Below are 72,089 nucleotides of genomic sequence, written 5' to 3'. Positions count from 1 at the left end.
GGACTCCCAAACATAGAGTGATTTGACACTGTTGATATCTGAGTCAGCCACATCCTGACAACTGGGTAACAGTTGCACCACTGAAGTTCTGGAAATACAGGGCTTTGTTATGACAGTTATGATATGTTATACTGTAGATAACTCCATATCTAGCCTTGGTTTAATAAGCTATTGGTTAAATGGAGGATGCCAAGTTGAGTATTTATTGCACTGCAGAATTCATTCCAGTATAAATGCATTTTTCCAAAACAAGTTCTTGATATTACAGCCATTTTGTTAAGCCAGGGATGGAAATGAAACCTGCTGGGGATTAGATCTGAAGCTGCAGGTCTGTGCACCCCTAGGTTTTACCTGGTAAATATTCCAATAATTGCTCAAAAAAAACTAATGGCCCTATGTGTATAAAAATTTTATTTCTTCTCTCAAACTATTAATTTGTACTTCTGGAAAAATAAAGTACTCTGTAACCTCAGGGTGCGGCACGGTGGCAGGTAGTGTCGCAGTCACACAGCCTGGGGCCTGGAGGTTGTGGGTTCGATTCCTGCTCCGGGTGACTGAGAGGCTGGGAGTCGGCTCCAGGTCTGTGAGGAGTTGGTGTGTTCTCCCCGTGCCTGTGTGGGTTTCCTCCACGTTGGTGGATTGGCGACTCAAAAAGTGTCCATATGTGTGAGTGTGTGTGTTGCCCTGTGAAGGACTGGCGCCCCCTCCAGGGTGTATTCCCGCCTTGCTCCCAATGATTCCAGGTAGGCTCTGGACCCACCGTGACCCTGAACTGGATAAGCGGTTACAGAAAATGAATGTAACCTCAGTAGACAGTACACCATAGTAAATATCCACTAAAAAGTCTGTCAGTATTCCTACGTTTGGACAAGACACAAACAATTATGTTTGATTAAAGCAAAATTACAGTTGGTGCAGTCTGAAAAAAGCTCAGAACGAGTTGCTTCAAATTAAACTCCTAGTGAAAATAAGCTTTCAGAGCTGCAACTGAATGCAAATTAAGTGGGATCAGTTGCATTAAAGGTTGGTCTCTATAACTCTATTCTATTATATCCATCAGTTTCATATTAGCATGATTAGCTACTTTGACAGGCTGTCAGGTTTTCAGTGCTTCAGGCTCTCACTGCTCATGATTACAACAGCAAACACTCAGCTGTTGCAGGTAGTGCACACAATGTGGAACTTAGCTTTTAAACATTATGCCTAATTAACCCTGATCTTTTATAGAAAAGATATGAGTAATGGAAATATTACAAGCCATTGCATGACTTCTGTAAAATCGCCAAATCCATATAAATATCCATAGAGAGAGAGAGAGAGAGAGAAATATACCTTGTTAGCCTTGAGAACAGTCATGAGAATTTTTCTCCTCTAGTCCTTCAGAGCTAAATTATTGAACCCAGCCCTGCCTCAAACACATCTGTTCTCTTGTTCTCCCACATAGTTTCATGTTTTCATTTGCCATTGCCATGAGAGCAATTGAAGAAACTGAAAATGTGGAGCAAGAAACCTTTGAGTCATTGATCAGTGCTGGTGCATAAGCATTTTAAAGGTGTACTGTACAGAAAAATTGACTCGTTCCTGTCAGAGGAATATAGGTCTCTCTCTCTCTCACACGCAATCGCACACACACACAACACACACGCACATTTACCTGCAATAAAACTCAACATGGCTCTTGAGATGGACGTATGTCTTTGGCAGGCACAGTATGTTGCCGTTTCTTTTGCCTGCGGTGATGGACTCACCGCTGCATTCTGTCCAAGAGAGCTGGAGAACATTACATTGCACATTAGCTCAGTACAATAGGTCATACCCTGAGAACTCTTTTCCCCCCATACACCCACACACACACAAACGACAGTATGCTAACTTCTAGGACATTAGACTTGAAGATTACACCTCCATTTCCTTTCAGTGTTTTCCTTTAGGCTTTTGTTTTTCAACAACTCACCTTTCCACAGAGAGCTGGAGCTTACAGTATGATGCATTGCTAAGTAAGTCACAGGTCAGCAGCTACGCTACACTAACTACTCTAAAGAATGGATACTTTGTTAGAAATGGTAATATTATAGATTTGTTTTTCAGATTACACTGTTAATATGAAGGAAAACAATACACACAACGATATTCATTCATTTTCTGTAACTGCTTCATCTTGTTGAGGGTCCAGAGCCTACCTTGTCCATCACAGGGCATCACACACAAACACTCTCTGTTTCTCACACACACACACACAATTGTACAAAATCAACCTACCACCATATGTTTTTGGACGGTGGGAGTAAACCAGGTCACCCGTAGGAAACCCCCACAGACACTGGGAGAACACACCAAACTCCTTGGGACAGTGACCCAAGGCGGAGTATGAAACCACAACCCCAGGACCATGGAGTGTGACAATGACATGACATGCTGAACTATCGTGCTAGTGATATTCTACAGTTTAATTAACATTTCAATTATGTATCAAGCTCACTATTAGAAGACATAAAAAAAAATATATATATATATATATATATATACAGTGCCTTGCGAAAGTATTTGGCCCCCTTGAACTTTTCAACCTTTTGCCACATTTCAGGCTTCAAACATAAAGATAAAATTTAATTTTTTCGTGAAGAATCAACAAGTGGGACACAATCGTGAAGTGGAATGAAATTTATTGGATGTGTCAAACTTTAACAAATAAAAAACTGAAAAGTGGGGTGTGCAATATTATTCGGTCCCCTTGCGTTAATACTTTGTAGCGCCACCTTTTGCTGCAATTAAAGCTGCAAGTCGCTTGGGTTATATCTCTCAGTTTTGCACATCGAGAGACTGAAATTCTTGCCCATTCTTCCTTGCAAAACAGCCCAAGCTCAGTGAGGTTGGATGGAGAGCGTTTGTGAACAGCAGTCGTCAGCTCTTTCCACAGATTCTCGATTGGATTCAGGTCTGGACTTTGACTTGGCCATTCCAACACCTGGATACGTATTTGTGAACCATTCCATTGTAGATTTGGCTTCATGTTTTGGATCATTGTCTTGTTGGAAGATAAATCTCAGTCCCAGTCTCAGGTTTCTTGCAGACTCCAACAGGTTTTCTTCCAGAATGTTCCTATATTTGGCCCCATCCATCTTCCCATCAATTTTGACCGTCTTCCCTGTCCCTGCTGATGAAAATCAGGCCCAAACCATGATGCTGCCACCACCATGTTTGACAGTGGGGATGGTGTGTTCAGGGTGATGAGCTGTGTTGCTTTTACACCAAACATATCGCTTTGCATTGTGGCCAAACAGTTCGATTTTGGTTTCATCTGAACAGAGCACCTTCTTCCACATGTTTGGTGTGTCCCACAGGTGGCTTGTGGCAAACTTTAAACAAGACTTTTTATAGATATCTTTGATAAATGGCTTTCTTCTTGCCACTCTTCCATAAAAGCCAGATTTGTGCAGTATACGACTGATTGTTGTCCTATGAACAGACTCTCTCACCTCAGCTGTAGATCTCTGCAGTTCATCCAGAGTGATCATGGGCCTCTTGGCTGCATCTCTGATCAGTCTTCTCTGGACGGCCGGGTCTTGGTAGATTTGCAGTGGTCTGAGACTCCTTCCTTTTCAAGATGATTGCTTGCACAGTACTCCTTGAGATGTTTAAAGCTTGGAAAATCTTTTTGTATCAAAATCCAGCTTTAAACTTCTCCACAACAGTATCTCAGACCTGCCTGGTGTGTTCCTTGGTCTTCATGATGCTCTCTGCTCTTTGAACAGATCCCTGAGACTATCACACAGCAGGTGCATTTATACAGAGGCTTGATTACACACAGGTTGATTCTATTTATCATCATCAGTCATTTGGGACAACATTGGATCATTCAGAGATCCTCACTGAACTTCTGGAGTGAGTTTACTGCACTGAAAGTAAAGGGGCCAAATAATATTGCACGCCCCACTTTTCAGTTTTTTATTTGTTAAAAAAGTTTGACACGTTATTGTTGATTCTTCACAAAAAATACAATTTTATATCTTTATGTTTGAAGCCTGAAATGTGGCAAAAGGCTGAAAAGTTCAAGGGGGCCGAATACTTTCGCAAGGCACTGTGTATATATATATAATTAGAGCAAGTCATTTATATAGAAATTTGGGCAGCACAGTGAATAATACTAACTCTGCATACAGGGAGAGTAGTTTATAATCAAAGCATAAGGTGCATATATTTACATATAAATTATGTGCCTGGTACTAGTGTAGTACATGGTACTTCTTGCGTATGTGTATAAATTAAGTGTCCTCACTCCTCAGTGCTAATCCTTATGGAAAGGAGAGCTTTCACAAAAACTTCAAACATAAAAAAAAATTGTCCCTGATGGATATTAATGTGGACATGTTTAGATCAAGTCCTTTTTGCAGTAGCACTGGGGGAGGTGCCTTGCCAAATGCTTTCTGTGCTGTTTTGAACCAGGTCAAATGAGCAAGGACGTGCAAAATGTATTTCTTCTAGTCATTGCTGTGCGTATTTAACCTTTGGATCTTTTATTTTTGGGCTGCAAACAAAAAGGACTGGTTTGTTTCTGTGAGTCATAAGAAGATGGATTTGTGTTGCCCTGTTTTACTGTGTGTAAATTTTCCAGTCGGGGGACGCTTTACTGGTGCAAACATCCTGCATCATTTCAAGTTTGCTTCAGGTCTTAAAAATCAGCTCATATTCCTCACTGTGACCTCAAAGCACCTGCATTCTTATTCACATATTCACAGTACACTTTACAATGCACTCTTTTAGGGTGTAAACAGGCCATGATACATTCAGAAGCTCTGACCTGAACATGGTTGTTCAGCTGTATATTGATGCTGGATACTAGAATTTTATAATAATTTACTAAATGTGTTTTTACTGTTAAAAATGTAGATTTAATAATAAAATCCAGATTTTTATACAGAAGTCTAAGCTGTGGCCTGGTCCTTTTAGGATCACTTGATCATTCCACGGTGATGTCTCGGTCATTTAAGGCTGTTAGTCCATAAGAGCATAACTGGCCTTGCTTTGGGTGGAATGACACTTTCTCATCCATCAAAGACCCACAGTGAGAAAACAAGATTACTGAAGCAGAACATTACAAAACAGCCTCAGCAAATACATATGTCAGACTTTTCAGCATTCAGTGTGTGCCCATGCTTTCCCTTTATTGCAGCTTCAGTTCAGGAGTCTTAATCTCTTCCAGAATCTTTTTTCTACATTTTCAGAACCTTCAACACTGGTTGCAACTTTATTCCAGTCAGTTCAGTGTCACTGAGGTCTGCATTCCGGGGCTAGACTTTTGCTCTGAGAACATGAAACCTACAGTGCTGTTTATCTAATGGTGAGCTGTTAAGCTTTCTGCCTTTTCCCTTGTTTTCCTTGTCTGCCATGTGCTATGGAGCACATAGCTCTGTTTCAGTCTGCTCCCTTGTCTCTGCCTTAGCTCTTCTCTCTCATTAGTGTTCCCACCTGTGCTTTCTTTGTAAACCTGCCCCCTCTTTATCATTCTCAGGTGTTCCTTGTCTGTAGTCTTGTGTGTATAAATACCCCCTTGGTTTCAGTGCTCCCTTGTCTGGTCTTGTGCGCTGATCTGTGCTTTGTGTTGTATATAAGTCTATACCAGTTACCAGTCGTTTTCTTGTTTTTGTTCTGTTCAGTTGAGTGTTGCTTGTGTTTATTTTCATCGTTTTGTTTGCTATTTGTTTCCTTTGTGTGTTCATTTGCCTCCTTGTCCTCCCTACAACCATGACTTGAGCGTTTTGGGTCTAAAAGGGGTTGCATAGGTGTCTCATAGGTCTCATTTTTGCTACAGTTCTGGAAAATTCAGCTTTTACTATTGATTTTCCTCTTATTTAGATTCTCAAAAAACTCTAATAAAAAGTGAAAAACTTCTATTAAACAGCTTTTTTGACTGGAAATAAAATACATGATTTGCATGGTACTGTATTTTTCAGAATCATGACTAAATATCTGCATCATAGTGATACTGAAGACATTCATTCATTCATTCATTTTCTTTTCCACTTCTCCATTTCAGGGTCGCAGTGAAGACATTCATGATGCATTAAATATTGTTTTAAACATTTGCGGTTGAACTGAAGCATGGTGGACTTACACATTTTATACCTCCCCTCTCTTATGACAGGATAGAGTCCTGAGGCAGCTACAGGAGCACTCTTCTCAAATATATTCCTTATAGCCTTCATTTATTACTGTGCCCCACACCCGACCCCCCACCTACACCTTTTACCACTCTCCATTTATTTCCTCTCCATCGTGTAGATTTGTCACCTTCCCTGTTCTCTCTCTAAACTCAGCGCAAAGGAAGAGCATCTCTCCAGAGCTGTGACAGGAGAGCGGGAGGATGCCAAGTCTGAAAAAACGTGACTCATCAAAACATTAGTGGGAGGGGGCAGAGAGAGAGAGAGAGAGATAGATGAGTATAATAGATTGTGACCACAGTGGTGGGATCCAGGTCTTTCCCGAGGGAGGGCAGTCAAAGCGGGGGTCCGACGGGAGCAGGCCGCAGTGGGGGAGGGGTCTCAGGAGATGGGGGGTGGGGATGTACGTGAAGGTGATAATGATGGAATGGCTTTGTTAATTGCTAACTGTGAGCCCTCATTAGTCTTTAGAGATTGGGGTGAAAGGGAAAACAGGCAGAGGAGCAGTGGAGTGGAGAGTGAATGAATATTAATTGCCACTGTGTTACTGTAATCCATCTTTATGCATATTGATGAAGAGCAGTAGAAGACATTCTAGTGGATGAACTGACTGGAGATCCGTGTCAGGGGAATAAACGCAGGACCCATTCTGTGTACGTCCACAGCACATGGTTCCCATTATAAAGGTTTAGAGATTAGATTATAATCCCAAATAAAATTTCATCAGTGTATGCTCCGTTATTATCTGGAGTACTTCAAGAGAGTGAACAAAAATGTGGTCTGATTAACACAGAAAATATATTTTCTCTTTAGAAAATCAAAAAGGTTTACACAAAAATTTTACTGTGAAACGTTATCATCACACGCCTTGTACAAGAGACACACTCTCAAACAGAGCGGCAGTGCAGTGATTTCTAAACAAATTCTGCAAAAACTGTTGCTCTTTTTTCATTTATTGATCCATCTTTTGCAATAACTTCATCCTGTTTAGCAGTGGGTCAAGGTTCTACACAAAATCACTAAGTGTAAGACAGCAGTCCATTGCAGGGTGTTACAAACACACACACAAAACCGAACACCTTCACTCAGGCATCTCTCAACAGGATTGTGGGGAAAAAAACAGACCACCTGGAGGAAACTCACACGAACATGAACACACCAAACACAGCACAGACAATCACCCAAGGTGAGGATCAAACCCAGAACCCAGTGCCTGCAGTGCAACCATGCCACCCCTGGGATTAGTTTTATTCTTACAGTTTTATTTCATTTGTTACTATTTGTGCAGCAAGTCAATGGAAATGGAGCTAATGTTAGCTTGATTACACAGGAAATAAAAAGGGCACCCCAAGAACTGTCCAAACAGTGATACACACACACACACACACACACACACACACACACAGAAAACACAGAGGCATTTTGAAAAGTATAAAATGTCTGTGCTTGAAGCTTGAACAGAATATTTCTCATTAGCTTGAATCGGATTGATACTGAATTTGTCAGTGTTTTTCTGTAACTTGGTGAAGATGGTAACTATTGAGTGTACTCCGTACCGTCTATAAGCGAGGAGGACCCGGGAACGGTTCAGTTGGACTGGAGGGTTGGTGTCTATGTGATTACCATTCTATAAGAGAAAGAAGTTGACCAAGGCCATACCCTAATATAAAAATGTTGCTGGGTTTAATAAAAATGTAAAAAAAAAAAATTCTCTCCCTCTATTTTGCCAAATAAATAAAACTGTAAATGAACGATATGTTGAAAAAGATCCTGAGACAATGTGATATGTTGTTAATTGAATGGTGGGTCCAAGATGTGTTTGAATGTAGAGGAAATATAGACAGTAAGTGTTGGAGGCTCCTAGCGGCCTACAGTGTGTCATTAGCCTTATTTGTAAGAGCAGGAGGGGTTAGGATGAGGTAAATGTAGGTTACCACTGAGGCAGAGCTAATCCTCCAGATACCACTGTTATCATGCTGCTATCCAGAGCTTCCCCAGAGCCAAGGACCCTGGAGGCTCTAAGTGGAAAAGATGTTACACATCCCTGTCCTGCTCAGTCCTCTCAGATGCTAGACCTCTGTTGCACTGGAAATATCTTATCCTACCCTGTCCTATCCTGTTCTGTCCTGTCGAGCTGTACAGTAAATGTAAATTTGCAAATAAAAGGGAAGTGGAAGTGAGAACAGCACTTTCTTTTAGAACGGATTCACACTTGCCCGCCAAGTCAGATATTTATGGATGAGAAACACGCATGTTAAGATTTGGACATGAACACACAGCTGTTATTAGCATTTTCAACATCAATTCACAAGCTGAACATTCAGGTTGGTGCCGGCTCAGTGTTCTACATTGATATATCTGTTGGAATAATCAGGTTAAATCCATGAAAAACTGAAGTACAAATAAACATATTTATAAATACATATACATTTTCACTATTATTTTGGCTCTGTCCCAACTTTTTGGGGTGTGTCGCAGGCATCAGATTATACTTTTGTTTAAATTTACTCCGCAGAAAATGCAAACAACTTCTAAAACAGAACTTTGACGATCAGTGAATATATCTCTACACTCTGAAATAATCCAGGTTCTACAGAAGGTTCTCTGAGCAATGCCATAGAAGAACTCCATTTGGTTGCATAAAGAACCATTTATTCTTATACATTTAAATGGGTAAAGTATGGGTAAACCTTTTAACGGCAGTGAGTATCTTCTAAATTATGTTCAGCACTTTTGTTTATTGGAATATTATAATCTGAATACACATTGGTCCGATCTAAAGCTCCAACGGAAGCTGACCCTCACTACTATGAACCCTCTTTGAAGCTATGAATCTCAGAATAGGGAAAACACTCTCTAGTGAGATGTTGTAGACCAATGGTTCCTACTGTTTGTAGAGTGTTTCAGGTCAGAGGTTGAGTGTGAGTGTGTGTGTGTGTGTGTGAGAGAGAGAGAGAGAGAGAGAGAGAGAGAGAGAGAGAGAGAGAGAGAGTGTACTGGGCAGATGGTTGCTGTCCCTCTGGGCAGTCTGCAGAAGACTCAGTGGAGCACAGTGAGTCTGCCATCTGGACCACCAAGCTCACAGGAGAGAGTAGAGGGAAGCAAAGGAAGTGACATTGAAGGCCACACACACACCTACAGGTAAAATGATAAACATTTAATGCATATATTTCATCCAAACATTTGTAGACATTCCTTATAATTAGTGAATTCTGTTCATGCAAGGTGCACCCAGTTGTGGACCCAGATGTTCTCAAGCCTAAGGTCACCACGCTCAATGACAAGTGTGGCTAGAGGGGTAAAAAGGCCCTTAACATTAGACTGTGAAGCAATAGAACAATGTTCTCTGAGTGATGGAAGGCAGAGGATGGAGCCCACTGATATTGGGATGTGCTGGAGAGGAAGTTGTGATCCAAAACTAATCATCCATCACCAGCATCTAACTTCATTAATGCACTAGTGACAGAAATGTTCCAGCATCTGGTGTAACACCTTCTCAGTGGTAGAGGCTGTTACTGCAATAAAGTGAGGACACATGCATTAATAGTGCCTTTCATTTTAGTAAAAAAGATGGATAAGCAGGTATCTACCAATTTTGCTTACATAGCCTGTATCTTGATTACATAGAGTTGGTAATTGATTCTTTCTGTATTTCTGGTCCACGCCAGAGAACACATCAACACATAAGAACAAGGTGTTCTGACTCACAGAGCGACAAAAACATGACCAAGAGAGCATTTAAAATGCAGATGTAATATTAGGAATTCTGTAAAAATGACAACAAAAATTGCATTAATGGACCCCTTTTAAACACTAGGGTTTTTTTTTTATTAAGTCTTATCAACATCATACTGCGAGGGCATGGTGGGTCAGTGGTTAGCACGTTTGCCTCTCGGCGCTGGGATCTTGGGTTCAAGTCCCATCTGGGTGGAGTTTCCATGTTCTCCCCGTGTCTGTGTGGGTTTCCTCCCACAGTCCAAAAACATGGAGGGTAGGTGAATTGGCTTCTTTAATAACTGTCCTGCTGTGTGTATGCTTATGTGTGTAGGCCCAGGTATGGATTGGCACTCTGTCCTGGGTGAAATCCTGATGCAGTCCTCCAAGTGGACTGTCGTTCCTGTGCTGTCGTACACTGTGCACGTTTGGCTGCCGCTTCTCGCCAGTGTGTGTGGATTGAGTGTTCTGAGCAGTGTGGATTGTAAAGCGTCCTTGGGTGTCTAGAAAGGCGCTATGTAAGTGTAAAGATAGATAGATACTGATAGAGTAATTGGTGTCAAGGCAAAGTGCAAATGAAATGTTATACTATAGTTATTTGCTGGAGTCTCCAGTTCTGTGTGTCGTCGTCTTCTTCACACCCACTACACCCACTACTACTCAATTGGTGTAGTGTTTATTATTCGTGTTGCTAGACTGGCCCTACAGGCAATATTGCTGCCGCTCTGCTCCAGGGTCCTAGCTTGGATTCCCAGGTCCCTCCAGTGAGGAGTTTGTTGTGCTCACCCTGCGTCTGTGAAGGTTTCTTCTGGGTGCTTTGGTTTCCTCCCACAATCTGAAAACAAGGATGTCAGGCTGGCTGTGTGTGAGTGTCTGAGTGACTGGGTAATTTACTGGCACCCTGTCCATGGTGTGTTCCTGCCCATTAGTTCTGGGTGTGCAACCACACCCACCATAACCCTGATCAAGATGACGTGGTTACCGAAGCTGAATGAAAAATTTCAGAACTGAGTTTCTGGGGCATGAATTACTCAGTTGCCCTAAAACGCCCTCACCGTGAAACTCTTCATAGAAACTTGGTCCAGGCTTTATCTCCTTGTCCAGGAACCTGACTGTTAAAATAAAATCCTGTATTAAAATCTTCAGAGTGGCCCACTCACCTGTTCTGAGGAAGCAGAGGGATTTGTGAGGAGCTCATTATAAGCTGTTCTCAGCCATGAGAAGTCTGTCATTAGTCGCCATTCTTCAGCGCTCATGAAGAATTCATCAACGTCATCCTTCCTTCCGTCTCCTTTTCTGGTTCGTTCTGTATAAAGACGGCATGCGGTGAACATCTGTGTTGTGTGAGTTTCAGATTTTACACGCTTTGTTTTATTAGTTTGTGGACATCTGCTCATCTAATGTTTTGACAGTTATAGAAGGTGCCAACAGAACACTTTCTCTCCCTTCACTGCAGGAAGAGCTTCTAATCTAGGAAAGATTTAGACTTGAAGCTGTGAGCATTTGGAGGAATTCTACCACAAGAACAGTGAGACCAGGTTGGATTCTGGAACACAAAGCCACACCAACTCATCCCAAATGCATCAAAATGGTCCTCCACAGCCCAGTGCCTGGTGTATTTTGCAAACACTTGGCATTGAGCATCGTATCCTTGTGTACAGCTGCTCTAGAGATTCCATTCTGTTAATCAGTGCATATCAATAATACAACACTTGCGTGCAACTAAACACCACAGTCAGTAATTATTGCTATAATAAAGCAGTGTATCTGAATTCACTGTCCAAATACTTCTGGAAATACAGCGTACATCTGTATGAGCATTTCTCTTTTGGTGTCTTGACCTCCATGATCTCGCTATGCTTCATTCTTGTTACCTGTTTGGTCTGCTTATACTTTATCCTCCATCTCTGACCTCCCACTTGTCTCTTCCGCTCTCCTCTAAAACAGGCCCTCTCCTCCTCCTCCTTTCTCTCTATCCTGTAATCCTGTTAGAGGGGTGGGCTTTGATCTCCCCAGAGTGATCATGTTTCTGGTGCAAAGAGAAAGCGCGAGCGAGAGAATGGAAGTAGGAGCGCCTCCATGATTAAAGAGAAATATGCATTGGCCCTCATGTTGATTTCTGCACTGTCTTCATGCACGCTCTCCCTCTCCTTCTCTCTCTGGGGGAGACTGCTCTATGTGAACAGAAAAGACAAGGAAACATGCACGGAGCCTTTAAAACGCAAGTTTACCTGACTCCCAGGCACAGAGAAATCCAATAAAGCAATGCAGCAGGGGAACAGCTGAATATTACAACGGCGCAGGCATAGAACAATGAGAAGTTCCATAACATTATTATGATATTATCTCCATAAAATGAAACAATATTTAAAATGAATGTTTCCATTTTTACAGCGTTATTTGGCTCTTATTTTCTGTTCATGGCACGACTGGAACAGTCTCTCCTGACCAGTGCAGGGAAATCACAACTTTGTTTCATTGCTCTTCTGTGAGGTGGGGAAATGCGTAGTGTATTATGAGATATTAAACAGATTTTTAATGCAGTAGCATATTCCAGAGCCCAAACTTGAGCCCAGTAAAATCCACTCATGAAAGACTTGCACGCCTACTGTTCGATGCTTGTGTAAGCAACAAACCGTCACTTGCCTTCTTGTTATTACATTCAAAGCACATCCTAGAACTCACATATATCAGGCAGAGTAATCCACCTTGCTTGGAGAGGAATACTAACTTCCCATGTCTGTCAATGTTAGGTAAGGGACACCTGCACTGGCTGGCATCGTGATAAATGATGGGATGAGTATACGATCAGACCTCCGGCCTGGAATGGCAAAGGTGAGAAAACACAAAGAATTGCCCACTCAGGAGCTGTTACTCCTTATAAATCATCTTCAATACAATGCTCCACTTGTTAGAGCTGTCCATCAGACACCTTCTGAGCTGAGGAATATTCACATGGGTCACTGGCTCTTGGGGCTTGTAGCGAGACTCTCACTGACATATCGGCCTCGTTGTAGTCTCTGCAATAATGTGTGTACCAGGAATATCAATAGATGTGGTGTGTTACGCAGTTCTCTACCCTGTGATTCTCATGTTGCAAAGTCTAGTTTGTAGAGAAGCATTCCCACAGAGCATTGAGAGAGGCACTATTTATATATCCTTTAAAGCTGTTATTTTAATGTAAAAATCTACTACAGTAGTCCTTTAACTAGATAGATATTTAAAGTAAGGACTAACTTCTTGACTCATCTCCACCTCCTCAGGTGACACTCAGACTGAATAAACTCCACATACTTTCTACTCAGATTCCTGATATGTTCAGAGTATATTTCATCCAAAGCTACACCACATATTCTTTAGTAGAGAGACATGATTTCAAGATATTAAACACAGCCTGGCCTTCCAAAAGTTCTCAGAGGAGTTTATTTCTCTGACTCCTGTCTAACAAATCACTTCTTGTATCGCAATAATCAACTGAATGCTTTGTCAGGACTCTAGTAACGGAATTATGGGAGAACCTTCCCCCTCCAATCTACTTACGACCCAACACAACCCTGGAAGGATTAATAAATCCGGCAGAGTAACAGTCAGAGGCACTGCTTTTATTTTTTTTATTATTTATTTAGGCACCGATCATTCATATGGGTTTCTCTTCACTAGTTTAGGACAAGAGCAGAGCAGAGCCTAGGCAGGGCTGTATTAAGCTAAAGCCACATACAACAGGCTTAAGTATTTATCACAGTGGACAAGAGGACACGATCATCAGCACCATGTGAATCGTCACATGGTGTAACACAATCTGGTTACTTTGAGACACACTTATTAACTTTTGTGCACATTCTCACAAACAAGTTAAAACAACGTTTAGATTTGTTTCTTTTTGAAAAGCATGTGATGAATTGTGTCCTTTAAAAATGGAAATACAAGATTTAAATTTAAGTTTGGGGTCAAAAAATAAAAAATAAAATAAATAAATAAATAAAAAAAGTCATTCATACACATACATGAGCTTTGCATGATAACTGCTATAAACCTGTATTTGGATGTTCATAAAAATGTATGCAAAAATGTGTCAGCTGCCTTAAAGTCAGCTGTAAAGAATACGGTTTTAGAGTTATATAAAAAAATAATAATAATAATTAAAAAAACCAAACAACCCCCATCTTAGATGCGTTTATTGCAACCAATATTCACTGAGCCCCAAAACAACATGCTCTTAATGAAAATACCAGACAGAGAGTAACACTTTAGGTGAAGGCTACCTAAATATAGAGGCAGTGCATGTGTAAAAGTTAACCCCTAGGGACAGTAACTTTAACAAATGGGTTTGACTGTTTACTGTGATCTTTTCTTATGATAATCATCCAAATTTATTTATATTTAGTCTGATGTTCTTCTGCATTGCACTGTTCAACAGCTAAAAATGCTGTTACAGGCTAAATGTCTTGTATTCTACACTCATATGGCCCTATAGCTCTAGAAAAAGCTGTACACAACTGTACACCATTAATAGTCTTTAAAATCCAACACATTTTCACAGTATTGATGGGCAACTTTGTTCAATATTTGCAAAAGGAAACTTACTGTTTTGTGGAGTAAATGGCATTATATTGACATTAGGACCCTGAGATGTCAATTAAATTTATACTATGGTTATTAAATATCATTCTGAATATTCTAATTTGTCGGACTGAAGTCAAAACACAGCAAATCATTGTTATGAAATGTATATATTAAATGTACCCAGGTTCTCATATGTAAATACAAATGGTGAATAAAACTCAAAAAAGAAAAAAAAAAAGTGAAATATATGTGAAAGAAACTATGTGAAGAAATATCCTTAGTGAAACCTTAATATAGTAAAAGTAGACTTCTATATTTGTGCCAGAAATAATATACAACATTTCCTATTTTAAGTGAGCGAATGTGTTGAGTGTTGGGAGTTATTTTAGAAATTAAGTAAATATATATTTTATCTCAAGCAGAAACAATTAGAACTTGGGAATTATTTTTAGTCACTTAGTTTGAGGGCCTTATGCCGATATAACATTAGTTACTTTCTCAAAACATCTTGTGACATCTTGCGAATACAGATATCAGTTCAGAGCACTCAGGTACTGCTTTTTAATACGCATTACTCTAGATTTATTCATGTGCTACAACATACCTAGGAAGCCTTAAAATAAAGTGCTACTCAAAAAAAGTCTGAATGCCACCTGTGAGAGGCCTGATTGTAAACGCTGGTGAATAACGTGTGCAGGTTCTTGACTTGATGACCTCACATTAAGACAGTTTTCTAGACAAACAGTAAGCCTCATCATTACATTGTCAAGGGTTATTTCTATTAAAAAGTCCTTCAAAGTGAAAAACCTGACTTCATCTGTGTCCAGACAATGTGACCCACACGTCTTACAGAAAAAGAAAAGAGGGGTTTAGAGAACCAAGTGCTGCAAGTATGTGGATGACATTTAAAACACCTTACAAGGTTTGAAGGTCTTAAAATGAGTTTATCTATTTGATATATTACAGCAAAAGGGTGACTGTTGTGTCCTATGTAAAGATATATATTCTCAGTATATCTATGAGTATATATGTAGAGAGAAATATATTCTATTTTATATATATTTAACATTTGGTAAGATTTTGAAACATTCAAGGTACATTTTTACCCTGTTATTCTTTTCTTAACGGAAACACAAGACTCTCAATAAATGTGCACATTTCACTGGGGAAATTGGTTTCCAAAAACACAACAGTGAACACCTAGAATGCACTTTTGTTCACACGCACACACACGGACATGATGTTTATGTGTTGATATGGAAAGGAAAATGTGCATAAAATTGTAGTTTTTTTTTTTTTTGTGTGTGTGTGTTGTCGTCAATGGGGGCTTTGAGAATTTCTCATATCAAACCCTATTTCCAGCAGAGGTGGCAGCAATAAAGGACTAGAGTCTCTATGAACATACATCGATAAGTGCAGTGGCAAACACGTGTTGTAGCAGCACCATGTTCTAATTTTGTGCACATTGACTTAAACAAATATGGGCTAATTTTTAGACTGATTTACCCTAGCCCTGACTACATCTGATCATATTAATACGTTGGAACAGGCTTTAGTTCCTTGTTAGCCATGTTGGCAGTTTTGGGTGCTATCTTTAATTATCCAATAAGGGGCGATTCTTCACTGGAAACTGAAAACACAGTTTGGAAAACTAGCAAACTAACCAACAGGATAATGTAGAGGCTTAAAACATTAATCTATTACACACTTTAAATCTGGAACAAAATAAACATATGACGCAAAAGTGGATAAGTCTTAATTTAAATTAAAAAATGAAATATTATATATTAATAGAATACAAAAATGGTCAATATCAAAACAAAACAGCACAAAAGTAATAAAAAAGTACAGAATTTTTTTCCCCCCATGCTGCCACTTACACAGATGGAGATGTGGTTGAAAACCTTACTTAGGATACTGCTTTGTGTTCTGAACAGGTATCATCTCCCCTTGAGTCCAGTACCTCCCACAGCATGACTGGGTTTTCACAGTTGTGACGCCCCCTCCAGTGCCCCAGAACGTCCTGTTTCCGGTCCAGAACCTCGCTGCACAGGATGCAATTGAATTGTGAACCCACTTTAAGCGTTACGCCTTTAGTTGGGCCCCTGGAAGTGTGACCTTTACATTCCGTCTCCTGTTCCTGTTCTTCCTTTTGATTATTGGTCACCCCTTGGTGGTGGGAGTGCAGGTGGCGCTTGAGTTTGGAGAAGGAGAAAAACTCCTCGTCACAGTTTCCACAGCGCACCAGGTTGCGTCGCTCATTGAGCTGTCTCCAGTAGTGGGCAGCATGCTTGACCAGCTCATCCTCAGCTTCTCTGCCCCCGTGCATGGCCCCCTCCTTCAAACGTACTTGTACTTCCTCGCCGTGGACATACAGCAGGTGCAGCTTCATGTCTGCAAATGTAGGCGTGATGGCCTGGCAACGACCACATTTGATCTGCAGTTCCACTGGGTCCACGTGCTGCTCTGAAGCTTGGTCATCAGTGTCTGTACACCTAAACTCCACCAAAATACAACAACAGTTAATTATCTCATTATGTACTTTTAAGATACATTTTTCTACTATACAACCCCTAAATAAAATGATGGAAACACCACACTTTATAAACAACATGTGCTATGTAGGTTTTAGACTTCTGTATATTGATCTGATAAAGCAGCCAATGAGTGTAGGGATGTTTGAGCTTATCTAATAAAACACAGTGTATAGGAATTAGGGGTGGATGATATGACCCTAAAATAATATCACAATATTTCAGGACATTTTTGCAATATTTATATTCTTCGCAACATTTCAGGAACATACTACTGCAATAACATAAATGTTAAGTTTTTATTTTAGTACATATGTAACAGTATCAAACGAGCAGTAGAAACAAAATCGCTAAACATTTGTTTATTCTGTAAACAACAGTAACTTACCAAGATTCTGATATAATAATACAAGAAATATTACTTATTACTTAATGAAATATATATATATATATATATATATATAGCACAATGTAAAATGCAGAAAATTAATGGCATACATATAAGCAGCAACTGTAAAACATATACAGAAAATACCCTTAAAAAGCTTTACAGTAAACAACAAAACAATTGTGGAGTGTGGAGACAGTGTGGTCTGTCGGCTTGGGTTAGAGATTTCATTGGCAGTTGAGATCTCACAGACTTTACTTGTACTCAACTGGGTGATTCTGCTTGAGGTGGTGGAATAGATTAGCTGTTTCCCCTATTTCCTTTGATAGTCTTTCATATTGCATGAAATACCATGCATATACCATGATTTGTTGTAGGGGTGTGTGATATGATGATATCAGATTGTGAAGAATAAGAATTTGTCCACGATACACCATCACAGGGAGATCGTAGGATTGTGCTAATACACATTCACTGCAGTTCTCATAAATTGTTTACATACTGTGTACATATTACACATCAGTCGAATCCCTTTCCCTACTGAGACCATTTAAAACACAGTGAGGGAGGCGGCTTCACTCTACAGCCAATCAGGGAAAGCTCCCTTCTTCCAACATGCCTGGCCTTAAAGGGGAAGAGTACTGGGTTAGAAACAAGACTAAATATCAGAATAAGTCTAGGTGAGTCCAAACGTTTTTCCTGTTTGGTGAGGGCAAAAAGCCATTTGGAGAGGTGCATGAGATTAGTTTGTCAAGGGATAGGTAAAATGTAAAATGTTGCCATTAACCTTAGATAATGATTAATTTTGCTGCAGAAAAAAAATTCTTTTCCTTATGGATTTTAGATAAGTGTCTAAAATGTTTTGTTGTTTTGATATCACCCACCCCTATTTTGTTGTACATCTGCCATTCTGTTATCAACCATTATCACATGAGTGAAGCCACACCCCTTTATGGAACAAACTCCTCCAGCACAGAGCTACATTCCGCCATACTAGTTGATGCAAAGAAACAGCCAAAACATGTAACTTTTTTCCAGAGTCTGTCTGTGTTTGTATGTTCATCACTTACCCTTCAATGGGCGTATTCTCCTCATGCTGACTGATGGATGGTTCTACAGTGAGGATAACCCTGTGCACTTCTCTGAGGTGGCTGAAGTAGACGCCAACATAGCCAAATGCCTTCTCACAGAACTCACAGCGGAGGCTCTTCCTAGGCCTCCCCTCTACATGGTGTAGCTTCATGTGTGTGCTCAGGCTCCCCGAGTGAGCATAGGCCTTCCTGCATACCGGGCAGCTATAGGGTCTCAGATTACTGTGGCTGTTCAAATGGCTCTGTAGGTGATGCTTAAACTGGAAACACCTACTGCAGGTCGGGCATCGGTGGAGAGCGTGTTGCCGACTATTTGTGACTCTGCCACTACTTCCAGCCTTAGACACAGATTGCTGGCCAGAAGTCTGTATTGACACCAAGTGTGGTTGAGTATCTCCCAAGGGTTTTGCTGATATCTGCTGCCTCAAGACGAGCTCCTGATCAACAGTTTCTGAGGCTGGGAGAGATGGTAGAGGTACAAGCTGAGGAACAGAGGTTTCCATCACTAAAACAGGCTTTGGACGAATGCTGCGATACTTTTTTGAAATGTCCACCACCTTCACCTGGGAGGAAGCAGACTGGGTGCTAGAGGGTGTTTTTTCTGGGACCCTCCTACAGAAAAAAGACAATGACCTTTTCTTCCTCGCGTCAAAGGCCAAAACATCCTCCATGGTTTTCCTTTTCCTTCCTCGCTTCTTGTCTGGAGGTTTTTTACACTGTGTGGCATCTGAACCTTGGCTGAGGCAGTTTCTCTTGCGGTTACTGTTCATGGTCTTGGCTTTGATGTCCTGGGGGCTTTTCAGGCTGTCTTTGGCCTGAATTGAGGCATTGTTCCCTGGGGACTGGGTGTTAGAAAGCTTTGTGGATGGCAAGAGAGAGTTCTTCACCTTAGCATAAGGCAGAATTGGGAGCTTACCCTTGGGGGGAGAGGGAATGATCTGCACAGCTTTGCTGAAAATTGTCGGGGAGAGGACAGTAATAGCACTCGCTGCAGAGACTGTGCATTCTATCTGGGCTTTGATTGGTGAACTTTTACTGACAGGAGATACAAGTGTAGCTGTAGAAGCTCTAGTAGGGTAGCTGAAGGTACTAACAGAGTCTACACCTCTTTCAAGAGCTTTCTCAGTCTGTGACCCTTGGTACTGAATAGCATTGTCTGGTAACAAGGTTTTAGACCCTTGAGTAGCAAAGTCTGTCTTAATCTGTTCACACGACTGTTCGGGACTCTCAGATTTCACTTTCTGTGCAGACGACTTTGCAGTCTGTGTCGTCCTACAGGCTTTCTCTGAAGTTCTCTTGCTTCTAATGGGCTGGTATCTAGGAATAGGAAGCTTTAAGTTCTTCTGGATTTGCTGCTGTGGTGGTGTCTGAGGTAAGGCCACCAATGAGAACGTAGCCCCTTGTCCAGCCACCTGCATGAGGGCGTATTTCTGTGCAGGTACTAGGATGGATTTGGGGCTTACGGCTGTTGAAGGCTCTGGTAGGGTAGGAGGTGATTGGCAGGGTAGCACTGTAGAAGGTGAAGCCATTGTTGGGGCTTTAGGTGCGATGCTGCGAAACTGAAGCGTCTTCATCTGGGCCATCGGACGTACATCACCTGTTTAAAAATGACTGGGGTTATTTTGTGTCACTGTCATGTAAGAGATGATGTGAACAAAAAACACAGACATGTTCTGCTAAATGTTTTTCCCTATTTTCACCACACACACACACACCTCTACACCCTTGGGCTATGGACTGAAACCTTTGATTTGGTCACAGTGTGAATTTCTCATTCATTTTGCTTCTCAGTAAGGGGTCTGTGTTCATACGAACACAGTCTTACACTTCCTGTGGCGATAAACGTCCATCAGAGCATGAAAGCTGCCCAAAGGCAGTACCTTTATAATATGTAAAGTAGTCAGCATTGCTCACCCACACAAAGAGCACAAGGCTGCTTACAAATTCTGCCATAATGGGTGACAGGGACCAGTAATCTCTCAGCCTATTTGTGTAAAGAAACACAAACAAAAAACCCCTAAACATTACTTTTATGCATGGAAGCACCAGGCATGCAAACTCTCTTTGATGAGCATCACAGATGCCAGGTTGTTTGAGCTAGCCCGGTCATGATAGAAGGCCGGTTATTTTCCGAAGACTGTCTTTCTGCCGATTCACAAATCAATTGCACCAGGTGCCAAAGCTTAAACTTAATTTCTGTGAAAATGAACAATCTTGTCACAAAGAAAGAAACTGAGAAACGCACACATGCAGACAGTCTGTTCGACTCTCAGGGTTAACACCTGGAGCTTTGGTTAGGAAGGCTTATTTTGACAGTGCATGGCCCCTTGGCACTTTCCCTCTCAAATGCGCTATGGAATACTTGAATTCTATTTGGACAGTTTATTGCAGCTCAGCTGTGACCTGGACCAGAGGAGAGAAGAAAAGAAATGGACCATGAACAGAGGCAGAGTTTGCACAGAGTAGAAACAAAAAGAAGTGATGCCTTAGATTAACTCCTTGAACTTTAGCCCTAATCTTAAGGCTACGCTCTCATTGGAGGTAGGAATGGAATAAATCTGATATTCTTCTTCAAAAAGACAACAATTTATTTTGATATGACAATAATACAGTTGTGATTTCAGATTTGCAAATGTAGTAATGAAATCGGATACATATCTGAAACACAACCAAGTGGCCTCAGTATTAACAGGAGGGAGGGAGGGAGGAGGAGAGAGCGAGAGAGAGACAGATCACAGCAGCATGTCTTTGTATGACTTCAGTTTCAAGAGCTCAGAATATACACCAATCAACCACAACATTAAAAACATCTCCCTGTTTCTACATTCCCAGCCCATTCCTCTCAGCTCCGTTGACCAGACAGGAGCACTTAGTAGTTCTACAATTACAAACTGTAGTCCAGCTCTTGCACATTACTTTGTTTGCTAAATTTAATAAACACTACGGGTAAATAACAAAAGCAAAGGCACCAATAAAGAGCAAAGGGAGACCTGCAAAACACAGGAAGCAAGACAGAACTTATACTACTTATCACCTTCCAGCTTGGTCACATGACCAACACCAGCTCACAGGTGTGAGGAATGGCTGTGTGTGATAGAATCAGAAAAGGGTAAAAACCTCACACAACTGAAGCTAACTGGAATTTTCATAAATGCTTTAAAATACAAGAATAAGCAATGTATGTTTGTTTTAAATATGATGTTTTATTAATACTGTATTGACCATATTTATATATATAAGCTAAAATTGCAACTACATTGTCTGTATAACCTCCCATTTTCTGGCATTATTCAGTCTTCTATAGGAGGCTGGAGAGGAGGGGCGTGTTGTTGTCTTGGTGGGAATGGTACTTCAAAGGACATTGTTTAATTCAAGATTCTGATACGGAAAAAGGACTTGGCCATTAACTGCATTGAGGGTAAGTGGAAAACCATCTAAATACGTTTTTTGACCAACTATTGCTTTAAAGGGCCAGTGATTTTGAAGGGGAGCAAAAGATAAAGGAAAGAGACATAAGTATTTTACTTTTAGTAAGACGTGCTGAGAGCCAGAGCAGCTAGATGGATTTTCAGGTGAGAGGTGAGGACATCAGGGGTGACCTGATGTGGGTGTAGTTATGGTAAGGCCATGGGTGTGTGTGGCTTCTTGTTTTGTAAATGTGTGTGTGTGTGTGTCATCCATGCATAAAAGAATGTGCTGAGATGGCTAGTTCATGGTCAGTGGGTCAGGTGAATTTTGGTTATCCAAAGGGGGGAGAGAGAGAAGAAAGGAAAAAAAAAAAAAACACCTTTCCAGTTCTCTGGAACTACCTAACACTCAAGTTCTGCACTGAGATGATTTTAAGGCTACTGAGAATGTAAAAAAAAAAAAAATGTTTGTGACACCAGACGTGCTCGCTCTGCCCCTGCAGCCAATTTCTACTGCAGCTTCACATTCACACTGCCTTAGGAGGTTTCTAGCATACTGGTATATTACATTTCTGTGGAAGTAATTCACAGTTCAAAGCTATTATGTTATTCATATTCATGGTGATGTGTTTCTGGTTCTGAGTTCTCTTTCAAAACTTACAATTCAGTCAATTCAACAAAGCTTTGAATTTGTAGATGCACATTCTCATTTTTGTGAACTGTAGTTTACAACTTGGGCAATAAAAAGTTTTTACTCACTTTGTGTATGTGATTTTAAGAGACTGGATCGCTGCTGCTGGGTTTTCATGGCTGCCGTTGTCACTGCAATTCAAAACACAGTGAAAGAATTCAGTGTCTGGTGGATAATCATGGCAGTGCATACCTGGATTGGCAAGAGCTAATTGTGTCTGTTTTTGTTTAGTGGAGTTTGTCTGTCTCTGTCGCTATCTTTTGCTCACACACACACACACACACACACACACACACACACACACACACACACACACACACACACACACACACACAGAGAGACAAAGACATACACACACACATACAGAAAAGCAGAGGACATTCCAGATGTCATGGGGCTGAAGATTAGCATTGCCTCAAAGGTAGAAAAACAACAGCAGGGAGAAGATAGTGAAAAGGAAAAGTGAGAGGGGGGTGGTGGGGTAATTGGGAATGGAGAAACAGACACAGAACGAGATGAGTGTTTGGGCGAGGGTGTGTAACCATGTGTGTCCTCTGGCCTGTAGGTGAGGGTCTTCATGTGTGGATGTAAGATAGCAGCACTGGTTTGAGTGTGTGTGTGTGTGTGTGTGTGTGTGTGTGTGTGTGTGTGTTGGCATGGGGTGGTCCAGTGGCCTGCAGGTCTGGGGGCAGATGAAAGGAGTGGATCTGTATTAGATAAAGAGAGTTGAACACACACACATAGGAGATCTGCCCAGAGAGTCTGGCTCCAAAGGTTGTGACCACCCCCTTCCTTCCCCCCCATATACACACTTTCTTCTAAAGCTACTTCAAAATCCTTAAACAACTTTATCTGCCATCCTTAAAGTCATCACTGACTGACCTCCAAGGGAAACTCATGGGGGGAGTGGGGGGTGTGTGATTTTATATATATATATATATATATATATATATATATATATATATATATATATATATCATCATCATCATTTTCTTCTCCGCTTCTCCATTTCAGGGTCGCGGTATTTATATATATATTCATTCATTATCTGTAAGCGCTTATCCAGTTCAGGGTCATGGTGGGTCCAGAGACTACCTGGAATCATTGGGCACAAGGCGGGAATACACCCTGGAGGGGGCGCCAGTCCTTCACAGGGCAACACAGACACACACACATTCACTCACACCTATGGACACTTTTGAGTCACCAACCCACCTACCAACGTGGGTTTTTGGACTGTGGGAGGAAACCGGAGCACCCGGAGGAAACCCACGCGGACACGGGGAGAACACACCAACTCCTCACAGACAGTCACCCAGTGTGGAAAACAAACCCACAACCTCTAGGTCCCTGGAGCTGTGTGACTGCGACACAACAGTATTCTATCCTATATATATATATATGTTGTTGTCACCCCATCTTGTCATGGTCATATACCATCTGAACAAAGGGCATTAAAACATTGACAAATAATGCCCAAAATCTGCATGAGTAGCAGCTCTCACTGCCACACAGATACCACACATACACACACACACACACACACACACAGACAGACAGACAGACTCTGAGTCATTAGCTGTCACCTGAGCCAATCAATATAAAAGGAAAAATCTATTCCAATTTCAAAACTACAGGCTTGCCTGGGCATGCAAGATGCGAGTCAATCAATAAGCAAATCTCTGAAAGGAGGGAGAACAGCAGCAAAAAATATCAGCACTAACTGGGCAGATTCAGCGTGATTCAATGTACTTCGGCATGGGTTCAAAACACAATTGAATATTCATTATTTGAATAATGATTATGGCTAGCACTACAATGTATTGCCACCTTTACCATTAATTATGTTTGCTTTATACTATATATTCCAAATCACTTTTTGCCAGGCTCTATTATGTACAAAACAGGTATTCACTTCAAATGTGAAAATACAGCTGGACACTGTTTAAAAAAAAAAAAGTAGATCTGTGGTAACCCTGCAGTGGGATATTTGCAGGACACTGCAACAGAATCTAAGAGACAACAACGTTCAATCATCATCAACTTCTCAAGCCAGTGATTTTTTTTTCTGGACATTTCTGCAGTGAGGAGCCTCTGTCTGCAGTCTAGCACAACAGGATGCTATAAATCTCAGTGTTAAACTCTGACCTCTGGAATGCAGTTGCCAAAAGCAATGTAACGTGTGCCACCTATGTCATGTAACTAAAGTCAGCACAAAGTGATTGTCAGTCAGCACACTACGGTGATTCCACAAGCATTCCAGGTCAGCAGTGGGCCAGTTAGACCTAGACCACTGATGCGCCAGCACAGTAAACTCTTTAGAAACTAGTTATGTATTTTATTCTACAATGTTTTATTGCTAGTATTTTTTTTGTGGACTTGGTCGAAACCACTGATTTCACCACATTTGGTGTTTGATAACGAAACTGAAACACCTGGTTTTAGACCACAATAATTTATTAGTATGGTGTAGGGCCTCCTTTTGCGGCCAATACAGCGTCAATTCGTCTTGGGAATGACATATACAAGTCCTGCACAGTGGTCAGAGGGATTTTAAGCCATTCTTCTTGCAGGATACTGGCCAGGTCACTACGTGATGCTGGTGGAGGAAAACGTTTCCTGACTCGCTCCTCCAAAACACCCCAAAGTGGCTCAATAATATTTAGATCTGGTGACTGTGCAGGCCATGGGAGATGTTCAACTTCACTTTCATGTTCATCAAACCAATCTTTCACCAGTCTTGCTGTGTGTATTGGTGCATTGTCGTCCTGATACACGGCACCGCCTTCAGGACACAATGTTTGAACCATTGGATGCACATGGTCTTACTGGTGCAATGTGCAATTAATGAAGATTGGCCACCAGGCTGCTCCAATGTAGCCATGAAACCTCCCACACTAAAATGGCAGGTGTTTCAGTTTCATTGTCCAACCCCTGAATCAAGAAATGTTTAGGGACTTAAATTATATTTCTGTTTTCTTCTCAACTAAATTAAATATGGCTGCACATTTTACCTACAACTGATCACATTCTAAACTGGAAAGTAGTGAATAATATCCATTTTACAAAATTCCTTTCTCTTGATTTCACCAGGTCACAGATTCTGTCCCTCTAAAGTGGACTAATTGAGACTCTTGTCATACCTTCTTTAATACACATTTTAAACTCAGTAAAAGTCACCAATTATGGCCCCAATATTATTTTTAGTGGAGGTAAGATGTATGCTGCAGTAGTAAAACTGTAACTGCAGCTGACCTTATTGAAATGCACTTTCTAAAGATATTTACGTTAAGAACCCGTACAAAACCAATGAAGTCCTTACACAGAATTTTGGAAATGAATAAAACGAATTAGATAAGTCGGAATCTACAGCATCATGTAGGTTAATCGCATGTACTGTGGCCCGAGGTGAAAAGTTGGTATGTGAGTCATCTTCTTGAACCTTTAGGTGACCTTTCATGGTACGGGTGTGACATTTGTAGTCATTAAGTGGGTCACTCCACAGCGAGTGTCATTCTGGAGAGACGCCCACTCTCCTCTATCTCTTTTCTATCTCTTCATCTTAAACTTCTAAGCCTGTGCTTTCCACTGGGTGCTGTCTCATCTGCTCATACTTAAAGCCATCTACCCCTCATTTGGAGGAATGAAAAATGCTCTGACTATAAATACATTAACTGGAGCATCAGTGGAAGGGTTATTCCAGCTTTTCTTCTAGTCCAGCTTTCATTAGTACCGTGTTAAATGTTTATTTGTCTTATCTGCCTAATCCTACCAAGTAGTCCAACTCAGTTTTGTTGCATTTCCAAATACTGCAACAATTTATGTTTATGTCATATGGGATGTGGGCCAATGTTCGGTAACATTAATACAAAACCATGCATTGGTTTGTTGAATCATGGAGTTATTTAACACACGAGATTCAAAGACCTAATGGACTACAGGTCAAATTAGAGTAACACAAAAAACCAACCAAATCATGCAGACGTCCACCCATCCTGAATGTCAACGGGGTAATAGAGTGACAGAAAGTTACATCAAGTTTCCTTACAGAGTAATTGATTTACGGAATAAGAGGATGTCTATTTGCAGAAAAGGTATGATTCCTTTCAGATGTTTGGTGTCTCTTTGCTAAAAGTCTGCCTTTATCCCCCATATATCATCAGAACAGCGAAGCACAAGAAAACAGCCTGTTCTCATATGCACATTTTTAATGCTAGAGAGAATATTAGATCTAACATCAAAGCATATGCAGATACCTTTGCCTCTGTCCTTACTTTTCAAGGTTGGGGACTTCAGGGATTTAATGGTGAACGTTTTTAAAGCAAAAAGAAGTGCTGGAGGATTTGTTGTACAGTAGGAGTAGTTTCTGAATTTATATAAATGTTTTAGCAGTAAAATAGAGCTTACCTTATCACTACCCCATGACCTTTCCAAATTATTAAATAGGTTTGGTGTTTAGTTACACTTATTTTAGTGTGTTTAGTTTAGTGTGTATTTCCAAATATGATCACAGTCCAGTCGGTATGGACTGAATGTGTTGAAATAAAAGAAATTTTAACATAAAGAATTAGTAAATAGACTGCTTTGTCATCCTAAGTATTTGCAAAAGGCTTACACTACTTTTTTGTTTATATTTTTCAGGAGTATCCCCATTCCTGTTTCATTGATTTTGCCATAGCCATCATTTAAAATTCTGTCTGTACAGACAAAAGTGATACTGCAATTGTGTGCAGAAACTGCAATATACCCTGCTGCTTAACAAACATTAAATCTGAAAGACTACGTCCACATCAATAATGTTTTACAATTGATAAAGCAGACTTTGTTGAATAGTTGCTGCTGCCCTTCAGTACAGATACTCCTCTGTCTGTGGACCACATGGCATCAGCAATCTCACAGATGAGCAACACTGTTTATCCTCCAACGCATGAGCACCAAACCTGTGCTTCATATGAAATGTCATGGACAATTGATTGCAACTGTTAGATGAGTGTTGGGCTCCAGCACGCTCTTATAATCACAATTGTGCAAATTAATGAGCAAACTGAGCTGAGTGTTATTAAAGTGATGGGAAGGAGGTGGGGACCTCAGTAAAATAATCCAACATCAATAGCCTCTAACCAAACATTTCCCTAGTAATCTCTCAACATTTCCCAACAGCCTTTCCTTTGAAGAGAGAGAGAGAGAGCAAGAGTGAAACAGGGAAAGAGACAGAGCGATAGAAAGCAAGGGAGAGAAACAGGGCAAGAACCAGTGAGAGAGAGAGAGAGAGAGAGAGAGAGAGAGAGAGAGAGCGAGAGCAATAGAAAGCAAGGGAGAGAAACAGGGCAAGAACCAGTGAGAGAGAGAGAGAGAAAGCAAGGGAGAGAAACAGAGCGAGAGGGAGAGCGAGAGAGAGGAGAGGAGAGAGAGATCCCTCTCTAATTTGGCAGCTGTTCGTCCATCTCTGAGGAGTTGGAGAATCTGGGAAACATTGTCTGGTGAGATCAAAGTGAAGTCACGCTGTAATTACTGCAGTAACCAACAGTAAAGCTGTTAAAATTAAGCAGGCTCAACCTTGGGCTTTAATGAGGAATTCCTCCCAGTCTTTGCGTTTCAACAGCTATTTATGAGACCAGTATGATCCCAGTTTGAGCTTTCAGACATCATTTATAGACTGAAGGCACTCATCGTTCTCCACAGTTTTTTTCCATCATTCTCAAATGATCAGTAAATGAACAGATTGTAAATAAGTGCAAACGGAACGTCAAGGGCAATATGACGCTGCTTTTTATAGATAGTTTTTCTTGATACATAATAGCTATTCATGCATTTATTACTCATAAATTATTATTTTACAGGGGAGGACAGCATTCTTCAAACAGTTCATAAACTGTTTATTCTTTTACAGGCTTCTGAAATGCCATATAACACAATTTCACAGTTGTTTTGATAGTTTTGAGCCTTTTGAGTTTGCTTGGTTAGACTGGACTAACTTGTTGTCAACCGAACTTACAAAAACCAAGTCAAACATTTTACCCAAGGAGAAAAAGGGAAACTATTATCAGTACAAACTCTACCAGAAAATAAATAGAAGAATGGACAGGGAAAATATACAACATAAAAAACATGAATAACCCATAAAGTCCACTGTAACCACTTCATCTTGATCAGAGTCGCTGTTCAGGTTGGACAGGGTCCATCACTGGACATCACACTCACCCAGTCACTCATACATACACAAACACACGCCTGTGGGGAATTTTGCATAGCCAATCCATCTACAAATGTTTTTGGGGGGAGAATACCAGACCCAGAGGACAGAACCCAGAACTCTAGGACTCTGGAGCGTTTGGCAGTGACATTGCCCCTGGATAACTAAGGTTTTTTTCAGCAGTAATCACCAGTATTTCCAATGGTTCACCACAAATGTTAGTGACAATATTAGCTTAAAATTAATGATGAATAACACCATGACAGTGAGTAGCATAGTGCACAACAGTCAGTTGTGATGTTGTGGATAAGTCATAGACTATTAATATTTGTTTCAGTTAGTTAGAATAATTTCATAAATATTTCACACAATAATATATAATATATAAATAATATATCCTTCTTAGCTGATTGGTTCCCTGAGGTAAGGTGAAAACTAGGTATGGTAGATCACATGACCATCTCAGTATTACATAGGACATGGAAGCATGAGTTTACATCACTAGACATTTGTTTAGCCAGCATGATCAGATTAATTCAATTACCAAATCCTAATAACGATGTTTATTTTAACGCAGAGCTATTAGAGTTTGCCGATTCCCACGGATGTTTAGAATATAATGAGACACTGAGTCTAAAGTGTGAAGCATGACATGAGTGAGGGCAAAACAGTGACTGAAACAGCTGTCTATTTTTATAATGAGGTCAATGGCAGAAGAGGGAGTTCACGTTTCTCCTGAGAGACTGATGCTGCGAAGGGATGTATCACTCTCTCAGTCTCCCAGCGACGGTAAACAGAGGAAAAATACAGCTGGATCCTGTTCTCAGTGGTCTACAATACATATTGAAACTACAGTTCAAGCAACATCAGCATTACTAACAAACCACTGTCTTTTCATTGGGTCTCGCTGTTTCACTGGGATACAACAGGTGTTTCACTGCGGTCTTCATTATTCCATTAGGCTTTGTTTAGGCCGTCAGCTGTCTATGACACATATCTGATATTTTCCATGAAGTCTATCTTAATATAACCATATGTTTTCTCTTCAGATATGGACCATGTGGATGCACAAATACAGTCACTTCAGCAAGTGGTGAAATGATGCAGTGCCCAAAAACACCATACAAAAACCATAAGTTCTTGTACCATACCATGGTCAATAATTAATACACTCCACAGAATGGAAAAAGGATTTGCTCACTTTTAAAAGCCTAGAGTTATCAGGATTACTTCATTAAACCAGATTAATGTGCATTTACACAAAAATCAATTTATATGGATTTAAAAAAAACGCATTTTTAAAAAAAAAATGAGCATGGGTTTATATTAATGCAGTGCATTCACAATCCGAAACTGACAAAAACATTGTAAACATATTTTAATCTGAGCTAAATAGATATTCTGTGCTATAGAGATGTGATAACATTTTGGATGATGAATCAGAAATTGGATGTAGTCCAAGTAAAAAGCACCCGAGTATGTGTTTAAAAGTTTAAAATGACAAAAACCACGTGATCGTTTAATAAAATATTTCTTAGCTACTAAGCTAGTGAATTATGGGAAAAAAACAGCACTACAAAGCAAGTGTATATAATGGGTTATTATTATTTGTAGAATAGGATGTGTATAGGCTTTTTATGCTTTGCTTTACAGAAAATTATATCTACTACAGGAGGTCCTCGGGTTACGTCAGTCCCAGGTTACGATGTTTCGTGGTTCTGACACATCTCCCATTTACTGTATAAAGCCTAGTTTTGACTTAAGTGGTTTTGCGTCATAAACGTCGTAACGCGAACTTCGTGTGTGGTGTGCGCGGCAGAAGAATACACGGTTACGCGGCTCGGGACCGAGGATGGGTGTTAGGATAGGATAAGTGCTTACAGTATGTCATTTACGTACAGTATGTACGTAAGTTCCAACTTACACCGAAAACCGGTTTACGACGCGACGTAGGAACGGATCAACGTCGTAAGTCGTGGACCCCCTGAATACCACTTCAGGGAATGGGAAAATCCTAGTATTAAAAAATAAAAATAAATAATAAGTGTAAACAGGCCTTTACTTGAAAATACATCCCTGAAAAAAAGCAATTCTGTTAAATATGAAGTGATGAGCAGTTTCTATGATGAGAATTGAATCAGAATCAGAAACAGACCCTGATATATTTGTAGAGGGCTTCCTTCCTTCCTTTCATATTTTGACACTTCTGAATCAACATTTTCATTTGCTTTTAATTTACGAATCTAAACAATCTTAGTATTCTTCAAAAATACTCTGCAGATTACACAGTAACCAAAATAAGCGACAGTGACAGGTGCTATCTGTGAAGACCTGATTCATTACAGAGTGTTCATCTTGTGCTCATGACAAAGAGGATGCAGAGTTCAGTCTGTTAAACACATCTGACATTCAGATAAGTGAAGCATTATGTAGAATTTATATAAAGGCCAAAGCCAGTGGCTAGGCCTACTTCATGTGTCTTTGGGTGAATTATTCATTTGACATGGTTGATCCACACAGCACACAGACCTCCTCTGTTAGAGTGGTCTCCTAAGAGAGAGAGAGAAGCGTTTGTTCGCCCGCTCACTCAACAGAACTAAAGCTACATCTTCAGCTCCTGTGAGCATCAATTCAGACAGCAGGGATAATGCAGTCAGACACCTCTATTCATTCATTCAGAACGAGGCAGAACTCCACACACACATACACAGACCCAAACATGCATATAGTAACACTCTGACATTTGTTCACAAACACCTAAAGGCACATTTAAACACTCGGCATGCAAAGCCATGCTGCCGTTTGGAAGTGCAGACACACACACACACACACACACACACACACAAGGAGGACAAGAGTCATTGCACAAACACAGTATTATCTCTCTTGGTCTGTGAAATGAATAAATGATGCTTCGGGTAAAAAAGGAGGTTTAGAGAACACTTTCTTTATTTACCCGCTGTGGAGTCCCCTGGAGCTCTTACCATGAAAACTCACCTGACATATTGGTGTGTGTGTGTGTGTGTGTGTGTGTGTGTGTACACATCTGAGAGGGCTACAAGACAGATGCAAAGTTGGCAGTTTTTTTGCTGAAAACATAAGCTAATAATGACATTTAATGTGGAAGGGGAAAATCAGTAAGGAATATATAATTAAACTCGTCTAGTGAAAATGGAATGTCAAATATGAAGCTAGTAAAAGCAGAAAAATTGGCAGCTGCTTGTTAACTTTTTTGCCTTTCACTGGTGTAGGTAGGTGTTTTAGTGAAATGATGTAAACTTCTCTGTAATAGGATTGTGGCACATTCTTTTTAACTATGACAACTTTCTCCAGTGTTATAAATTTGGAGTGTAGTACCCATTTTAAATGCTCGCTGTCAGTATTACAGTTTTTTTATTAAATAATAAATAGTACTAAGTGTAAATAATGTTAAAAATCCATGAATATAACAATCAAGTAAGAAATGTTCTCTTCAGCCAGCGTCCGTATTTACAGACTAAATAAATAAATACATAAATTACTCTAATGATTTTCAAGCTTTTCAAAACTATATTGTAGCTTATTTAAGCTACCAACTGGTCAGTTCTTTTGCTTTATGAGGAGCAGACATCAGTAAACATCTGAGAGTCTTCATTTTGAAAACTGCTGTTTTGATAATTGCAGTTACGCCTTATGTTTTCATGTATGTTATGTCCTTCCATTCTTGCTGTCACCTTCCACTGCCCAAATTACATTCATATAATTGCTGCTGTCTGATTTAAAACATGCATCTCCATTTTTATGGAGTTTACTACATTAATAGCAGTCCTTCACATTGTGTGGAAATTTGATGACGATTCGGCCAGTAGAAATTACTTGGAATAAAATCTTCTTACATTCTCTTCCATTAGAAATTAAGAAGATATTTTCCTTCTGCTGTAAAGTTACTAGTTTGGAAGATGCATGTTTTTAATTGGACTGTGACGAAATACAAGAGCACAAATGTCAAGAAAAGTTAAAGAAAATGTACAGGAGGTCCTCGGGTTACGTCAGTCCCGAGTTACGATGTTTCGTGGTTACGACCCATCTCCCATTTACTGTATAAAGCCTTGTTTCGACTTAAGTGGTTTTGCGTCGTAAACGTCGTAACGCGAACTTCGTGTTTGGTGTGGGCGGTGGAAGAATACACGATTATGCGGCTCGGGACCGAGGAAGGATAGGATAAGTGCTTACAGTATGTTATTTACAGTATGTTCCGACTTACACCAAAAATCGGTTTACGACGCGACGTAGGAACGGATCAACGTCGTAAGTCGAGGACCCCCCGTATATTATTCTTGATACACTCCAAATTGATAATTGACGTGCAAACAAAAACAGACAACCTCCAAACAAACATTTCACTGTGGCATGATGAATTTCTCTGGCAAAGTGACTTTTCCAGAACATTCTTCCATAAAAAAGCAGGTCCATTCGTTACGTTCTTGCTGCTGAGAAATACTGACACTGGAACATTTTTAGAACAGCGTTAAATGGGACAGTCCTCCAGGAACAGGGGCTGACTTTGTAAAACAATTTGAATGGGGAAAAACATGCGGTTGGTGAGTCGGTTGGTGACTGTTAGAGTTGGAGATTACGTTGATGAGCTCTGGCCTTTAGACAGTTGAAGAAGCCACTGGATTCTATGATTGTTTATAGAGAGAAAAAAAACACTCATTCTTACAGAGCTCAAGACCCAAGCAGAACTAGAGAAAGAATTAGTTCTTCCAAAACCTACACCTATTATTAAGGCCTGCTTATAGATTATTCATAAAGTGCTGCTGAGTGGTTCTCGGTCTATGAATAAAATATAAAGGAACTCAAACACATTATATTAAAATGAATAAATACTTAGCTTTTGAATCAGTGTTTTTACTGGGCATGTTCCTCAGTCTAAATAGCAATTAGACTAATTATCTCTCATTGCAATCGACGTGAAGGACTAATGTATGACTTAGTGGTTTAACTAGCAAAAATAATGTGGAGATACTATTTAAATAGAACAAATATGTAAAGACACTGCTTACAATCACTGAATTCAGCCACTTTAAATTGCACATAGTTCCAAAAAAACACTGCACTCACAAGTTGTTTAATCTCTGTACAAAAGCACTGTGAATAGAAGGGGAAGCTCTGGAGCAGCCAAACACGGACCTATAATCACTGTGTTCAATTACAAGAGTCAGCAGAAGAGGTAGGCTATAGTTCCCCTCGGCTCTGAGCTGTGGCACAGCCACACTGCATTCAAAACCTTTCAGATGAGTTGGAATGGTATTTGTTAAAAAAGGTAAGCTTCCTAAATTAGTAAAAATGTGCTGGTATTTGTTATTGCACACTACATTGTCAGAAAAACTGTGGCGTTACATTTTGCTGCCACTGTGGTGGTACCCTCAAATGAACATATTCTCTACCTTTAATTAGGGAACATAATTGTACCTTATACAACTATAATTGTAGATTGTGTTGATTTCAAACGCCCCATTTCATATCCAGGACTTACATTATGTTCTTTTATTTTACACAGTTCTATAATGAAAGATTATAAAATATTAATCTCCTTTAGGGAACACATCTTTGTAACTTTATAGTTACATTTACACTGTAATTTTAGTTACAATAAAGTACCTCTACTTTACCTTTTTTTCTGAAAGTGTATAACAAAATGTGTCTTTCAAATCTGACTCATCCATGATGATGAACACACACGCGCACTATGGGCAGTGTACACGCCCCCCAGAGAGGCGGGCTGGCCTGGACACATTTGGGGTTAGATGTCCTGCTCATGGGCACCTAAGCTATGGACAGAGGGAGGATGACAGCGCTGTTTTTTTTTCCCCACCACCCTTCCTAGAAGAACACAACCAGATAGATGATCACGTGTCTAGACTGACTGTACACAAGTCCTATTTGACCTGGACATATAGCAATAATTAACTACTTTAAAAGTACACAGATATAGATGGGAGATTATTATCCATGCAAACAAATACCTGCGCAAACATCTTATCTACATTTGCCGGTAACAGAAGCTCTTTCTTGAGATAAGTAGAATTAAAACCAGGCTCTGTATCACACTTGAAGGCCTCACTCAATCAATCCACAGCTCCAAGAGAAGGAAGAAAAAATTTACTTTGCAAAAAAAAATTACCACTATTAATCTTCTTATTTTATTAACCAGTAATGACAGTGGCTATTCAACCACAAAAAATATTTTCACTCATTTTTGTGTTTGATTCTAATAGCAAGGTTTCTGCTGACCGTAATGGAACAGTGTTGAGACTGAGGACAGTTATTCGATTCAGGTTTGACACTTTCTTAAAGAAAACCTCAGACACCACTGCAGAAACACTAAGGAAGTCAAGCACTATTGAAATCTTGTTTAAAATAACTGCCAGGTATCTTCACTGTCTTTTTCAAACGCTCATTTTGTGACAGACGCAAAACAAAGCTGATGGGGTTTGGTTAAAAATCACACACAGCTGTGCCCTGGCTTAAATTAGCCCGAGCAGCGCGGCGTCAGCGAAGGAGAGCAAAATTACACCCTTCAGGTTTAAACTCTGGCATTAAACCTCAATTAGAGAGCCACACTGATGTCATCATTATAAGACACGTGACAGAGGAACCTGGAGGCCCAATATTCTGAAGCAGGTTTGTCTCACAAAACAGAGTAATGCAAATTAACCTTAACCAGCAAGGCTTAATCTACCACAAGTACAGACCTGATTAAACTTGATAAATAGTAATGTGTATAATATGTAATTGGAGGCGCTGGAAGACAGGTGAAAAAACACAACTTAAAGTAGTCAACTGTTCCTGTTAGAACAAAATCCATATCACCTTTGTTGAGGATTTATATTTTTTAACATAACCTGAAATCACCAAGTACTCTTCACACTGAGTGACTGACTCACAAGGTTGTTCAGTTACAGGAGATACATTTAATTTAAAGCAATGTACCTGTTCTTCTGTTTACAATGTACCTTCAATATAAAAATATATTAGATACCCTAATGTTTGCATACACTCCTTTAAGAAGCACCCATTATTGACACATGTTGAATTGTAAGTATGAAACAAACTGGATGCACTGGAGCAACGCCAAAGTGAAGGTTGGAAGGTGTATAGCACCTTAGCACTGAGCTGCACTCTGGAGGGACAGATTCAGAACTATAGGTAACACCTACACCTGACTTCATACTTTTGAGTGATTGGCATCACATCCTCAGACTAATGCTCCAACACGTAATCTAGAGCCTTACAAGAAGAACCTGTTACTGCAGTGCAACAAAACCGTAATGTTTCCATGAGAAATGTTGAAATAGCAGGTGTACTCTTTATTACAGTGAAAAGCTGCATTTAGTGAGGTGTGATTGGGACATTCTGTTACCACTATTTCATAGAGCCAAACTCCAGCGAGGCCTGTCTCCTGGCAGCACAGGCCTAGCATTCTGATCTAAATTTACAGTTTGACTTATTTTCAGCACTCTGAATTCCAACAAAACTCAGCTTAAAATAGTTGAGTAACATTATCCTGGAGTATACTAGAGATGAAAATCTGAAGCATAACTATAATTACAGCACTGTGCCAGAGTCTTACAGCACCAAAATACAATTAGACATTAATGCAGTAAACACTAAATAATTGGCAATGCCAATGCATTCGTACACTCATTCATAACTGACTTTGTAACTACACACAGACAGTGTCCCGAGGAACAGATCCTGGAGCTGTGTCCCTGTGACACTACTTGGTTGCTACTGTAAATCAAATTGAATCAGGTGTATCCAAGTGAAGAGAGAAGGAGAAAGGGAGAGAAAAAAACCCACATTTGAGCCATACCAAAAAAATATATATATATATATATATAATAATAATAGTTTTTAAAAACTTCCTTGTGTTTTGAAAGTCAAAGTGGCATTCATTTTAAACAAACCATTATGTTCCATTACTGATTTTCTGTTTTAAAAAATATTCTTTGAAAAGTTTGCCAGTGTGTTTCAGATCATTATCTTTAAGTAGTCAGTGTGCAGTCTTTTGTATGTTTGCACCCAGGATGCCTTTGTACACTTCTAAGCTCTAGTCCCATCAAAGAATACAAGCTTGCCAACACCACTGAAATAAAATCAGCCTCAGACATTTAGGATTTCTCAACCTCTGTTTTTCAGTAGCTTTACTGCACTCTGGCTGAATTCCTCCCCAGGCTTTCACCACACCAAAAGAGAACGTCAGTTTGATGTTATGCTAATAGAGTTCTTCCCTGAAACAAGAACAGCATGACTACATAAAATGCAGGATTCACAAAAGTTCACTTTTTAAGAACAGTATATAGTATTTTTTTGTTTTGTTTTCCCAGCAAATCAGCATTTTAAACATCTCTTTGGCTACATTAACATTTGCGCAGTGCTCTGTATTTTGTATAACATTCAAGAGAGTTCCAGATTGCTCCTGTTTGATTTCTAAGTGGTGTCTTTGCCTAATCTGCAGTTTGTGTGATCAGATGCTAGTGGCATGTAGAGGAGCCAATACAGTGGATAAACGTCTTTTAAAAGACTTTCTCTTGTCGCTTTATTTATTTATTTTTTGTGTGTGTCCACACGCAGCAATAATCTTTATTGGCATTGGTCCTATGAAACTGAGCTAACAGACTCTTAATTTAAATGTGTATGCTTTAGGGGTGGGCGATATGGCCCTAAAATAATATCACAATATTTTGGCGATAACTATATTTTTGGTGATATGACAAAACCCTGAAAAATACTTGTATTAATTTTAAAAAATGACTATTGCAACAAAATCAATGATATATTAATATAAATTATATTCAATTAAAATATGTTTAATATATATTAATAATATTAAAGGCTTCTTTTATTTCTGACATAATACTATGGTTAATTGTACATCTGTTATTTTATAAACAAACCACCTCCACAAGCCATTCCACTTTTTTGGAGCAAATTCCTTCACTTTTCACTGTACTTCAGGATGACAATGCACCAATACACACAGCGAGACTGGTGAAAGATTGGTTTGATGAACATGAAAGTGAAGTTGAACATCTCCCATGGCCTGCACAGTCACCAGAACTAAATATTACTGAGCCACTTTGGGGTGTTTTGGAGGAGCGAGTCAGGAAACGTTTTCCTCCACCAGCATCACGTAGTGACCTGGCCACTATCCTGCAAGAAGAATGGCTTAAAATCCCTCTGACCACTGTGCAGGACTTGTATATGTCATTCCCAAGACGAATTGACGCTGTATTGGCCGCAAAAAGAGGCCCTACACCATACTAATAAATTATTGTGTATATGGTCAGGGGAGTAGTTTTGCAGTTTTGAGAGAATGAATGGTAACGACATCATATTCACAATGGGAATACCGTTCACACCTCTATTAAAATAAAAATAAATAAAATAAAACATTATCCAAACATTTCTGATCCAACTCCTGACCAGTACCCAGAGAAAGTTATTGTATTGATGTTAATTCTTTACTCTCAAGATACTAATTAATCCCATATCTTACATATTACCCTCATCCAAATGTGATGAATAGTTTATTATAGTAACTGAATAAAAGGTGTAAATAATTAATAATGACATAAAAAGCTGTAGTGGAAGGGGTTAAACAGTCAGCACCTTGCATTGATCCCTTTCACCTCTCCACACACACATACAGTAACTGAGCTTCTCTCCGCACTCAACAATGTGTCTGCTAGTAGCTCTTTGTGAGGTGGCTGGTGATTCATGTCTTAACAAAAGGTCTATGCACTGTCCATTTGCTCTCGGAGAGCTAACAGCAGACAGCTTTCATTTCTACACCCCTGTGCGCCTGTGTGTACCAGAGAGAAAGAAAGAGGATCTACAGCACTGTGTGAATAATACATTCAAGCCTGAGGGTTCCCTTTAACATGGCACTACCTGTCAAAAAGAACAACCTGAGGAGATATCAATTCTCTCCCAGCCTCTCTACTCTTTCTCTCACTTGGACATCCATGGCGTTACCACTTAGGTCCTAAATATCATGTCCCCATCAATGGACCACATACACCTTCTAACAGCACAAACGTAACATTTTAAAGACAAAACCAAAAGATTTCTTTGGAGTGATGTTCCAGGAGCACCATATTTAGTTCCCTAAAGAACGTTTCAAGGTGTGGTTCTTTGAAGAAACATATGTAAATGAGATGCAAGTGTGAAGAACCATTGCTTGATGAGAGATGTTTATTAAACGCTGAAGAGGTACCTACCTAATAAAGGTTTGACAGTAATGTTATTGGTGATAATGTGCAATTACCATTATATAGACACTTAAAATAAATGAGAACCCGACTCATATAACAGTGGACATGACTAAATTGATTAACAGAAAATTGTAACATTTTTAAGAAAATGGAACACAAACCCACACAACCTTTTTATAAAAAAATAAAATTCAACCACTCCAAACATATCTACCTGAGGCTAAAGCAGCTGTGGTGTTTCACAGTGAATAAACATAGTTTATGTCCTAAGCATGTCTTCCAATGAAATGCACTGATTTAACTCTCGCACTCACCTGAGGGGACACTGCCTAATTAGTCAAATTAGATCTTGAAGTAAACTACCCAGTGGATTCCCTAAGGGACTACATTTGAATACGGCTGGTCAACAACATCTAAACCTTGCTTGATTAATTCGTCTTAAAAATCATGCACTTTTCCCCCTCATTTCTCATTTTTGTGCTTCCTCCCGGGTGGCAGGTAGAGAAAGAATGGGCCAGTAAGTGAAGAGAGACCCTGCAGAACAGCCAACCGGTGCCAGAAAGCCTCATCTAACCAGCAGAGAGAGGATCAGCCAAGAGAGATTGGCTGGCTCTGAGCACACCACATTCAGCCAGGAGGCTAAAAGAAGACAGGAGAGGACTGCACGAGAGGGATGGATGAGAGCAGAGCAGAGTAGGGAGGAGAGATTCTTTTTAAATTGATCCCATAGAGACCCTCAAGGTTTCATGTAGGAATCTGGATTAAGCTCCCCAACAAATCACAGGATGTGAGGTAAGATGAGAGAGATAGAGGAACAAGGAGGGGGAGAAAGAAAGAGGGAACGAAAAAAGGAAAAAAAACTGAAGAAAGAAAGAAAGGAAGAAAGAAAAGAAACATGCCCTCAGGCCAGGGAACTCACTTGCCGAGTAAAACTAGGTTATAACTTCATCAATGTTGAAAATCATCCAAGACTTTGAAAAGTTTAAGGAGACATTTTTCTTCAGGATAAGGGCTAAACATTGGCATTGAGTCACTCCCAATCAAAGAACTTGTCTTGTTAGAGAACTAGGGATAAGCCTTTGTGGTATTACCATTCAGCTTGAAAGACTCTGAATATACGACAGTACTAAGCTCAGACTTCTGCGATGAGCTATCAGTGAGGGAAAACAAGGACGCGAGAACTACAAATAAAGCCATTCTGATGCATTCACATCATTAACATAGCTGTTCATATCTTGGTCGTGCCTGACACAAACATGCAGTACTCTTCTTCAATTTTGTTTTGTCTGTGACAGGCATACGGAGAAGAAAAATAGAAGAGCAAATATGTGAAAAAGCACGATATTTTTAGTATGACAGACCACAAATCTTTCACTTTCGGGTTCCACTTTTGCTTTAAAATCATCCAGAAATGTGCCTGGCCATCCTTCCACAGCGAGATGGCCAAAAAATTAAGCATGGACTGGTCACCCCACAACCCAGACCTTACTGGGACTGCTAGGACTGGGAGAATTCTGACTTTTGGGTTTAAATTTTAGGTGTCTGCAGAAATTTCCCTGCAGACATTTTGAAAAACTGAAAGCAAATATTCTGTTAAAAGTGGACAACTTCCATTCTGAATGTTGATATAAAAGGAACACTATGTAATATATTTTACCTTAAAATGACCGCTTCAAAAGCGTTGTGATGCTTCAGTGATCTTTAATAAGCTTCTGTCATTGCTACATTGGGCTGAGCACTGCAGAAATTGCACTATGTAACTTTTGGAGGCGGGTAGGGAATCTATTCGGACCTATGAAATTATTATTAGCCTCAACTATATCTCTAAACCCCCACCCCAGTTTTTTCCCCATGAGGTCCGGCTTCTCATGAGTTATTTTTTCCCGGAGAAGTCCGTATTTTTCCTTTTTTCTTCCTCCCTGATGTCCACACCAGGTCCGAGGAAATCTTTCACCTTGAATGTGCTTCTGTCTACAGTCACTATAGTGTGGAGGAGTTCATTTTTCTGTAGTTCTTTGGTTCAACATAAACAATGTCCATCCGACTACTGACTAACCACAGTCGTTTTGGTCGGGATCAGGTTGTTGTCCGAGTCCACCCATTCTGAGACGGTTTTGGAACACTGCAGTTTTAAAGCGGAAATACTCACATGCCACACTTTCTATATACTCAAAGACGTTTTTCACTGGAGGGTGGTGTCTTTACTGGCTGTATTTACTTTACATATATATATATATATATTTTCTATATTTCCATGGTGCTGTTTAACTGTTACTGGTATATTTGGAGCATGAGAGAGGTCATGATGGTCCTGGAGATAGTCTTCTGACAAAAGTTCCTCATCTACAGGAATAGCAACATCTGTAGAGATTTAGTGTGTCGAGTGTAAAAAGTAAAACAAAACAACAACAACAAAGGTAGGGATTTAAATGTAGAGGAAGTGAAAGCAAGAGTGTATGCGTCCATGGGTGCAATTTTCCCCATGTGTTGTATCTTGCAATCAGAATTCCTGAAAGTGGAGCACTGCCTCCTACTGAGAAACATGCCACATCTCTACATGAGATGTGTGTGTGTGTGTGTGTGTGTTTCAATCAGAAAGACAGAAATGATTAGCAGCCCTCAGATCCCTTACCTACAGCCTGCTCGCCCCCTCAGGTTCTGTTACACCACAAAACAACTGAATCATACTGTGAAATGCCAAGCATCTTGTCTTCTTACTCAGCAGTGGGTGACGGTAGTTTCCGGAGGCTGGCACATGACTCCGCACTTAGCAACAGCACAGCCTCAAAGCTGGCACTGAACTGCTGTGGTCAGGCTTTCTGCTGTACACCTGTGATGGATGACCTGCACTGGGCATGAAGAACCTAAACAAACTAATAAATTATCCAATCGCTGCTCACGTCATCAAAACAGAAACCCGTCCCGCTGCTTTTCAATGGCACGCCCACTCGTCTCATGAGCCAAGGTTTTTCTGCTGACGCCTCACTTGCGCTTTAAAAGAACTGCATAAATTCACCGTTTAACTATTTAATGCTTGACATTTCTTTCAGCTTAGACCTCTCCCCATTCCACTTATTAAATTAGCTGCAGGGAAATATAGTGGAGCCCTGACATCCAGGGGCATGTCTCCTGTTAGCGATTGGCCACAGGCGACTTTACTGCGCAGCTGAGGGACTTCACATACTCACCGTAGCCAACTGATTCCTGATCTCACCATAATGGACAATTTTCAACACCAGAAAAAAAAAATGCAGGAGGAACAGAAAGAGTGAGGTAGGATATTGGGGTAGAGAAACAGAAAGTGAACAGAGGTAGACACAGGGAAGGAGGGCAATAATAAGTACTTAAGAAATATAAATAGAAAAATCAATTTCTGATTTCTGCTGAATCACTGACTACTGTTTTTAAACCAATATAAATAAGACAAAAACATGTTTTTATTTTTCAGGAGACGAGGTAAATGGGTGGGCAGACGGCCTGGATAGAGGGAGGAATTATAACAGGGGTGGTGTAAAAATGGGGAAAAAAAATGCTCAGGTAGAATGCGCCGATCTCAGGAACAAATGCTGACTCATTACTCCCTGCTTCACATTTATGTGCTTGTTTTGACACGATGGAGTTGAATTATAGCAATATCCTAACTGAATTTAGCTAAACGCATGTTTATATATACAGTCAGGACGCCGTTCAGTGATTGGTTGAGGCATTCGTCATTCTCCAGTCATTAACTGTGACGCTCTGAAACAGCATTCACAGTTAATTGCTGCATGTGTCAATAAATTTGATCCAGTGTCTCCTTCCCTCCTTTAAAGCTTTAATGCTGTAGGATGCCTCTCTCAGTCTGGTCAGCCATATTTTGAAAATCTGTCTACATACATTTAGTCTCTATTTACAGTAGAATATCACACAAAATTCTATTTTAAATAGAGACTAAAAGTATGTAGACTGATTTTCAAAATATGGCTGATAAGACTCAAAATTCCTGCTTAAATCCATTCTTAAAATGTAAATACATCATAAGTATACATATACATAATTATTTTTAAAGGCACCTTTTTGTGTTTATGACTCCTGGTTCCTATCACCTCCACTGTTTACTACAGTGAACCATTTTACATGAAACCATTTTTAGAGGCTTTATTTGTCACTGACTGAATAATTCAGAATCAATGAAAAATAGGTCGAATCACCACTTAAAAACACAGTGATGATCCTATTCCTGACGGTCTGTGTGGGGTTAAAAATAATAAATATATAAATAAGAAAAGGTCAGTCAGGATGGAACCTGTGTGAAAGTTCCGCTTATTCTACCTATTCTGCAAATACACCTAAAGCCAAAGCTCCCTGCCTGTCCACCCCCTGTGACGGCACATCCGCTCTCTCTCCGGTGAGTGAGGGGACAGGAACCACACAGGAAACAGACATCAAGCACATGCAACCGAGACGAAATCTTAGCAATTGAAACTAAAGTGTAGTACTGACAGAGGGCAAAGGCAAAGAGGGGGAGAGAAAACCTTAACCTACGTTAACACTTCCATACACATAAACAAAACAATACAAAGAGCTTTCTCTCTCGGTCTCTCTCTGTCAGCTTGTTCTCCTATGAGGCTTTATTTAGTCGTGGGAGCTGGGAGGATATCCGTTGGGTGGCGGCTGCTTCCTGTGTGAGACCACAGGTTTGGTCACGGGTTTGAGTCGCTGTGTTCAGAGACAGGTAGCACGTACTGCAAGCCAATGCAGAACCCACTGTGCTGGGAGAGAGCCTACTATTGGATTTCAATTGCCTTTGATCATGTTGCTGCTCCAAATAACATTTCCGGAAGTGCTACCTAACCCGCTGGATTACTTTCGCATTCATTTTACAATGTTCAGTAAGAAGAATCAGGTCGTGTCCTCACCCCTGGAAATGTGATCTTTAAAAAAAAGTTAAAAATATCTGCTTTATTTTTCTGAAGGTGGGATCAGTTATAATAAGACTCCTCTTAAATTTCATGCACAGAGGAACGTGTGGTTGTACACAAAATAAAATATACAAATAACACCCGCATATGTCATTACAAAAGGACCATAAGACACATTATATACAGCCTGTAAACAACAAGAAATAGTGCACACACTGTACAATAACGTAATAGACTTCTAAACACCTGCCCACATCATTATTGTCTTTTTATTTCAGAATAATTAACTAACAGTATTTTCATTCATATTATATTCAGCTCTTAACAGCCTTTTTTTTCCTAGTTAGCACAATTATTCAGTTTTGACCACAGAGCTAATATTGTGCTGCATAATGTATCAAAATATCAAGTAATTTGGGATCACACAGTTGCCATTTTTGCCAACCCTCATCTCACCCTTGCAAACGGTGTGTTTAAAAAGGAGCATTTAACACCTAGCTGCCTCTGCGCAGGGCAAGCAGGCACCTGATCGCACTGCAAAGCCTCTGATGGATCCCTCCGCTCCATGTGGATGTGTTTAGCGTGCTCTGTTTGTGTGCGCGGCACTGATATTTGGCTCCGGCGCAGCATGAGGGCAGCACTGTCTTGGCTCCCTCTCAGCTGTCTGAGGAGCTTCAGGGGCTGGAAATGATTAGTGCTCGCAGGGCAATTAGTCAGTGCATCACCGGCCTAAATTTAGACAGCCTCAGCAGGTCCATTTCTGGGTCAGGTCCAAACAACACTGGCTCTGTTTGTTCCGCTTTGTCCTGGCTTCCTACTTACAAAGAGGTTGAGCGTTTGGGTTAAAGCAGGCAATCTCACAGAGTAAGCATAATGTGCTCGCTCTCCCCCTCTCTGTGAGGTGCTCACTTCCATGTAAGAGACAGAAAGCAAAAGCGTGGGAAAATTACAGCAGAGCAGAAGAGGAACGGGATTTAAAAAAAGAAAAACAGGATTATGGATCACAAGCAATCATCCTAAATTAAGCACAGAGGGTAAATATTATAATTTTTGCTGATGAAGCAGTTCATTGATGCCAAAGGATATTTCTCCCCTCTAAGGTTTGAGCTGGAAATAGCTACTTCTACAGATTTGCATTTGCCTGTAGTGGAAAGAATGCTAATGTAGTAGAAGTGAGTGAGCACAGCGTCATTTATGTGGAACCTGTCACAGGATACATTAAGCATCATGTGACCAAGTGACATCACCCGAATTAATCCCAAACTTCCTGCGCTGTTTGGTCTTTCCATGAATTCATTTAATGATGGCTTCAAGAGCAACTGAAAAGCTCTCAAATGCATCATGCTTTTATTAGTTTTTGCAAAAGGGAGGTGTCACTTTTACAATCCCTTTGGTCAAGTCCAGAGTGCAAACCCTTTCCTCTGGCCGTTCCTGTGAAGGTCTCAGAGCCTGAACATCGAGGTTTTGGCTCACACTGGTGCTCCAAGCCCTGGAAGAGATCCTAAGCTCACTTTCATGGCTACTAAAACTCAAGGTCCACCTATCACATCATTTTTAGAGCTCTTCTGGCCCAAATCTCTGGGATAATTTTTGTGAAAAAAAAATTTTTTCCCATCGCAGTGATCAAGGGGTTCGCTTAAAAAAGGAACGAAACCACGTTTCAGCACTGCCATGTTTGGGGGGAGAGGGAGAAATGAGGAGATTTTTATCCTGAAAAACAGGAGGTTCGCCCACACGCTCACCTGGGACCGCTCTTGGCCGGTGCGAGGAAGCCAGGAGGTTATGGGAGCCTGGGAATGTTTAGTATGAAGAAAGCGATCCGAAAGGAGCTGAAGCTGTGGGAATTGGACAGGAAACATGGAAAGTAACCCTTTCCTGCCTTGAGAGAGAGAGAGGGAGGGGAAAAAAGAGCAGGAAAACTAATGTATTACGATCTGATTATTTCCACACTGATGCCAAGTTGGAGGAGACATGAAATACCTTTCTCCTCATACACAACTACAGGGGAGGGGAGAAAAGGAGGAGAAAGAAAAAAAATTATAGAAGACTTCATATCTGGATCAGAGCAAGCTTAAAAAGAGCAACTCTATAGAACATTTTGGCATGTCATGGGTGTGAAAGGATGTATTTTGATGCTGAGTTTTTAAAAAAGCAAGGAAAACCACTGAAAAATCAGTGTCAGGCTCAAAGTACTTTTTAGACAGTTTCTTAAATATATGAATCACATAAAAATCCTCATTTCAACTGAAACCTTCTCAAAGGAGGATAGTCTGCAGTTGTCAGGAGGAGGTTCAGTAATACAGCCCAAGCAGACAGACAGTTGGTGCGAGAGAGATAAGGGAAGCTAAGAATAGCAGTGTCTTCCAATCATTCATTCATTATCTGTAACCGCTTATCCAATTCAGGGTCGCGGTGGGTCCAGAGCCTACCTGGAATCATTGGGCGCAATGCAGGAATACACCCTGGAGGGGGCGCCAGTCCTTCACAGGGCAACACACACACACACATTCACTCACACCTACGGACACTTTTGAGTCGCCAATCCACCTACCAACGTGTGTTTTTGGACTGTGGGAGGAAACCAGAGCACCCGGAGGAAACCCACGCGGACACAGGGAGAACACACCAACTCCTCACAGACAGTCACCTGCAGCAGGTATCGAACCCACAACCTCCAGGTCCCTGGAGCTGCGTGACTGCAACACTACCTGCTGCACCACCGTGCCGTCTTATTTTAAAAAAGGTTCTCATCTGAACAACACTACTGCACATGCCTTAAAGTGAGCCAGGATGTACAATACTAAACAACACTGACCAACAACAGCCCTGGAAACAGCCCTGCTATGAAATAACAGAGAGCAAATATATCACAAGATAAAAAACCGAGAAACTCTGGAGTCTGATATTTCAAACACACAAATAATATTCATTTAAAAAGACACTGAATAGTACATTAAGAGGTCTGAAAACCTGTAGTTTTCCAAAAGTTATTTACTGTCTTATTGATGTTGCAGGAGTGGTCTGAACTCCAAAAATTCCTTTAGCTTGCTTTTACGGGTCAAGGTTTATCTGTTTTGTCCAAAGATGGAAGCTGAGGAAAGACTACTGCAGCTGGCTAAAACACACCACAAACTAGACAAGAAGCTCAGTGTGACATCCACAGAGGATCTCTGGTCCTAAACCAATACTGAATGCAATTATAAGACATTAGAAGCATCACAGAAAAGCACAGATAAACAAGCCCATTCTTCTCTCTTGTGTTTACTGCAAATTTAAATGGTATAAAACTAATTAATTCAGACTAAAGATTCAGAATTAAATATGACACAACTGGAACGGTAACATAGTAACCAAAGTCTAAACTGATTGTTATCAGTGGTCTGTTTCTTGTAACTTGTCAGGGTAAAAAATTTTTTTGTGAGGGGTTGGGTTGCTTTTTTTATGCTATATAAATTCAAAAACTGGACTAAAATTAAACTGTAAAAAAGTTCATTCATTCATCATCTGTAACCCTTATCCAGTTCAGGGTCGCGGTGGGTCCAGAGCCTACCTGGAATCATTGGGCGCAAGGCAGGAATACACCCTGGAGGGGGCGCCAGTCCTTCACAGGGCAACACAGACACACACACATTCACACCTACGGACACTTTTGAGTCGCCAATCCAACTACCAACGTGTGTTTTTTGGACTGTGGGAGGAAACCCACGCGAACACGGGGAGAACACACCAACTCCTCACAAACAGTCACCGGGACAGTTGGAGCGGGAATCCAACCCACAACCTCTAGGTCCCTGGAGCTGTGTGACTGCGACACTACCTGCTGCACCACCATGCCGCCCACTGTAAAGAAGTTATTACATACAATGGTAATACATATAATTCTTTATTAATATATTCATTGTTTCTACCAAGAATAGGCAGTGGTTCATAATTAAAAACATGTATCTTAACGTCACATTGCTTTTTCATGGTGAGAACAAGGTTATTTGTTGATTTGGAGGAATAAAAAAGAAAAGTAAACTGACAAGCAGCAAGAAATTTCTTTAAAATGTCTAGAAAAAGAAGAACAGGAAGCAAAGGATGGAAGGTACATTATTTGGCAATCGCACCAGGTGATAAAACAGTGGATGTGCTAGATAGACAGCATATAAAAATGTTTGTTAATCTGTCAGTCACCTGGGCAGATGGGGGAGCAGTGAACCCTGGTTTAGTGATGCTTCACGTAAGCAGAATGGATTCCAGCATATCCTCAGAGTGACATAATTTACTGGAATAAAACTTGGATGACTTCAAATATGTAGAGCTAATGCATTATGAGCGGAGCTGAGAGAGAGTACATTGGGGATTATATGCAGCGTGACGTTGGCGCACTCTTTTCAGCAGATGTCCCTTGTGATGGCAGAGAAAAGGTGGAGTGAATCAAGGGTTTGGTTCTTAGGATCTTTTATGTAGTTATTTAGGCCAGCACTGCATCTTCCCAAGTTCAACATGAAAGATACTGAGAATTTCAGCTGCCCAAGCAGAGGTTTCAGTATTTATAAAGCTTTGTATTCACATTAAAGCTTTGAATCACAACTTCAATAGTGAGTGCTGATTTGGGATCAGATGTTCTTTCAGACCATCTTCAAAGAGTAAGGGGGGGGAGAGAAGAGTGGGCGAGGGGGGACAAAAAGGCCCAAAAAAAAGCACTCCGATACAAAAAGGTTTGTAAATCTGGCCCGATGCATGTAAACAGATTGCTTATTCTTTGTGGCTGAGGGTTTCTGCCTTTGTGGCAAGGAGTACTCCAAGAGATCCAGATGTGGCTGTGGATCCTTTAAAGCCTCTTGAAAAACCTGAGTGCACCTCAGCAGGGTTCTTTAAATGTGTTTCCATGGAGCACGTGTTTCGCTGAGAAGTTCAGACAGTCTATGGCTTGTCCAGGACACAAGGAGATATTGTGGAGATTTATGTTTCAACATTTTTCAATGTGTTCAGTCAGGGGTCCACATGGGGCTATAGAGTAATCCACCCATCAAGACCAGGGGTTACATCATTCATCGAGGCATTATCTTCTACCTGGGCTGTCCTCCATGTTATTCCGTGCAGAAGCACAAATGTGAACTAAGGGGATGGCTTCAGTAGGATATGGAGGAGCAGAGGTGACTACATGATATACAACATATAAATCACTGACTTCATTTGCCATGTGGCCATGACCCACTGCAGATGATGTGAAAAATCACAACTGACTGTGTTACAGCAGCGCTAGCAGTGAAATGTTGACCACAGCTGGTCATTGTTGAAAGTTCCAGTCTGGGTCATGTGACCTGGTTTGAATTCAGAATGGAATCTGGAACTGAACCCTCCTTCATCTAATCCCACTCTGAGACCCTGAGACACTGAGATACACACAGACACTCTCAATAAAACATATAAGTTGGCTATGGCTCAAAATTCAATAATAAACGTAAGCAAAGTCATTTCAAGTAGTTTGAGGCATTCACTTTATTTTCCAAGACACCAAAGAAGGGGCCATCTTTGTTCATTTTGTATTAGAATTTCCGGTGAGACAGATAACCCCTTGACAAACAACCACAGCAGTAATAAGCATACAAACATTTTCTAGACTCTACATTTTCTAGATTTCCACTTTAACACTCGAGGCATCGAGTTTATCTAACTCACTGAGACTTGGAAGTACAGAGAGGTGCTCATGTGACCGCTGACAGGAACCCAGAGTGCCATCCCTCTCTGAGCTTCTATGGTGTCACTAGTTCTTTCCCTTATAGGGCTGTCCCGAATACCATTTTAGGGCTTCAGAGCTTCGGCCGGGATATTCGGTGAATATTCGAATATTCGGGGAGTAGGGTGGTGTATATTATTGTCATTAACAAAATCCACGTCCAACCCCTGCTTTAATAGCCTACTCACTAACTATGCTCGCTAACCTGCTAACTAGCTCGCTAACTAAGGGCACAGAGTATACTCAATTTAACCAGTTTGAGCAGAGGTGCTCTAATTTCAGGCACAAAGCTGACAAAATGAACTGCAGCATCGCCTCTCTTCATTGTAAATGTTGTTTTAGCATGTTAGGCTGTTTTATATGACTGAGATTTAGGCTTAATTTGCACAAAGACTTTTATGTTGATGAGCCTGAATATGGGTGGAGTGTGGAGAGCACAGTTTTTACCGTTAGAGCCTGAATGTGGTGGAGCTTTTCCTTTAACAATAAACTCGTTTAATATCCAAATTTAAAAATTAGAAACCGAATGCATACCCAATAAACAAATATTGGAATACCCGAATACTTGGAGCCAGCCCTATTGTTCAGAAAATCAGTGCCCGCTTTAAAATTAAGGCTTCACTGCGGTTCCCAGCAAGGCTCCGCTCACCAAGCCGTTCGCTAACCCGTGTGCTACACGGTCCCAATAAGCTTACACGAATAAACAAGAGATTTGTGGAGGTGTTCTAATCTGAGGTGCCAAGCTGACAAAACGAACGGTAGCTTTTTCAATGCTTCATTGTAAATAGGTTGCTGTAGCATGTTATGGTGTTTTAGGCTTTGTTCAAGACTTATGTTGACAAGGCTAAATACATGTGGAGTGGATGGTTGGATAGCCACATTTATCCAAAATAAATAAATAAAACGTTATCTGAATCTTAAAATCATAAACCGAATTCCTACCCAACAAATGAAAATCCAAATAGCCGACTATTCGGGGCAAGCCCTACTTCTTTAATGATTTTTTTTTTCTTTTCCAACTTAAATGTCTTTATAAGAGGCAGACATTTGCTTCACATTCTCAATAAACATAATCAAACGTGTATTTCCACTTTAAATGTGTTAATTTACAAGGCTAATAATGGCTTTATTCAGCAGCCTCTTATTTGAATTTTCGGTTCCACCTTGAATAAGCAGCAAAAGCGAGGCTGAATTTAGCTTTTGAAAAATAGGTCTCCTTTCTCAATATCTTTGTCTAAAACAAACAAACAAACAAACCAAAAACGTTATAGCTTTTATTCCACTTTTATTCGTCTTTCTTCATATAAAACAAACAAAAAAACAGATTTACACATTTAATACCACCTGTGTATTCAAGTTGTATTCTTGGTTGTACACCTTCATATTTTGAAAATGGTAAAATCAAGAAAAAAGGTTCTCTCTGGGACCTCTTTTGCATGGTTGTGCCTCTTAGTTATGAATGAATCTTTAAAAATATACTCTAGCCCATACTTTCCTCAAACCAACTGTAACGTTTCAGGCATCAGGCAGTGGATTTCTCTAAGCATTTCCCATCAAACCGCCCTGAATCACTCTCTGTTTACATCTTAACATATCATTAAACTTCAAAAATGTGTGTATTTTCCACGTTCACCGAACTGGACAGCCTTAAAGAACAAACCCGGTGATCTTTTAACAGATCTGCTGTTACAGACCAAGAAAAAATGAAAGTGAGAAAAGCGATTGAAAGAAAACAGCTGCACACGCTGAGGAGGCCAGAGAACACAAGGTGTGGTGAGAGGTCAAGTTAAGAGCAGAAGAAAGCACAAAAAATCCAAACTAGCCACAACAGGCAGGTGAGACCACTCTAAAGGCAGTGAGAACATATTTGTGTGTTTGTGAGAGAGTGAGTGAGAGAGAGAGAATGAAAATAGAAGAAAGAGCGAGAGAGAGAGAGAGAGAGAGGAAAGGTAAAGTCCAGATGAGGCAGCTGGGCTCTATTACTCCACACCGGCCCTCCTCCTCCTCCCTGCAGGAAATGAGCAATCATTTAGTAGTGACAGGTACATGCTGCACCTCACTATCTCTCCCCAAAACCCAGCAGATACTGAACCACAGCCGGCCCGCATTAACCTCCCAGACCACCACTCACTGCTCTCCAGCACCAGAGAGTGAGAGAGAGAGAGAGTGAGAAATGAAACATATTTTGAAAAAGAGAAAGAAGGAAATTGAGGCAGATTCAGAGAGAGAGAGAACTGAAATTGACTGGGGACCCAGTAGAGAGAAATAGATGGAGCAAGAGAGAGAAAGTGAGGACAAGAGACAAAAATAGGGCAGAGAAGAGAAAATTAATACAGTAACGTGAACCTACAATACTGTAACAGATGAAGTGTGTATCTGAGAGTTGGGGAAGGGTTAAAGTGGGTTGTAGATGTTTTCTCTTTTAGACGAGTCTCCTATGTGAAAGGCTGAACGTGGCTGATTTAAATGGGTGTTACTGTGCATCCAAGGCTAAATGTGCTGATCTATCCAGAGAGAGAAACTTTCCCTGAACTGACAGTACCCCATGCAGTGAGCTAACATTATACACATAACTTTGTCCTACTCTCTGCTCTGAGGTGACCTGAGGAGTGCACTGGTATGTCGGCCACATTCTGGAGTGGACTCAGTGAGATAATGTAATGTAAAATATAATCAATAAAGCTCAACTCAACAATCCCCATAATTTTACATAAATACCACAGAAGCAATATGTTCAGGGTTTTTTTTGTTTGTTTGTTTGGTTAACAGCAGTGAGATCAAAGGCAGGACTGGACAGACAGGGTTAAACATATATGAACCCGTAAGAGATTAAATTATTCAATTCTCAATAACTGGGTTTGTTATTTAAGGATTACTACGATTACTTAGGATTTAATTAAGTCAAGGTTTATTCCCCAGTTTTTGGTGCATTTTTGGTGCGTATTCATTTTAATTATCACTCGACAGTGAATGTCATTAGTTACTGTACTTACGTAGTTTATTGTGTATTATTGTGTATATTTTACTGGAGTATTTTTATTTTGGGCATATGCCAAGACAATGTTTATACAGTGTGTATACATACAAAACAAATTTATACACGTTCTTTCCATGTTTCAGCTAGTTTGTTTATAAACAAAGGCCTACAATTCTTAATTTTGTTTGTAACCTAACTTAAACTTAAACTTGTAACAAAGCTGCCAATAAATCATAAACTAAAATGGCTTTTTCGCAACACATAATTTCACAGCAATTTGGTTTACTTAATGGACAAAATTTGCCTTTACATCAGTGTTATATGCTGTATGTTACTTTTAATAGATATCAGTGTCAGAATAATTAATGACATTGTATTGAAATATTGGGGTACCAAGAGTGACTTTGAAGTATTTTTACCTAAAATGAGCTGTATCTTGTTACAAAAATAACATTAGAGCCATAGTAAATCAGTGTACTTTTGGTACTTAAGGCAAATACTTTTGTACTTTTACTGAAGTGAAAAACTAAATGGAGGACTTTTACTGAAGTTATATTTTACCTTGGCTATCTGTACTTCAGTACGTGATTTGTGTACTTTGTCCACCACTGTCACCCGGTAACAATGGCCTTAAAGAACCCGCTACACTTTGGAACAGCTCTGACTCACATCACACTTCACTGTGCCTTCCTTGAAAGTACAGATGAACTCCGCAAATCTGTAATTTATCAGAATCACAGAGAAATTATATTTATAATATAGATCTGAGAGAAAAGGCATTGTTTAAAAATGATATTTTTACATTTATTTTGTTATTCGAATATAACAAGTGAGGAGCTACCTCAGCTGCCTCTTCTGCCTGTATGTCTCTGATTAGCAGGACGTCTTTGGACCCATACTCAGCAATAATTTTAGGGGCCTGGGGGTTGTGGGTGACTGCCTGTGAGGAGTTGGTGTGTTCTCCCCGTGTCCACGTGGGTTTCCTCCAGGTGCTCCGGTTTCCTCCCACAGTCCAAAAAACACACGTTGGTAGGTGGATTGGCGACTCAAAAGTGTCCGTAGGTGTGAGTGTGTGAGTGAATATGTGTGTGTGTGTGTGTGTGTGTGTGTTGCCCTGTGAAGGACTGGCGCCCCCTCCAGGGTGTATTCCCGCCTTGTGCCCAATGATTCCAGGTAGGCTATGGACCCACCGCGACCCTGAACTGGATAAACGGTTACAGATAATGAATGGATGGATGAATGAATAAATTAATTGCCATTGTTTAGCTCTGGATGAGTGTGCCAAGTGAAGCATTGTTTTTTGTGCATACAGGTCAGTTTAGGGGTGTGATCTTTTCCAAATAATGTTTGAAAAAATACGACCTATATATATATAACCTGTCAGAAAATCTGATTTGGGAAAGTTTTACTTGCAGTGTGAACAAACAGACTAAGGCAGTGTCCTTCTAATGAAAAATTCATAATTATAACCACATTACATACTAATGCCAAAAGAGAAAAAAAAAAAACCTATACCACTGGAATAAGCTGAAATATATTCACAGACAGCTATATTAATGGAATGTTTATCATTTATTACACTGAATTACACCAAAAGAAAATTCACAGTGCAAGGTTCATTACAAACTGGCCTTACAGACAGACACCACATAAATCTCACCATGCAAAAATGGCCCCACATAAATAGGTTTTAATAATGTAGTTAGAAGCAGAATGCATTCGGATGCAGTCGCAGCCTGCTTATTCATGCATGCATCTGATTCACAGTGACGTAAATGTCCTGATTACAAGACTCAGAATCCATCTAAACAGCCTGAGCTTATCCAGCCTGGATAAAAAAAGAAGACTGTGTTCTAGAAATCTGTGTAAGGAGACATCTACAAAATGATTCACAATGTACAATAACAAAGACCTCTTTTTAGCCCCAGTTTATTTAGAATAACTATGGATGAGTTAGCACTTTGTATTGTTCAGTTGAAAGCCACATTAAATATATGATTATATATAGAAAGAGGGAACTGAAGCTCTGAAGTGATGGAGCACCATCCAATGCTTTTGGGATGAGTTTGTCTTTCAAAACCATTCATCCAACATCAACATCTGACTGAACTACTGTCCTTTTGGCTGAATGCAACCAAATCCTCACAGCCATGTTTCAGTATGCAGCGCGAATGTAGAGACTGTTACTGCAAATGCTGTAATAAAATGCTTTCCGTTTAATTCACACATTGATTAACTGCAATATATCTAGTTAAATCTCTCACATTCACCATAAAGTTCACCTCCAAAAGTCTATGTCTTCAGTTCTAAAGTGGCATGCATTATCCATAAATAAAACAAGCAAGGCTTACTTTTATTTAATTTAATTTGTTCTTCACATTGGCTTTAACAATGATGCAACAGCCTTGTTGCTCTATTCAGGGACTACACAGATTTGTTTAGCATACAGTGAATAATTCAAAAAGGGCCATCGTACTGTAATGGGCTCAAATGAAATCTGTATCAATACCTACACAAAGAAGGTTTACTACGCCTGCTCTCAGAATGCACTGCTGGTTTTATCAGGCCAGATATAACCAATATGGGAAGAGAAAAACAAGCCATTTGGAATGAAATCCAGTTCAACTGTGATCTTAAATCATTGGAAATTGGTTCTAAATAATCAGGTCTGTTTATGATCCTATTCCAGCAAGCCATGGTGAAATGAAAGGCTGTAAACTGGATCCCAGTATGCTGTACTGCATGCATTTCTTACCATAAAAATAAAAATACATCCACTGCATCATTTTGTTTTGTCTCTAACTAGGTGCTCCCTGTGGTTTGGAGCCCACTTCTTCCAAGATATTTAGCCTAGCTTCTCAGTCTGGATATCCTGTTACAGCACAACATGGAGTCATACTGTGGGCTGGCAGATTCATACATCAGTCAATGTAGTCTAAGCTCACACCTACTGGATTTTCTGAGTATTATTTTTATATGAATTGGCCTTTCAGAGATTTGCACGAATAAGGAATACAGAAATACTTCCAGGCTAGTTTTTATTTCAAGAAATCCTTCATTCTCTGCAATATTCAACAAGTCAACACTTAAATAGTCTCTGATAGGGTGTTTCCATGCATGCTTTTAACATGTGTTTATCAAATCTTTTCATACAAGGTAAAACAACTGTTCAAAGATAACAGGCTGACTAACTGAAGCCTAGGGCTGGCCAATTAATCAAATATTAATCAAAATTGACATTCAGAATTTGAATTGACATAATATTGTCTATATTGATTATTTTTATTCTGTTATGTCCCAACTGTGTGTTCATGTATTGTCCCTTTAAAACGACAATACTAAGCTGTAGTCATGTGATTCCGCCCCATGGAATCACATGGAAGCAACCTAAATGCCAAGGCCGACCAAGCGACTTGAGGAGCTCATACCACAGAAAAATGTAGCGTCTGTTGTTTGGACGTGCTGCGTTTTGACTATAATTAAGACAACACTGAACAAAAAGAAGTCAAATGTAGACGCTGAGGAAAAACAAAGAGGGACAAGCTCGCAGCAACATTAGGAAATATATCCCAGCTTTAATATTGGAGCATGTTTACAGTACAAGCCTCGTCACTGAACTATGAGTGTCAAAAAACAAAAACAAAATAATTGTTCATCAACCGTTAGCGTGGTAAAATGTACAATTAATCATTGCCCAGCCCTATTAAAGCCTAAAGAAGGTCATTTCTTTACCATATCTGACTCGAAAAAGGTGTATTGCACACAGTTCCTGTAAAGTCTACTGTTTATTAAGTCGAGGTTTGATGAAATGATGCTAAGTTATGCTAATGCTAGTAATCACATTGGCTAACATGGAAATGACCTTATAAAAAGGTACTTAAATTAGTACTTAATTATAAAATACAGAGCTCCTTGGGGGATTATTGCATTTACATAAAATCTCCTGTAATGTTTCATGTCTCTCTACAGTTTTGCCAGGATTGTCCATATACACACATTGTTTTCACTTTCATTATACCCACACTAAGGCAACATATACAGACACTGAGCACTCTGCGGATCCTCTGAGGCTATAACCCCATACACTTGTCGATATGGATCATCTTTAAGAAATATAATCCTGATGTTCAATTCCCCCATCCTGCTCTGCTCTACTCTACTGTCTCCCTCTCTCTATCACACACACACACACACACACACACACACACACACACACACACACACACACACACACACACACACACACACACACACACACACACACACACACACACACACACACACACACACACACACACACACACACACACACACACACACACACACACACACACACACACACACACACACACACACACACACACGATGGGGTGCCAGAATTTGTCGATAACTCCCATCACTCACATTAATGGGTAGAAGGTGGTGTGTGGTTCAAACGGACCTTTGAGCTGTAGGGGAGGGAACAACATTCCATAACTGCTAAACGATAGAGCCTACAAATCTCAGAGCCAGCTGACTTGGTGTGGAAACAGAGCTCACCACAAAGCTGCCATGGTCAGAGATTACGCAGAGGGCGGATAGCTGACTTGCTGTAGACATACTGGAGCCACCTTCTCCAGAACTTTAACACTAAACTGTTGCCATGAGTATATTCTCAATGAAAGACATATTTTACATTAAATGAGTCTTAAAGCTTACGTCAGTGTGGACATGAACACCTCAATCTATTCTCTACTACCTGCTTGTATATGTTTGCACATACAAGGTATTGTATCATTGTTTTGTGTCTAGTGTGTTAGCTCTGGGGTTTCTACAGAACTAAACAGGCATTTTTCATTTTACCTGGTGAGACTGTGAGCTGGAGTATGCGTATTATTATTAATAGTGGTGGGCGATATTGCCCTAAATTAATTCATGATATTTCAGGGTATTTTGGCACCAATGATATTGTGATATGACAAAACACTGAAATATACTTTTATTAATTTCAAGAACATAAATATTATATTAAATATACAGGGGGTCCTCGACTTACGACGTTGATCCGTTCCTACTTCGCGTCGTAAACCGATTTTCGGTGTAAGTCGGAACATACGTACTTACTGTACGTAAATAATATACTGTAAGCACTTATCCTATCCTAACACCTATCCTCCTCGATCACGAGCCGTGTAACTGTGTATTCTTCCGCCGCGCACATAAATGGGAGATGTGTCGTAACCACGAAACATCGTAACCCAGGACCTCCTGTATAGTCATATCATTAAAACGTTATTTGTTTTACAACAAATGTAAAATTTCAAATATTCAGAAGTGGTGACAAAATATAATCTGTAAACATTAGCTTAATTTGAACAGTAAATTGCCAAGATTCTGATTTTGTATTTAAAATAAAAGTAGCATAAATATCTACCACACAACAAAAGTGCAGAAAATTTAGTGTGAATAAAAACAGCAGACGTAAACAATTATACAAAAAGTAACCAGCTTCACAGTATACAACAAAACAAATACAGAATAGTCGCTGTGTTGAGTCAGTGGAGAACATCTGCTTGAGTCAGAGCTCATTGGCTGTTGAACTTTTCTCAACTGGGTGCTTCCCCTCGAGGTGGTGAAACACATTTTGTTTGTTATAGGCCTCTTCATTTCTTATATAATCCAATGCTTTAATGTATACCTGATATTTTGTAAACAAACCACCTCCACTCCCCTTTATTTTGGAGTAAATTCCTTCACCTCAGAGCCACAATGACATCATTGGGTAAACAACTCAGTATATCATTATTATCACAATAATGATTGTTTTTTAATCGAGCCTTAAGAGTTAAGCGCACAAAGGAGCAATGTCTAACATGTTTACAATTTCTAATTTTACAACCTGTATAATAGCAGATAAAAAACGTATTGTGTCCAGAAATTCTGAGTGTTGGCTCAAATGCTAAAGACAACACTGCAAGAGATCCGGGTAAAACAAAGCCTATCTAAACAGTACTTTCCACTGAAACCAACCTGAGTTTACAAGAGAAAACAGATTGTAATTTTATGTCTTAGATATCGAAGTTCAAGAATACTGAGTAGAAACTTTAGGGTTTAATGCACTACACTCTCCTCTCTGTAGCTCTTGTTAACAAACGTTCCCATCCGTCAAAACTGTAATATAAGAAATGGCAGAGCCATTCGCAACGCGAGTGTACACGTTTATGGGAGTGCATGCCATGGCAGTAAGAGGTTGTGATGTGAGCCCAGGGCCGTCTAAGTTCTTGAAACAAAACATCCGAAGGTGGGCAAAGAAATACAAGTAAGCTCACCCTAATTTCCCTCTACCACACAACCACACTGAGAACAGCTGATTCATATAGGAGTCAGCTCATTAAGACAGGGAAGGAGGCATATGAACAAAAAAGGCAAAAAAGCTAAAGGACAGAACAGATAGAAGGGGAGATAGAGATTTATAAAATGGTAAAAACTACAGAGTTATCGCACCAAAAAAGGTTTTTTTCTTCATAGTATATAAAAAAATTATGACAAAACAATTTGTTAAAAAACTTAACCCCTGACTTCTGTAAGTATACCTCAAACAAGTTAACCTCTTTGTTAGAGCACAATATTATGCACTTTATTGCAGTCACACAACTCCAGGGACCTGGAGGTTGTGGGTTCGATTCCCGCTCCGGGTGACTGTCTGTGAGAAGTTTGGCGTATTCTCCCCGTGTCCCCATGGGTTTCCTCCGGGTGCTCCGGTTTCCTCCCACAGTCCAAAAACACACGTTGGTAGGTGGATTGGCGACTCAAAGGTGTCTGTAGGTGTGTGCGTGTTGCCCGGTGAAGGACTGGCGCCCCCTCCAGGGTGTATTCCCGCCTTGTGCCCAATGATTCCAGGTAGGCTCTGGACCCACCGCAACCCTGAACTGGATAAAGGTTACAGATAATGAATGAATAAATGAATGAATGAATGAATGAATTATGCACTTTAGTCACTCAGTATTGAGGGTGAAAAAAAATAAAATAGATAACATACAGGATCACCAGGCACAATTCTCAAAATGCAAATTAGTCCAGAGTTTAAAGAAACTGTTTAAAAACCTAAAGGAGCTGTGGGACTTGGATAATGGAAAATATGCCCGCAACAAGAGAGCTGTTGGATGAAACAATGCAAAAGATTATAAAACTTTGTGGAGTGTGGCAAAGATGTTGAATGCTCCCAGTCTAACATTTGATGCAAAAATAAACAAATGGTAAGGTTATAAAAGAAAAGCATACCAGTAGATCAGGAAACATGTCAAAGCATCGCATCAGGACAGAAAACTACAATCAGCACGTATTGAAATTAGAAAATGCACACAGGATTCAGTGACAAAGCTACAGGAATCATCTGAATTAAATCATCACAATTAGAACTAGAGAAGATTATCACCTCCGCAAACTGTACAACTTGCACACTTGATGCAATTCCCACAAAGTTGCTCAAAGAAGTACTACCAGCTATTATTGATCCTCTTTTAACTATAGTAAACTCATCGCTTAGTCTGGGCCATGTACCCAAAGCTTTTAAACTAGCAGTTATTAAGCCTATGATCAAGAAACCAAATCTTGATGCTAGTACACTGTCTAATTACAGGCCTATTTCTAATTTGCCATTTCTGTCTAAGATCTTAGAAAAAGCTGTGGCCCAACAACTTAGTTCATATCTACATAAGAATCATATATATGAAAAATTCCAATCTGGATTCAGGCAACATCATAGTACAGAGACAGCTCTAGTCAAGATAACAAATGATCTTCTTCTTGCCTCTGATCAAGGCCACGTATCCCTGTTGGTGCTTCTTGACCTAAGCGCAGCCTTCGAAACAATAGACCACAATATTCTCATAGAAAGGTTAGAAAACATGGTTGGAATCACAGGGACAGCCCTATTATGGTTTAAATCTTACTTAACGGAACGTTATCAATTCGTAAAAGTAAACAATCTAAATTCAAATTATTCTAAAGTAAGATTTGGAATTCCACAAGGCTCTATTTTAGGACCATTATTATTTACATTATACATGTTACCGCTAGGCACAGTTATAAGAAACCATGACATTAACTTTCACTGTTACGCAGACGACACACAATTGTATATTTCAGCCAAGCCCGATGACAAACACAGATTAAAGAAAATAGAGGACTGTGTAAAAGACGTGAAAGGCTGGATGTTGCGTAATTTCCTCCTCCTAAACAGCAACAAAACAGAGGTCCTGCTTTTGGGTCCAAAAGTGACAAGAAATAAATTATCAGACTTAATTTTAAATCTAGCTAACTTTCCAGTTAAACCTGGTTCAGCAGCAAAAAATCTTGGTGTCATAATTGACCCGGATTTATCATTTGATCAACACATAGGTAGTATCACTAGGACAGCTTTTTTACATCTTCGCAATATTGCTAAGATTAGAAATGCCTTATCCCTCCAGGACGCAGAAACATTAGTACATGCCTTTATTACTTCAAGGCTTGACTACTGTAACGCACTACTGTCAGGATGCACCAGCAGCAATTTAAGAAAACTTCAACTAGTTCAAAATGCTGCAGCTAGGGTCCTCACTAAAACTAGAAAATTTGAACATATCAGCCCAGTTTTATCATCACTTCATTGGCTGCCTGTTAAATTCCGCATTGACTACAAAATTTTGTTATTAACATATAAAGCTCTACATGGGCTTGCTCCTGAATATCTTCAAGATACAATTTCCTATTATGAGCCCCCACGTTCACTCAGATCACAGAATACTGGATTTTTAAATGTTCCCAGAATTCAGAAGGCCTCAGCTGGGGGAAGAGCCTTTTCTTATAAAGCCCCCCAACTCTGGAATGATCTTCCAGAAAATGTTCGGGACTCAGACACAGTCGCAATCTTCAAATGTAGGCTAAAAACTCATTTGTTTAGTTTATCATTTGGTAGCTAATGCTCCCCCATAGATAAAGGCGGCAGATCCGGGGGGTCCATGGACACAGGGAATTATAGTAAACTGAGAGGCTGGTGCTGTCGTCCCGCCGTTTCTCGCGATCACTCAGGTTTGTTGACGGTGGAGCGGAGGGATGCCAGTGTTTCAGGATGCTCCCGTGTCTGTGTGTCCTCCTGGTTCTCTCCTTTTAGTTAATGCTGTCATAGTCAGATCTGCCGGAGTCATTAGCCACACTCTGGAAATTTTCATATTTTCTACTTTACAAACACAAAACAGTTCAAAACTAATTCCATCCCTTTACATCTTTCCGAGTAAACGACTGCCCACCTGTCTGTCTGGACACTGATGGATGACTGTCGAGATCCTCCTCCACGCTTCAGACCAGCTGCCCACGCTCCAGCAACCACCAAGTGCCTTGAAGCTGTCCCTACACTGAAGTTCTCATGGACTACTAACTATCATCACCAGTAGATTGACCAGAGGAGGATGGGTCACCCCTTGTGAGCCTTGGTTCCTCCCAAGGTTTCTTCCTCAGCTGGGGGAGTTTTTCCTTGCCACTGTCGCCCCTGGCTTGCTCACTTGAGGGTTTTACATTTGTCTTTACATTTCATGTCAAATCTTGTCTTACTGGAATTCTGTGAAGCTGCTTTGTGACAACATCAGTTGTGAAAAGCGCTATATAAATAAATTTGATTTGATTTGATTTGAATTAAATGGAATTTAGGTCAGATTTGAAAAGCCAAACCAGCACTAGCACTTGAAAGGAAGAAAACAAGGTAAGAGGACTAAAGGGAAGCAGTCATGTATTTTGGATGACTGGATAAAAGTGGTATTCAGTGATGAATCACTCATCTGCTTTGGAAGGAAATGATGCTGGAGCATTTGTCTGGTGTTGCTCTAATGAAACATATAACTTTAACAAATATAACATGAAACAATCAAATTTCCCAAATGATTCATCATATGGGGTTGCGTGGCAGGTAAAGAGGAGTCAATAAACAGGTGTATGTTGAATTGTTATTCATATTCCATGAATAGTAAACACTTTTAATGATGTGTGAAGTCAGATGATAATGCATCTCTCCAGAGCTAAGAGTGTTAAAGCATTTCTTCAGAAAAGCACAATGACATGACCAGCAAAACGTCTGGATTTCAAGTTTTGAAAGTTTAAGGTGGATAAGGTGGATTTAAAACATTGGTTCATGACAAGGCCTCAAAGCAGAAAGCTGATTTATCAATGACTGTTTGAGAAAGTTGGAAGCAGCTTAAATGTAGAACATTTTTCATAAGTGCCTCAAATAATTAATTAATTTCATCATAAATACCCTAGGAGTAACAAAATAATAATAGTGGGTTTTTTTGGCATGGCAGCGTAGCAGGTAGTGTCACAGTCACACAGTTCCAGGGACCTGGGTGACTGTCTGTGAGGAGTGTGGTGTGTTCTCCCTGTGTCTGCGTGGGTTTCCTCCAGGTGACTGTGAGGAGTGTGTTGTGTTCTCCCTGTGTCTGCGTGGGTTTCCTCCGGGTGACTGTCTGTGAGGAGTGTGTTGTGTTCTCCCTGTGTCTGCGTGGGTTCGCTCCGGGTGACTGTCTGTGAGGAGTGTGGTGTGTTCTCCCTGTGTCTGCGTGGGTTTCCTCCAGGTGACTGTCTGTGAGGAGTGTGGTGTGTTCTCCCTGTGTCTGTGGGGGTTTCCTCCGGGTGACTGTCCGTGAGGAGTGTGGTGTGTTCTCCCTGTGTCTGCGGGGGTTTCCTCCGGGTGACTGTCTGTGAGGAGTGTGGTGTATCTGCTAATCCTGCCATAATTGTAAACGTAATTGAAAATGGAGTAAAACAGCACTAAGATAATGATAAAATGAAAAATTATTATACAAATGGGATGGTGGTTCAAATATAAATATTTAAATGACATGAGAGTGAGAGAAAGGGAGACAAGAGAAGGGTCCGGCACTAAGGTTCACATGCAGCATCCACATTATGTATGAACCAGCCTTCACTCAGCTACTCTCACCTGTGGGCAATCTACCAACCAACGTGTGTTTTGGGATTAGGAGAAATAAACCAGAGCACACACCGAGACGAGGAGAAAACACCAAATTCCTCACACACACCCAGTGACCTTTACACATCCATTTTAATTTTTAAATTAAAACTACATAAAATCTCCCTATGCCTAATGTACATCCAGTAAAAACAGGTCTGGAAATACAAGTAAACCACATACACATCTATTATCCTGTTAAAACAACCTGCAGGTCCAGCTCAAACATTCCGCTCCTAAAAGTTTGGAGGTTGTATTAGTCCTGATTCTGCTTCAAGGGAAGAGGCTAGCAGATGGAGTAGTCACTACCAAGGTATTTAGCAGTTTCCTGTCTCAGTCACTGTGTTTGGCTCCTTCCTGTCTGATACAACTTCACTCTGCACCAGCAGGTGAAGTGTTTATGGGAAGAAACTTCACAGCACGCCCAACAGATTCATTTCAACCATTGCATTATGTCACAAACATCTGAACTACATCTACTTCTGGGCAATCAAGAAACGAGATGGTTTTATCTGAATAAAGGCAACATCTGGAACTAATGGCTCACTTTGATGTGAGAGAGGTCATGTGACCAACAGAAAGGAACAGTGTTTGGTGGGAACCGTGTTTAGCTGCTTTCTTTACTCTGACACAAACATCAGCTGTGTTTTGGTACTAAAGCCCTTGGTTTGTCCTCACATTTCTGATCCGTTTTAATTTCAGCGTGTTTCCTGTAGGCCGTTCCACTTGCTTTGTGCTAAATGCCTGCCTTGCAGTGACTCAGGATTAAAATTTCCTGTCTCAACTTTTCAAGACCATTATTTCATTAGGACTCTCAACCAACCTGGCCTGCTAGAAGGTTGCTGAGAAGTTTCGTACATGTTCCTCGGAAGTGCAATTTAGCATTCACCAGACCATTACCACAACCACTCTCTCTCCTGCCCCATGTCTCCACCAGCATTTATAATTTACACCTTTATGCATTTTCCTTGTTCAAGGTGGGGTTTTCTTTTACTATGTACATCAAGGTATGTTTTTGCTGAACAAAGAGATGCTAGGCCTTGTCTTTCTGAAGCAGAAGGTAGATTGCAGTCCGTTTTCAAAAGGGCTGCTTTGTCTAAGAGTGGCCTGAACAAGAACGAATCCTCATAGGCATGATGAGGTCTCATTGAGTCAGAACACATGAAATTAGTAAGACACCCAGTAGTAACTCTAGAAATCGAATATTCTTGGGGAGTGTCCATCAAGAAGAGAATATTTCACCATATGTTAACATGTGTATGACAGTATGGTGTCAGGCACAGTGGGTGTGAAGCTTAAATAAAGGAGCGGGGTACGATAAGGCTGTAACATTGCCATGATCACAGGTGAGAGTAAACGCCCACTCTTGCTGTGCGGTCAAATTCCTATAAAGGAAAAAACAAGACAATGCAAGATGACCCCTTAACACTTCACATGGAGGAGGAGAGTGGAAATTTTGAAGTTCTACAATAACCTAAGCTTCACTGAACAAAAGGAGGTGAATTGCTTATAAAATATGCAAGCCTACGTGTTCATATATTTACTTTGGCCAGAGGGTTGCACCTTGCAGCAGAGTGTTACGACCTTAAAACAAAGACATTTGTTCTGCATATGTGCAGGAACTCTGAGTAATTAAACAGAGTTTTCTGCACAGGTTTGATTTCTAATTGAGGCCTGGGCATGTTTTACTGACTTCACAAAATAAGCTGCCACTTACCAGATCACAAACAATCCACAAAATAAGAAAGACCCAGTGATAGGATAGAAGGAATGTCAAAGAAAGTAATGTCTGTATGTCTCTCAGTCTCTGGATTGGTTTGTGTACATACGAATACATGTGTATATATATATATATATATGTATATGTTTGTGTGTGTGTGTGTGTGTGTGTGTGTGTGTGTGTGTGTGTGTGTGTGTGTGTATGTGTGTAGTGACGCTGAGATTGTGATTGACCGGAAATGTTAAATAAGCATCTGTGCTATTTTTTTTTTTTTAAGAAAAAAATAAAAGCCTCTCTCTCCCTCTCCTTCACCACATGTGAAACCACACAACGTCTTTTCACCAGCCAAGATAAACCTCAACATCCTCCAAAACGACAGTGTGTATTTCTCCACAGTGTGACGCAGCTTTACTGTATTATATTCAGTAATCTTTTGCACAGACATGAGCAAAGTGCTTCGAATGCCAACGTTCAAGCCACAATCATTCTTGAGAAATTTACCAATACATTTACCATGTTTGTAGACATGCCTAAATGTAAATACTGCAAATTATTACAGTGACACGTTTAAATATTAAACAAAATTTGCAATTTATTTCATGTTTGTTGCACTCTTGGCCTATATGCCATTCATGGGGCACAACATATTTTCATTAAGAAGGCCTTCATTAAAAAAAATATCCAAAGAAACAGTACCATAATATATAGTAGCCTCAACAGCACATATTAAAGGCTAAGCACCAGCTCTATGAAAGTGTCAAACAAATAAATACAGTGGAATTTGAGTTCCTAACTTGTGTTTATTGATAGTCAGAAAACATGCTATTTCTTACTAATTCAAGGAATAAGGTTTAAAAGACCGTTGGTCGGTCCCCACACCCCCCAACGGTGTTCGGAAACTCTAATAGGCATCTCGCCTGTGACGTAGATGGTGGACAACAACTCTAGAAGCTGCACTTAATTTAATGCAAAATGACGAAAAGGTGTGTTGTTTTTGGCTGCAATCATTCAATGTACAGTGGGACATCTGTGCACAAATGGCCCAAAGATCCCAAAATATCCAGAAAATGGACTAAATTTGTCAACTTTAAACGGGCACTTTGGAAAGGACCATCCGCTCACTCCGTTATCTGTAGCTCATTTCACTGGCGCTTTTCCAACAATATGGGCATGTAAGGAAACCAACGAAAGGTGTTCAAGAGCCTCTGTAACATGGAGGTAAACAGGGTAAGTACACTTACTTCGCCTGTTTTAGTTGGTGTTAGTTAACGTTAGCTTGACTTGCTAAACTCGGTGGCTCAGATTATACTCGGCTACGTAGCTGCATTACGGAGGTTTATAGTGTCGGATGAATTCGAGTTCGACTTTGATCACATTTACAAGAATAACGGTACCTCTAAATTTGAGTTAAGCTTATTGCTAGGCTATTGTCATGAATAATGTTGGTTATTTAGCTAGATACTGTCATAACAGTCAGTCATAACGGTGTTTTACCGCGGCGTTGTTTAGCTGTTGTCCACCAGTGACGTCACGGTTGCGTTCAAGAATTTCCGTAGCGAGTTCGGGTTTTTCCATCAATTTAATAAAATTGTCAGTTTTAAAGCAAATTAAGCATGCTGTTTTCATTTTAATACATACTTATTAAAACATATATATATATATATATGTCAGTAACTAAAATAATGTGAAATATTCATGGAGGTCCATTAAGTGGTGCTAAGCCTTTAAAGTGCATATCCATACAGATATAACACACACAATCTAAGAAACGTGTCTACCCTCATACTGAGGAATCCCCAGGCCATCGCAACTAAAACCATGGATGATATCAAAGTTGAATTGTAGTGTTGTCATCTAATTTTTTAATCATCTAATTTAATTATTGTAGTGTTGTCAGATCTAACATAAGAATTACAGTGACTTGTATGAGAACCATGCTTCCTGGGTACCTTGTAACATCTGGTTTTGTCTTAGAACAGTGTGTCTTTGCATTATCATACATTTAGAAATAATGAAAGTATGTAAATGTTTGGTGTTTCACAAATGTATGCAAATTCATTACAGTTTTCTGACATTTATTTTGCTACCACCCCTCCAGCTGCCGTTACAAATACAAGTGTTATTACACCCCAGGCAATTTCCAGGGTAATAGCTGAAGAATTCTTCATATAACAACAAATAATAAGCTTTAATGCTTTAGAATATACAGCGAAGCTTTCACTTCTCAAAGTTTTTTGCTGAATATGTTCTTAAGTCTGTATGATATTGCTCACCTAACACACAATGAAGGGGATGAATTACATTAGTTGAGAATATAGTTTTCCAGATAAAGAGAATAAAACAGATGTCTCACAAGGACAGGTTATTGGACAATGACTGTAAATACGGGCACAGATCACAGTCTAGTCCAAGACTAAGCATAATCCACTGCCACTAAAGCCATGTTCTATACCAGAATTTGCTGGTGCCATATCCTTCAACATGTTTTTTTCCTCTGTTGGACTTGGAACACATTGTTTTCAAAATCAGACTCAATTTTGCAAAAGTACTTTGCCTAAGCGTTGCAAAATCTGGAAAAACATAATAAACGTTGTGCTAAGTCATTTCTTGTTGAGTGTCCAGAGACATGTATTGCTACACTGGGAAATTTGCAGTTACAAATTACACACCATTGGCAACCTGAAGCACACAGAGAATATTAACTCCTGAAGGTTTAATAACACTAATCCACTGAAGAAATACCAAAGAAGCAGCCAACAAATGAATTTATCCTGTAGGCTAACTTTTAGAACCTACATATACCGTAGAATAAATATCATTACTATTTTTGTTGCAAGGCTTAAGCTGTGTTACATTCCCATCAAGTAATGAATAGCACTCAATCACTGAACTACTGATGTCCAGTTTAATTTCAAGACTGTAAGTAAGGGATGTAAGATAAATAGTGTATAAACATCTCAGAAACATGCGCCTGTACAGCGGTTTCCATCCAGATTTTTTGCTGCTGCTAACAGTGTCCTGGAATGATACATTTTCTAAAGAAATGAGATAGCTATAGTTATATATTTGTGACTCAAGCCTTGTTTAAATCCAATATTTGACTCCCAGGTGATTCCCAACTCTGTATACAGTGTTCAGTTCAGAACTTTGAGATTGTTTAATGCAGCTTTGGGGCAAATAACAAAAGAGTATTTCAGTGCCCCCCCTCTTTGCTGAACAAAAGGGGGGGTGCTCTGTCACAGGGTTTAACTTACCTGCACTAGAACTATTTTTTTTTTTACTTTTTTCCATCAGGTTTATAACATTCAGAGTACGGCTGGACAATAATTCGATATCAATATATAATCGCAATGTAAAATGTGTCAATAACAACAATATGATTTTTTATAGACATTTTTAATATTTCAATATACATTATTTACAGCCACTGTCACTGATTTTAAGTCCTTAGCAGTTTACTGTGGCTTTTTTATTGTTCTTATAAATATTATAATTTTATTAAATATATATTGTGATATTAATTTTGGCCATAATTGTCCAGCTCTAGTCCAGAAGAAACTTTACATTTAAAGAATTCAGGAGACCAGAGCAAATTACAAGACTGGTTTGTGTTTGGTTTGAGTTTATATTGCGGCTCGTACAAATAGATTAGAGTCTTAAATTATTTTAATTAAAAAATAAATAAATAAATAAATATATCAGTCTTGCATTTACATACACTCAGATGGAAAGCACAGTGGATAAAATAGCTACTCTGCAGGGAGGCAGAATTAATAAATGCATAATACAATTTCTTCTACATTAAGATGCACCCACTGCTGACACAAGTGTTCAGGACACAGTAAAATATCCATATAACTGTATTGCCAATAGAATGGAACATTCTGGAACTGTATAAAATCTGAAGTGACAATGAACAATGCCTAAAGAGCACTGAAGGAATACCACACAATACTTTTGGGATGAGTGGGAACAATATTTACAATCCAAAGTTAACCAGCAAACATAAGACTATTACTGGTCATGTTGATGAATGCAACCAAATCCTCACAGCAATGTGCTAACCACTAACATAAAGACTTACCAGAAGCAACGAGGCTGTTGCTCCCACAGAGTTTGCCGCAGTAGAGCAAAGAGCACGTATTATTCGAGTGATAGATCATTCTCAGTGCTGCAGTGACAATAATATGGTGGTGTTGTTCCTGCACAGGTTGGGTTAGACATCATTGAGTTCTACATCATCGGTCACAGGATACTGTTGGTTGGTCTGTGGTTGGTGCACTATTCTGAGCTTTAAAAACTCCACCAGCATTGCTGTTCCTGATCAGTGTCATTACAAGGCAGAAACAAGGATGTCATTTTAATGTTTTTGCTGATTGGCGTATTCATTTATCTACTTATTTAGCCTACAGCAGTTTAAGTTCTGTTCATTAACAAATATGGGTTGTATTTGGAAAAAATGTTGGATGAGAAGAGGGGCATATCAGAGTTAGCCCAGAAATGTTAAGCTTAAAGTGCAATGCAAGTTGTTCAACAGAAGGGTCCTGCTCCTTTACTGGTCAAGCTAGTACCTGAATTACAATCAATGCCCAGGTGAATTAGTCAAAGCAACCTCCAACAGGGGCGGCACGGTGGCGCAACAGGTAGTGTCGCAGTCACACAGCTCCAGGGGCCTGGAGGTTGTGGGTTCGATTCCCGCTCCGGGTGACTGTCTGTGAGGAGTTGGTGTGTTCTCCCCGTGTCCGCGTGGGTTTCCTCCGGGTGCTCCGGTTTCCTCCCACAGTCCAAAAACACACGTTGCAGGTGGATTGGCGACTCGAAAGTGTCCGTAGGTGTGAGTGTGTGAGTGAATGTGTGTCTGTGTTGCCCTGTGAAGGACTGGCGCCCCCTCCAGGGTGTATTCCTGCCTTGCGCCCAATGATTCCAGGTAGGCTCTGGACCCCCGCGACCCTAAATTGGACAAGCGGTTACAGATAATGGATGGATGGATGGAACCTCCAACAGACAAACAAGCAAACCATAAGGACAGTGAACTCTATAATCAGAGAGCAGTGTTTCAAGCAGGATTTGTCTGGCGTATAATGCATTGCTGCTGGTGATAAAGCTTAAACTTTTACCTTTTTTCAATCATTTTCCTCATATTTTACAGTTAATTTGTACTAAATAAAAATTAAATAAATGTCACCTAGTGCACCTTTAACAAGAAATCCTGCTTTGGGAATTCAACCAGGTGTCTACAGACTTTTGAACATATAGTGTTTGTTTTTTATGGAACATACAGCAGGATTCTACCATTCTAATACTATATTAAAGCTTCTTTCACTTGTAGCTTTACATGGATGCAAAATCATGATTTTTAAGCATGTTAGGTGGTAGACACGTGTAAATAAACACTGCAGGGATATTTAAGGGAATGTAGAAGCTGTCTGCGGCGTTCAAAACTTTGTGTATAAAGTAAAAACAGTTTACTGCGCTGTGTTGTTGTTGTGGCCTATGCTTTCACTGCTCGTTCCCATTGGTCCAAAACACCGCCATAAAATAAGCTCCATCTCAAATGGCTCCTTACCCCCTACGTAGTGCACTATATATACCACTAAATAACGGCCTCCACACAAAATAACGCATTCTAGATTCATCAGGACGCAATTGATACGAATACAAATACGTGCGACTCTCTGTTTGTAAGTAAGTAAAAGTCCTAGTTTCGTGACCTCTGTAGTGCACTTTGTAGGGAGCAGGGAGCTATTTGACATACGGCCATGACTCAAAAACGGAAAGCCCATTGGGTTTGATTTTCTGCAGGAACGACTACATCTAGCAACGAATGAAACTGAACATCTTTTCGCTCACCTTTCAGAACATGTCCTCCGGCTCTCTCAGGGGCGTCTCGTTGACCTTAACGCACGCAACATGCTCATTTCTCCTCAACAACGACAGATCTTCACAACTGTTTCTCTACAGCCATTTTGAGCCAGACCACGAGACGCGGTCCGTGGGGGAGGACGCTAAAGTGTTTGTTCTTAGTAAATTAACTCCACAATACAATTTTACAAAAAGAAACATCAAAAAGACAAAACTTCATACTGTAATATATATGGCTTCTTTTTATAACCCGTAAAAAAGCCTATACATAAGAAGAGGCAACATAACCATTTAACGCTTCACCCCGCTCCACACAGAATGGTAGGGCTTAAGCAACATCGGGTCAACTTCTTGAATACAGCCAATCAGCTACCTAGAAATTTAAGCAATCCAATCAGATACTTCTAGAAATATCAAGCGTGCCCGCCCCCCCCCCTTTCACTAGCACTACATTAAATGCAATACAACAGGCCATTAACAGGTCATGAAGGGTTGGAGCATGGAGTGGAGATATGCAGAGCTCCCGTTAAGTTTATATCTGTGTGTGGGAATATGTGAGAAGTTACGAGCAAATTAAATCAAGTTGCTTATAACTCACAATTGTTGATTTAAGACTCGATAACTACATTTTCTTATGTTTTTGTTGTGTAAAAGATATAAAGATATATAATATATCTTTATATAATATATATATATATATATATATATATATATATATATATATATATATATATATATATAAGAGATATAAAATATAACCTGGTTAAATTCACAGGATGCACCTCACTTCAAACAATTTCTACATAGATGCAAAACATTTTCTCATAGAAATGCAACGAACACACTGTTTTTAATGTTACAATGAATTGTTCCTCCAAGTACAAAGACATGTATTTTGGGGGTTGGCCTTTGAAAATGTCTC

General features: G+C 40.0%; 1 protein-coding gene across 1 annotated transcript; it reads right to left on the bottom strand.

Moving 5' to 3' along the window:
• Positions 1 to 13,504: 13,504 nt before the first annotated feature.
• znf438 (zinc finger protein 438) lies at positions 13,505 to 71,288 on the bottom strand. The gene is made up of 4 exons (XM_066666644.1): positions 71,156 to 71,288; positions 22,615 to 22,677; positions 18,428 to 20,045; positions 13,505 to 16,930 (listed from the first exon to the last, which is right to left on the bottom strand). Exons 2-4 carry the CDS (start codon positions 22,661 to 22,663, stop codon positions 16,345 to 16,347), a joined length of 2,253 nt encoding a protein of 750 aa, XP_066522741.1. The 5' UTR covers positions 22,664 to 22,677; positions 71,156 to 71,288; the 3' UTR covers positions 13,505 to 16,344.
• Between the last annotated feature and the right edge of the window lie 801 nt (positions 71,289 to 72,089).

The sequence above is a fragment of the Hoplias malabaricus genome, chromosome 3 (genome assembly GCF_029633855.1).
Source record: "Hoplias malabaricus isolate fHopMal1 chromosome 3, fHopMal1.hap1, whole genome shotgun sequence".
Lineage (NCBI taxonomy): Eukaryota > Metazoa > Chordata > Actinopteri > Characiformes > Erythrinidae > Hoplias > Hoplias malabaricus.
Note: the sequence above shows the minus strand (reverse complement) of the source record. Positions and strands in the feature narration are given on the sequence as shown.

Excerpts from the sequence above, each read along its gene's own strand:
- znf438 (XM_066666644.1), bottom strand. The coding sequence starts at position 22,663 with ATGAAAACCCAGCAGCAGCGATCCAGTCTCTTAAAATCACATACACAA. Across the intron at positions 20,046-22,614 it reads CTTAAAATCACATACACAAA|GTGATGTACGTCCGATGGCC; the intron begins GTGAGTAAAAAC and ends ATTTTTAAACAG. Across the intron at positions 16,931-18,427 it reads GAGAATACGCCCATTGAAGG|GTGTACAGACACTGATGACC; the intron begins GTAAGTGATGAA and ends GGTGGAGTTTAG.